Raw genomic sequence first — 60948 nt, 5'->3', positions numbered from 1 at the left:
GTGAAATAATTGACTGGGCAAGGGTCTCCGTAACATTCATATCTGAATGGCTAAGATGTATGATATCATGAATTATGACATAACTATTATATTTCTTTGTTTCACTGAAACAGTAAATTCTATAATGAATTTACAGGCCGATGTTCAACTTTGCTTTTGGCGAATGGGCATTTAAATACTTCAGGAAGGTAGGAGCCAGAAAATAGCTAGAAAGGTAATTATGCTTTTAGAAATAACTTTACTTAGAATTTATCCATATTGGTACATGTCTTTTACAACAGCTCAAATATCTATGTAGGAAAAGGAAATCTCCAGGGAAAACAGGTAATTTAAAATCTTTGTTAAGAAACAAACACAATACCCTCCCCCTCCCCTGCCAATCCACTGGAAGGCATGCTAAGATTACCATTCAAAAACAAGGACGTACCAAACAAACAGAATAATAGCACTATGAAAGTATTTAAAAGCCTGGTAAATCACAAACCATATTACATGTTGGAAAGCCCATCTCCAAGACCATCCTTTCCTGGTAGTATGAAGAGCATAGCTTTGATAAGCATCAATAAGCAGTCCATGTCACTTGCTTTAATTTGTTTGGGCCTACTAATTGCTCCAAGACTTCTCGTGAATGATCTACAAAAGAAAAGATTGAAAATACATTAATTCGCCCAGCCAGGCATGGCTCAGCGGTTGAGCACTGACCTAGGATTCAGAAGATAGCAGTTTGATTCCCGGTGAGGGCACATGCCCAGGTTGCGGGCTCGATCCCCAGTATGGGGCGTGCAGAAGGCAGCCGATCAATGACTCTCATCATTGATGTTTCTCTCTCTCTCCCTCTCCCTTCCTCTCTCTGAAATCAACAAAGATGTATTTTTAAAAAAGAAAGAAAAGAAACAACATTCATTTCAAAAAAGAAAATACATTAATTCACAATAATCAGAGATATTTCATGTGTCTGAGGATGATAACTATTATATCTCATAGGGTTATTTAAAGGATTAAATGAGATGATATGTAAGACTAGTATACAACTAAAAATACATTTAATTAATGGTAGCCCTTGCTATTATTAGCTGCAGTGCACATATTATGGTAATACTTTAAAAAATCAGGCATAGTCTGGCCGGGCATGGCTCAGCTGTTGAGCATCGATCTAGGATCCAGGAGATCGTGGTTTGATTCCCGGTCAGGGCACATGCCCGGGTTGCGGGCTCAACCCCCAGTCAGGGGCGTGCAGGAGGCAGCCAATTGATGACTCTCTTATCACTGATGTTTCTCTCTCTCTCTCTCCTTTCTTCTCTCTAAAATCAATAAAAGATACATTAAAAAAAAAATCAGGCATATATTGTTTTTCCTGTAATTTCACCAACCGGAGAATACTGGTGCAATTTCATTATTACCTTGTAGTATAGTCTTTCTTAGGCTCCTGGCAGGAAATAGATGACACACTAAAGTGGGGTGTCTGAACAGGGTTTAATGAAGCAACTATTTTCAAAGGATGAGCAGGATTAAAGAAAGCCCACAGGTATGGTAAAGCACCTTGGCAAGCTGCAACATGTCCAAAAAGGTTAGGGGAGGGAGCAGTTACTAGAACAGGACAACTTGAAATTTATTATATAGGAAATCTAGAGTAAAGACAGGTTTCTAATAGGTTGAAAGTAAAAGAATGGACAGATGTATCACATAAACAGCAACTATAACAAAGCTAGAGTGGCTATACTAATAGAAGAGAAAATAACACTTCCCAACTCATTCTGAGGCCAGGATTACCCTGACACCAAAGCCAGACAAAGACACTACACCCACCTCTTACGAATATGTACTCAAAAATCCTCAACAAAAACTAGCAAACCAGATCTAGCAACATATAAAAAGGACTATATGCCATGATCTACTGGAACTTATTTCAGAAATGCAAGACTGGTTTAACAGCTGAAAATCAATTCATTTAATACACTGTATTAGTTTCCTATCGCTGTTGTAATAATTTACCACAATCTTAATGGCTTAAAACAACATAAATTTATCAGAGGGTTTTGGAGATCAGAATTCCAAAATGGGTCTCATTGGGCTAACGTCAGGTTTTAGCAGACCAACATTTCTTTTTGGAAGCTCTAGGGGAGAATCCATTGTCTTGACTTTCCCAGCTTCTAGAGGCCACCACATTCCTTGCATTTTGCCATATTCAGTGAACAGCATTGACAGCTCTCTTCTCTGTGATTCTCCTACTTCTGCCTCCCTCCTATACTTTTAATGAGTCTTATGATTACATTAGGCTTACCTGGATACTCAGGGATAATTTCCTTATTATTATTTTTAATATATCTTTATTGATTTCAGATTTCAGAAAGAGGAAGGGGAGAGGGAGAGAGACAGAAACATCAATGATGAGAGAGTCATTGATCGGCTGCCTCCCACACACCCCCAACTGGGGATTGATCCTGCAACCTGGGCATATGCCCTGACCGGGAATCAAACCACAATCTCCTGGATCCTAGGTCGATGCTCAACCACTGAGCCATGCCTAGCCAGGCAATTTCCCTATTTTAAGGTCAACTTTGATAAGCAACTTTTAAATTCCATCTGCAACCTTATATAGCATACCATACACATAGGTTCTGGGCATTAGAACATGGACATCTCTGGGTAGGGGCACTACCTGCCTATGACATATAGCATATCAATAGAATAAAGGACAAAAATCACATGGTCATCTCAATAGACACAGAAAAAGCATTTGAAAAATCCAATACGCGTGATAAAACTAATCAACAAACTAGGGAAAGAAGGGAACTTCCTCAACCTGGTAAAGGGCACCTATGAGAAACCCACAGCCAGTATCATACTTAATGGTGAAACACTAAACGTCTTCCCCCTGAGAAGAGGAACAAGACAAGGACTTCCGCTCTTACCACCTCTATGGAAATTAGGGAAGAAAAAGAAATCAGAGGCATTCATGTTGGGAAGGAAGAAGTAAAACTATATTCTTGGATTGTGTAACAGCGTGTATAAAATATCCTGAGGAATCCTCTACAAAACTAGAAATAATAAACAAGGTTGCAGGGTAGAAGATCAATATACAAAAATCAAATGTGTTTCTGTACACCAGCACTGAACAAACCAAAAATGAAATTAAGAAAATAATTCCATTTATATTATCAAAAAGAAAAATTACTTAGGAATAAATGTGATAAGTGAAAAACTTATACTCTGAAAACTATAAAACACTGTTGAAAGGAATTAGATCTAAATAAATGAAAAAACATCCATGTTCATACACAGAAGACTTAATATTAAGATGGCAATACTCCCCAAATCTACAGATTCAATGCAATCCCTACCAAAATCCCCCTTTAAAAAAAAGAAATTAACAACATGATCCTAATATTTACATGGGAATTCTACTGACCCAGAAGAACCAATACAATTTTGAAAAAGAACAAATTGGAAAAGAATTTCATTGTAGCTGGTGTTTCTAGGATTGCTTTGGCATTTTTACTAGTTATGAATATGTTATCAAACATTACATATAAATATTTGCTTTCTGACTCTATGTCACTCTTCTGTAGGAATTTATTATTAAACATAAATAGGACGATACTTTCCCTCCAATAGTAAACATGATATATTTTCATGTAATTTAAAATTTTTGATGCTAGATGGCAGTATTACATCACTCACTCTCCTCAAGCAGCTTTTCCCCATGAAAATGTAGAGTATTTAGGACTGTGAGTTTGACTAGCAGGAATAATCAATGCAAGTGAGTTTATTGTAATATAGGGACAAAACTGTAGGGCTTAAAAAATTGCTCTTTTAGGGAAAGAATTGTGGATCAGGTGACTTAGGTTTTAACTTCCAATTCTATTCTTTTTTAAATCCTCACCCAAGGATATGTTTTTATTGATTTTTAGAGAGAGAAGAAGGGACAGAGAGAGAAACATTGATGTGAGAAACATCAACTGGTTGCCTCCCATACATGTCCCAACCAGGGATCGAACCCACAACCTAGGTGTGTGCCCTGACCAGGAATGGAACCCACAAGCAATGATCTGTCTCACAAACAATGATCAGAGTTCTAATGCTTCATAAAGCAGTTCTGTTGTGCTGGGTTAGTAACAAATGAATAAATAAGGATGAGGTAATGGAATAATATAGGATTTAGAAAATGAAAAATAAAAAATAAAAAAAGAGTTGTCCTTTAAGCAAGCGCTCAGCTTAATTACAGAGAAACTGAAGCAAACTACTTGGGTCTTAAAATAGTTTTGTTTTGGCTGTTTGTGGCAAATCTTGACAATGTTATCATCTAGGAATCTATGTAAAGAACTTGCTTGTAAAGTAACCAGGCTGAAACAAATCCTCAGACATCACTAAAATTCCAGTCAATTCAAAGCAGCAGATTTCCTGTTGGGTTTCTGCCTCTCAGTGTAAACATAAGGACTCTGGCACAGTCTAGTTGCTTAATTGCCATTCTAAAATCTACACCTCAGTGCCTGTGAGAGCTGTGAAACATGTCTAGAAAGTTATGAGAAACTGAAATGCATGTACATTGTAGGAAATTAACAAAAGTATATGAGTTGAACTTAGTGATAATCACTGCAGAGATAATTAAAACTTAATAAGTTTAAAAATTATTTTACTGCTTCTTATGATTTACAATATTTTAAAATAGTAGTTTAGTTTTTGTCTCTTCTGCAGAAAAAACCCTGAGCACTTCTAACAGTTTTAAAATCTAATTTATAATGTGTTTTCTTTATAATCTGACTGTAAGGTTAGAAAATTTTATAAATGTTTAGAAATATAATAGAGAAGATAAACCTGTTAATTCAGGAAATCTGATGGGTAACTATAGTGGGCACTGCCAATTTGGGGGTCAGGTTGTTGTGAGGGTAACATAATATTAGAACTGTACAAACATACGTACATACATACATTCTTTTTAAAATATCAATTGTATTGTCTTATAGTCATATATGAGCAATCACATGAATACATAAACAAGAGGAAACATGTTAAAAAATATTATCAGAGGAAATAAAATATTTAAGAATAAATCCAAAAAAGGTGGGTGGGGGGCATGTTATATAAGGTGTCATGAAAGAAGAAAGAACTCTCAATTTTCAGGCGAAAAAAAGCCAAAACATTTTTCATTGGAGAAAAAAATTAAAAATTAAATATAAAATGAATATATTAGCGCACTTTATTTTCATTCAATGATGGTAGCAAAAGGGGAAGAGGAGAGATGATCTGGGTAGTTAAAAAACTCCAGCTTTTTCTCTTTAAGAAACTTTATCAACAAAAACCACTGGGTATAAACTCTTGCATTTTTATCAGGTCCCCCAACTGTATGACTGACTGACAGTTATACATAAGGGAAAGTTGAGATCCATAAAAGATAAGCTATTCAGTGTTTAGAGAGATGGCAGGAAACGGGATAGGGGCTCATTTCACTACATCTTGAGATTTTAGTTTTAGTATTGGCACTATTATTAAAATCTGTGTCACAATGGGCAAGAAACATTTCAGTATTTCACTTTCTTATTCTGTGAAATCAGGGATCAGAAAAATAATATACATTGTATTCTGTACTAAAATAATTTTGAGAAATGCCCAGATAAAGAAATTTAAGTTTCTTAGCTATAATATTTTTCAGAACCTTTGATAAATTAATATTTATTATAGTGTTGTTACATTTTCCAAACTTTTTTGAAATGTAAACATTTTTTGTTTTATGCTATACCTCTGGTGTCTTCTAGAACACCATACCATGTACTGTGTAGTTTAGTGAATTCAAGGGATTTGGAGGTAGATTGAGGAAAAATATATGACCACAAGGCGGCAGTAGGACACAGCAAGCTTCATTTGGGTCACTCTTTGATATGTTTGCAAGCAGAGTCCCTCACAAGAGATGCTCCAAAGGGGGGGGTGGGGTGTGTGTGTGTGTGTGTGTGTGTGTGTGTGTGTGTGTGTGTATGCATGCTTGGTATGGGGGAACACTCTCAGAAGAGGAGTAGGGGAGTAGGGTAAGGGAACTCCCATAGGACTGAGGACGGGGTTTATGTGTCATGATGTTGCTGGGCAGCAAAATAAGGAGTCTCTCAGTTAGAGAGCCCCTAGGTCAAGAGTGGCTTGGGGTCTTTTATAGACCTGGGTTTATCTTATCTATAGGTAGTAATGTTGAGTACGGTTTTTCAGGGTATGCAAAGCAGGTAGGCTCTAAATAAATAGATTTAAAATCTGCTTATTTAGGTTTTATTTGAAGCAACTGTATGACTAAAAATTTGAGTTTGGTGCCAGAGGGCTTTTGAGCTAATAGTACCAGTCTGCTGTGAAAAAGTAAACAATATAGGGCCAAAATATACAAGCCATCTTTAGCTCATTTATATAACAGTAATACAGGTGGTAAATGCTGAACTAGGTTACCTTCCAGGTCAAAAATATTGTTATTCTATTCAAACTATTTTGAACTCCTGCCATTTCAATGTCTGCTTCCACTACTTCATCAACCACATGAAAATATAAGAAATTATTTAAAAGGGATATTGTGTTCTTGCTACAAATGCTGAAGTTGACTGATAATGTTTCTTTACTGTATAGCAATGTTTCTCAAAATACGATATGGAGATCCCACAGTGCAAGATCCTTTCAGAAGTGTGAGCTGAACTAGTCACTTTATTTGACTTAAAGAATATCTGATAACCTAAGGTTATTCAGACTTGGATACTTAGCAAAATAAGCCTGTCACTTCAAAAAAATAAACAAACAAACACTAAATTATAGAGTTTGTGGCCAATGAGAAAATTTTACCTTTCAAGTGAATTTTGGAAAATTTGTAGCTATCATTGTGATCTTCAGAGCTATCTGGTACCTTTGTGATGAGATCAGTGGTGATATTAACAAATGTGATTTTAAAAAATAATTAAATGTGTTGACATTGAAATATCCATATTATTCAGAGAAACTATATTTTCCAAACTGCCCAGGCATGATGTTACAAAATCATATATGGGTAAAAGATCCATTCAAAATTCAAGACAGATCAATGCACTGTAATGTAACTATATAAAAATTTCATTGGTATATTTTCTACTTCCACGCTGCAACTAACCTTTAAAAAATTACCACTTGCAGCACTCTGATATGCCATGCTTATGTGGCCCAGGAGTCAGAGCCAGATGAGGGCAGTAAAATGTTGGTGTGAAAGTTTAAATTAAGCCAACGTTGAGGCTCTGGGAGTCCACTCTTCCCTGAAAAACAGTGGTGGTGCATTAAGATAATCTGGAGTGACATGAGGGTGGGATGCAGCTCAGGAGTCTCACTGCACATTGCTGTACAGGCTGTGAAGCAAATCTGAGCCCAGTTCCAGACCAGTGCGCCTAACCGCATGCATTTGAATCTGCCACACAGCCAGAATGAACTAGATTACTGATCACTGTGCAGTGTGCAGTGTGGGTTAGCACCTGCACAGCAGCTCGCATGCTGTGGTTGGGGTTGAGCCTCACAGTCAGGTAGCCTGAGGATGGGTCCCAAGCACAAACAGGCCAGCAGCAATCAAGACTCAATTACAACAGGAGGACCCACATCACACACACAAGGGGCACTCCTAGAGCACCCAGCTCAAGAAATCAAGTAGAATGTACCATTGGATCCCACAGGGCATCTACCACATAAGGCCACCTCACAAAGACTGGGAGTCATAGCAGATATATCTAACACATAGAAGCAAACATAAAGAGGCAGCCAAAATGGGGAGACACAGAAACAGGCCCCAAATGAAAGAACAGGAGGAATCTCTAGAAGTGCTAAATGCTAAATAAACTCTATTTATCAGAAATAGAGTTCAGCCCAGCCGGGCGTGGCTCAGTGGTTGAGCATCGACCTAGGATCCAGGCGATCAGGGTTTGATTCCTGGTCAGGGCACACGCCCGGGCTGCAGTCTCGATCCCCAGTCGGTGGCATCCAGGAGGCAGCCAATCAATGACTCATCATTGATATTTCTCTCTCTCTCTCCCTCTCCTTTCCTCTCTCTGAAATCAATAAAGATTTTTTTTTTAAAAGAAATAGAGTTCAAAGTAATATTTATAAGGATGCTCAAGAAACTTAGTGAGAACTACAAACACATGAAAAAGGACATAGAAACCATGAAAAAAAAACAGTCAGAAATGAAGAATACAATATCTGGCCTCAAGAATACACTGGAAGGAATAAAAAGTATGTTGGACAAAGCAGAGGACTGATTCAGCAATTTGGAAGACAAGGTAGAAAAAAAGAATGAAAATAGTTTATGGGAACTTTGGGTCAACACGAAGTGTAATAACATCCACATCATAGGGGTTGCAGAAGAAGAAGAGGGCAAGAGATTAAGAACCTATTTGAAGAAACAATGACTGAAAACTTTCCTAACCTAGTGAAAGAGACACCTAAGTCCAGGAAGATCAGAGTCCCAAACAAAATGAACCCAAAGAGGCCCACACCAAGACACATCATAATTAAAATGGCAAAGGTTAAAGGTAAAGACAGAATCTTAAAAGCAGCAAGAGAAAAGCAGTTAATTATCTACAAGGGAGCTCCCATAAGACTGATTTTTCAACAGAAACAGTTCAGGCCAGAAGGGATTGGCATGAAATATTCAAAGTGATGAAAAGCAAGGACCTAAAAACCAAGACTACTTTACCCAGAAAAGCTATCATTTATTTTTTATTTATTTATTTATTTTAAATATAAGAAAAGCTATCATTTAAAATTGAAGGAGAAATCGCTAACCTAGACAAGAAAAAACAAAAAGATTTCATCACCACCAAACCAGAAGTGTTAAAGGGTCTGTGAGGAGGAGGAGGAGGGAGGAGAAGAGGAAGGAGAAGAGGAACAAGAGGAAGAAAGAAGAGGAACAAGAAGAAGAGGAACAAGGAGAGGAACAAGAGGGGAAGAGAGAAGAGGAACAAGAAGAAGAGGAAGAGAGAAGAGGAACAAGAGGGGAAGAGAGAAGAGGAACAAGAAGAAGAGGAAGAGAGAAGAGGAACAAGAGGGGAAGAGAGAAGAGGAACAAGAAGAAGAGGAAGAGAGAAGAGGAACAAGAGGGGAAGAGAGAAGAGGAACAAGAAGAAGAGGAAGAGCGAAGAGGAACAAGAAGAGGAGGAGAGAAGAGGAGCAAGAAGAAGAGGAAGAGAGAAGAGGAACAAGAAGAGGGAGAGAGAAGAGGAGCAAGAAGAGGAAGAGAGAAGAGGAGCAAGAAGAGGAAGAAGAGGAACAAGAAGAAGAGGAAGAGAGAAGAGGAGCAAGAAGAAGAGGAAAAGAGAAGAGGAACAAGAAGAGGAGCAAGAAGAAGAGGAAGAGAGAAGAGGAGCAAGAAGAAGAGGAAGAGAGAAGAGGAGCAAAAAGAAGAGGAAGAGAGAAGAGGAACAAGAAGAGGAGCAAGAAGAAGAGGAAGAGAGAAGAGGAGCAAAAAGAAGAGGAAGAGAGAAGAGGAGCAAAAAGAAGAGGAAGAGAGAAGAGGAACAAGAAGAGGAAGAGAGAAGAGGAGCAAGAAGAAGAGGAAGAGAGAAGAGGAACAAGAAGAGGAAGAGAGAAGAGGAGCAAGAAGAGGAAGAGAGAAGAGGAACAAGGAGAAGAGGAACAGAAGAGGAAGAGAGGAGAGGAGCAAGAAGAGGAAGAAGAGGAACAAGAAGAAGAGGAAGAGAGAAGAGGAGCAAGAAGAAGAGGAAGAGAGAAGAGGAGCAAAAAGAAGAGGAAGAGAGAAGAGGAACAAGAAGAGGAGCAAGAAGAAGAGGAAGAGAGAAGAGGAGCAAGAAGAAGAGGAAGAGAGAAGAGGAGCAAAAAGAAGAGGAAGAGAGAAGAGGAACAAGAAGAGGAAGAGAGAAGAGGAGCAAGAAGAAGAGGAAGAGAGAAGAGGAACAAGAAGAGGAAGAGAGAAGAGGAGCAAGAAGAGGAAGAGAGAAGAGGAACAAGGAGAAGAGGAACAAGAAGAGGAAGAGAGAAGAGGAACAAGAAGAGGAGGAGAGAAGAGGAGCAAGAAGAAGAGGAAGAGAGAAGAGGAACAAGAAGAGGGAGAGAGAAGAGGAGCAAGAAGAGGAAGAGAGAAGAGGAACAAGGAGAAGAGGAACAAGAAGAGGAAGAGAGAAGAGGAGCAAGAAGAGGAAGAAGAGGAACAAGAAGAAGAGGAGGAGAGAAGAGGAGCAAGAAGAGGAAGAAGAAGAAGAAGAAGAAGAGGAAGAAAGAAGAGGAACAAGAAGAGGAGCAAGAAGAAGAGGAAGAGAGAAGAGGAGCAAGAAGAAGAGGAAGAGAGAAGAGGAGCAAAAAGAAGAGGAAGAGAGAAGAGGAACAAGAAGAGGAAGAGAGAAGAGGAGCAAGAAGAAGAGGAAGAGAGAAGAGGAACAAGAAGAGGAAGAGAGAAGAGGAGCAAGAAGAGGAAGAGAGAAGAGGAACAAGAAGAAGAGGAGGAGAGAAGAGGAGCAAGAATAAGAGGAAGAGAGAAGAGGAGCAAAAAGAAGAGGAAGAGAGAAGAGGAGCAAGAAGAGGAAGAAGAAGAAGAAGAAGAAGAGGAAGAAAGAAGAGGAACAAGAAGAAAAAGAAAACAAGCAAACAAACAAACAGAGGAACAGGGTTTAATGAATAAAATGGCAATAAATGCATGCTTATCAATAATCACTTTAAATATAAATGGCTTAAATGCTCCAATCAAAGACATAGGGTAGCTGAATGTATAAACAAGCAAGACTCCTATATGTGCTGTCTACAAGAGACCTACCTCAGAATGAAAGATATGCACAGACTAAAAGTAAAGGGGTGGAAAAATTATTTCATGCAAATGAAAATGAAAAAAAAAAGCTAGGGTAGCAATACTTATTTCAGACAAAATAGACTATTTTTTAATTTATTTTTAAAATATGTCTTTATTGATTTCAGAGAGAGGAAAGGAGGAGAGATAGAAACATCAATGATGACAGAGTCACTGATTGGCTGCCTCTTGCATGCCCCCTACTGGGGATCGAGCCTGCAACCAGGGCATGTGCCCTGACCAGGAATCGAACAACAATTTCCTGGATCATAGGTCAATGCTCAACCGCTGAGCCACACTGGCTGGGCGACAAAATAGACTTTAAAACAATGCCTATAAAACAGACAAAGAAGGACAGTACATAATGATAAAAGAGCAATCCAACAAGAGGATATAACTCTGGTAAACATTTATGCACCAAACATAGGAGCACCTAAATATGTAAAGCAAATCTTGATGGACATAAAAAGAGAGACTGACAGTAATATAGTAATAGTAGGGGCTTTTAACACCTCATTGACATCAGCGGTAGATCTTCCAGACAGAAAATCAACAAGAAAAAGGTGGCTTTAGATGACACACTAGATCGGATGGATTTAGTTGATGTCTTCAGAGCAGTTCACTCTAAAGCAGCAGAATTATATTCTTTCCAAGCACATGGAACATTTCCTAAGATAAACCACAGGTTAGAACACGAAACAAATCTCAATAAAATTAAGAAGATTAAAATCATATCAAGCATCTTCTCTGACCATAATGGTATGAAATTAGAAATCAACCATAAGAAAAAAACTGAAAAACACACACAGTCATGGAGGATAAATAACATGGTATTAAACAATGAGTGGGTTAACACTGAGATCAAGGAAGAAATCAAAAGTTACCTTGAAACAAATGAAAATGAGAACACAACAATCCCAAATCTATAGGACACAGCAAATGCAGTCCACAGAGAGAAATTTGTAGCATTAAAGGCCTACCTCAGAAAACAAGAAAAAACTCAAATATACAACCCAACTTTACACTTAAAAGAACTGGAAAAAACAACAAACAAAGCCTAAAGTGAGTAGAAGGAAGAAAATAATAAAGATATGAGCAGAAATAAACAAAATAGAGTCTAAAAAACTATACAAAAGATCAATAAAACCAAGATAAACAAGATTGACAAACCTTAAACCAGACTCATCAAGAAAAAAAGAGAGAGGGCCTAAATAAATAAAATCAGAAATGAAGGAGAAGTAACAACTGATACCAAAGAAATACAAAAGATTTTAAGAAAATATTACAAACAACTATATGCCAAAAAATTGGAAGAAATGGAGAAACTCCTAGAAAAATACAATCTTCCAAAACAGAATCAGGAAGAATCAGAGAATCTGGAAAAGACAGATTACAATTAGTGAAATTGAAGCATTAATAAAAAAAACTCCCAGCAAATAAAAGTCCTAGACTGATGGCTTCACAGTTGAACTTTAACAAGCATTCAAAGAAGAACTAACACCTATCCTTCTCAAACTATTCCAAAAAATTCAAGAGGAGGGAAGACTCCCAAGCTCATTTTACAAATTGGACAGGTACATGCACCATACACAAGGGTAAACTCAAAGTGGATAAAAGATTTAAATGTAAGATGTGAAACCATAAAAATCCTAGAAGAAACCATAGGCAGTAAAATCTCAGACATCTTTCATAGCAATATTTTTGCAGATATGTTTCCTAGGGCAAGGGAAACTAAGGAAAATATAAACAAATAGGACTACATCAGCAAAAGAAACCACCAACAAAATGAAAAGGGAACCTACTGTATGGGGGAACACATTTGCCAATGATACATCTAATAAGGGGTTAATTTCCAAAATATATAAAGAACTTACACAACTTAACACCAGGAAGACAAACAATCCAATTAAAAATGGCAAAGGACCTAAATAGACACTTATCCAAAGAAGATATACAGATGATCCATAGACATATGAAAAAATGCTCAACATCACTAATCATCAGAGAGATGCAAATTCAAACCACAATGAGATATCACCTCACACCTGCTAGAATGGCTACCATCTATAAATCAACAAACAAGTGCTGGCAAGGATGTAGAGAAAAGGGAACCTTAGTGCACTCTTGGTGGGAATGCAGACTGGTGCAGCCACTGTGGAAAACAGTATGACGGCTCCTCAAAAAATTAAAAATGGATCTGCTGTTTGACCCAGTGATTCCACTCCTAGGAATATATCCTAAGAATCCTGACACATCAATTTGAAAGAATATATATGCCCTGATGTTCATAGTAGCATTATTTACAATAGCCAAGATCTGGAAACAGCCCAAGTGCAGATCAGTAGATGAGTGGATTAAAAAGATGTGGTGCCCGGCCAGGCATGGCTCAGCGGTTGAGCATCGACCTAGGATCCAGGCGATCGGGGTTTGATTCCCAGTCAGGGCACATGCCTGGGTTGCGGGCTCGATCAATGACTCTCTCATCATTGATGTTTCTATTTCTCTCTCTCCCTCTCCTTTCCTCTCTCTGAAATCAATAAAGATATATTTAAAAAAAAAAAAAAAAAAAAGATGTGGTACATTTACACAATGGAATACTATGTGGCTGTAAAAAAGAAAGAAATCTTACCTTTTCTGACAGCATGTATGGAGATTATTATGCCAGTGAAATGAGCCAGTCAGAGAAAGACAAATACCACATGATCTCACTAATATGTGGCATCTAATGAACAAAATAAACTGACAAACAAAATAGAAGCAGGCATGGATACATGGAACAAACTGACAGCTGTCAGAGGGGAGGGAGGTGGGGGGAACTGAATGAAAGAAGGTAAAGGAATTAGCCAAAGACCATATATGCACAGCCCATAGACACAGACAACAGTGTGGTGATGGCCAGAGGGAAGGGGTTACAGAAGTTGGGTGGGGGTGGGTAAAGGGGGAAAAATGGGGACACTTGTAATAGTGTCAACAATAAAAAAGAAAAAAAAAAGAAAAAGAAATTACCACTTGCTGAGTTAGGGGTAATATCAAAGAAGCATATCCACAATGGTCGGAAAAGTGATTTGAATAAAAATACTCTCTTTTTCATGTAATAGGTTTACTATTTTTAAAATGTAAATTAATAAATCTATTAAAAATGCCTCAGCTTTAATTTTTTAAAAATATTTTTATTGCCCAGCCGGACATGGCTCAGTGATTGAGCATCGACCTAGGATCCAGGAGATTGAGGTTCGATTCCTGGTCAGGGCACATGCCTGGGTTGCGGGCTCCATCCCCAGTGGAGGGCAGCCAATCAATGACGACTCTCTCATCACTGATGTTTCAACTCTCTCTCTCCCTTCCACTCTCTGAAATCAATAAACATATATTTATAAAAGATATATTTTTTTTTATTGATTTTTTGAGAGAGAGGAAGGGAGAGAGAATGTGAGAGTGGACCATTGACTGGCTGCCTCCTGTACACCCGCTACCAGGGATGAGACTGAAACCTGGATATGTGCCCTGACCAGGAACTGAACCAGCAACCTTTTGGTGTACAGGACAATGCCCAACCAACTAAGCCACACTGGCCAGAGGTCGGCTTTAATTTTTTTAAAAAAATATGTTTTTATTGATTTCAGGGAGAGGAAGGAAGAGGGGGAGAGAGATAGAAACATCAATGATGAGAGAGAATCATCAATAGGCTGCTTCCTGCAAGCCCCCTACTGGGGATTGAGCCCACAACCCAGGTATGTGCCCTGACTGGGAATCGAATTGTGATCTCCTAGTTCATGGGTCAATGCTCACCCACTGAGCTACACTAGCTGGGCAGCTTTAATTTTTAATTTAATAATATAACCCACATAAACAAAAACTCTTTGAGATCCTCAGTTTTTAAGAGTGTAAATGGGTCTTGTGATCCATTTGAAAAATGTTGCCATAAAGTATTATCTCAATCACGAAAAAGTATAAGTAGTTGTTTTATCCCATCACCAATACAAAATTACAAGGAAAAACCAATAGAATTTGTTCTGAAACAAAGTGGGAATACAAAATCTAAGAGTCTTCATGAATTACATTTCTAGCATGTATCTTTTGGAGAGAAGATAAAATAAAAATACTAGAGGGAAGGAGAAATATATGCTTTTAACATGCACACATAAATCAACATGGTTCCTTACAAAGAATAAACCATGGGACATATTTTGCTTTCAGATGAATATAGCTGTTCAACAGTGTGTGTGAACCATTGCTCTTGGAGGAAGCTGGTTCTGGTTTGGGACTCTTTTTATAGAGTCTGGTAGTTACATAGATAGAAAAGAGTCTATGTAAATTCGCCAGGCTGCCATGCCCCATCAAGTCATAAATTCCAGGTCTATTTAAATAAGCAATCTAAGCAGACCCTTTCCATTGGCAAGTACCGTTAGCATGTTTATAAGGAGGTATGGCTTAGGCAATAGTTCCCTTGGTGATCCTGAGTTGAAGGGGGTGAGACACAGGTTAGATGGTCACTCCTTCCATTGTAATACCAAAAGGACTGAACTATACAGTCACAAAATTCCCTAAACTTAGGAAGAAATGGTAGGTATTCAGCTCCAAGAAAATAAACTATATGTTCATAATTTGACTAATGTTTATCAAGAGTGTTATATAATATTATAGATGGAATAATCTAATAATTCCACAGATAGTCTAGAGATTATAAGCAAATAGCTCTAGTTGATCAAGTTTCTAAACACATTAATTCAGAAGTCTACTGAATAAATAATTCCTTGAAATAGGAAATGGCTAGGTAGGTCTATTAGTATTAGGAATCAGTTTAGGTTTTTGTACTATATTATGTTTTCAAGTGTTATGACATCTGAATAAATCAGAATATTTAAAAGTCTTTTATATTTCTGTAGAAAGGGAAGTAATCTTTAATTGACCACAGGCATGGGAATGGCTCTGCTGATATTTTTCTGGTATTTTTATTTTTGTAATAATAATTATCATTTTATTTGTGATTTAAAATATTTCTAAAAATATGGCATTTTCCAATAATGCTGTTTTGATGTGTATGCTGAACAAGTATGGCTCTTAAGGTACAAGGTTGACATAAACTCCATTTTTTGTCTTTTTTTGTCTCTATTCATTGAGGAGTCATTCTTCCCCTGCTCTGGATGAACCCTTAGGTAATACTATGACTTTCTCATCATCCCTACTATAAAATGTCCAACCACATTTTAGTTGCAAAATATCCAATCCCCCCTCTGCACCCATCCCTGTAGGATGGCCCTTCGTCCCACCATACCCACACCTGGCTATGAGCAACATTCATGCACCCTCAGATTCTGGGAGCGCACGCTGATTTTAATGCAGCAGCAGCCTTTCCTTCACCCCTAGTATCAACAGCTACCTGTGCAAAGGGCGCCTATCAGGCCCTATTACTTCTGCTGAAACTCCTCTTATTGGGCTCTAGGTAAAAGGTCAAATAGTACTCTCCAAAGAAGTCCTTATCCCAACTTTTTTTTTCTTTAATTTAAAAAAATTTTTTTCTCAATCCTTCCACCACCCTCCAACCCCCCAAACCCTCCCCTGATAGCTGTCAGCCTGCTCTCTATGGGTCTGTCTCTATTTTGCTTGATAGTTCATTTTGTTCATTAGATTCTATATATAAGTGAAATCATATGGTACTTGTCTTCCTGTGACTCTCTTATTTCACTTAGCATAATGCTCTCTAGGTCCATCCATGCTGTTGCAACCAAAATTCTTCCTTAACACTCATCATTTTAACCCCTTAAAACCTTTATGGATGATGGGTTTCTAAGGCTGTGAAATAGGTTCTCAGATATTTCTTTTGAAAATTGGCATCTCTGGCATTTCTCTCATTTTTGAATTTTATACCTATTGTATTTTGTTGAAATTTCCATTTTAATGTCTCAATAAAGTAGCTATATTGTATAGTATAATTAATTTTACTTTTTAAATCTAGAATTATACATATTTATTAAGTATCTGTATGTATAACACTGTGCTAGATATGGAAGACAAAAAAATAAGAAAATAATTGGTGGAGGTAGGAGAGGGTAAAGAGGGGATAAATGGTGATGGAAGGAGACCTGACTTGGGGTGGTGAACACACAATACAATATACAGATGATATATTATAGAACTGTACACCTGAAACCTATATAATTTTATTAATCAATGTCATCCCAATAAATTCAATTAAAAAAATAAAAAAGAAAGAACTACATGGCATAATCCCTGTCCTTTAGGATCTTAAAGTTTAGTTGGTAAATTCGGTATTTGGAGTCATTATGTGTATGAGGAACAAAGATTTCCTAATGTCTGGAATCACACTAGCTAGGCATTTCTCTTGAATTCACCAATGGATAATATATCTTTGGCTACCAGTGATCTCACTAATTATGTAATTTACCTCAAAAGATCCCTGGTTTAAAAATCAGATTAATCACTGCAACATATTTTCCAGACTTGAAAATTGGTATTTGTCTATCATTTATATATTAATACAGGCACATTTAAGCATTTTAATATTGTTCTTGTTGTACTCAAATAAGTTTTTGGTTGTACCTTCTAAAGATTTCATTACCCATTAAGGTCTCCCATAATTGCTTTAAGCAGTTTGCCTAAGGATAAGTTTTCTTGGTTGGCTGTATACATTTTTTCTAATTTAACTTCTATTGAAAGTAGAGGGAAAATACCAATTTAATTATTTCCAAATGGTAACCAGAAAGATAATCATGGTAAAATTAGCAGAAGTTTATTTTATAACATGTTGTGTAGCCAAGTGTCCTGTGACAAATATAACAGAACATTAAAATAGAACTATTTCAGCTAATGTTTCAGGACTAGAGCTACCAGCTACTCTCTCATTCCGAAATGAGTTACCAGACCATCTATATATGACTTGCAAATGTTTGGCTGAAAACTGATTTTGGAATTCATGGTGCCTCATCCATTCAAAGATATAAAAGTGTTAAAGTGGGAAGGGATGGGGAGTTGTAAATGGAAGAAAGGATTTCTTTAAAGAGCTGTGATTTGAGTTCTAGAAAGAGGGCTGGAGGCGCTTGCTCTTCCCCTCAAGCCTAGTGAGAAGGGGCTCTAAGGAGATCAGGTGGACACCGTGGGGCACACAGTACACTACTAGTATGTCCCTTGGAGCTTTGGGGACAGAGTGCACTAGTATCAGACCCACACCTAATAAAACTAAAGGACAAAAGGCTATGGCAAGAGTCCATGAAGCTAAAGAGAAGGCTGAATTTGGGAAATACCTGCGCTCTCATTGTCTGAAGTGTGTTTCCTGTGTGCAGATATGGGCTGGCATGAGGTTGCCTTATATTTTGCTCATGAAAGTGTCAGAGAGGGGGAGAATTCTCCCTGTAAACTTTTATAGTTTTTATGGCTGGACTAGTAATAAAATAAAAGTGACACAAGAGTAGATTAAAGGAGAAAAACCAATTTAATATGTGCTCAGTAGAGAATTACAATACTCAGATCATAAAATGAGGCTCGAAGAAATGACTGAGCCAAGCACCTTTTAATACTTTTTAGATAAACAAACAATAATTTGTAAAGAATTGACAGGACAAAAAAGTTAGTGCTCATTAGGAAGGAATCTAAGCAAGGCTTGGGTATTCATTAGTGAGGAATCTAAACAAAGTTTGGGTTTAAGTAGTAAATTAATAAAGTGTCTATAGAAGCTCTGACTCTGGATCTCAGCTCTAGTGATAAGGTTGCCTCTTTCAGCCCTCCTGAAGCAGGGAGGACACCTTTCACATGGGAGATTATTTCGTCCACTCAGGAGAAAAGGGAGGCTCAAGGTGCCCTCTGGCACTGGATGCTTATCAAGTGACCTTAAAGTAATTAGTATGCCATAGTGGATATTTTGGGGTGGCCTGTCTTGGGCCCTGACAAAAGCAACCCGGGTAGGTTAGGAAAACTAAAGAGACTGAAAGTGTATTGCCAGATGCCTGGGAGCAGATGGAGAAAATGCTAGCCACTAGCCAGAAGAGACACATGCACTTGAATCAAGAGAACTGCAGATAGGAGATGTATGCAATGATAAGGGGGGCAGTAGGAAGTGGGCTCTGAATGACCAAAACATGCCCCGCTTTGGCGAGAGCATGGATCTGGATCAGCTCACCCATAGAGCCCACAGTGCTGACACTAGATCATAGTAGTAGTGGTCAAGGAAGATGTTTTCTTTCCCACCATGTACTGACACTGGTGGGATCAGAAACTATGGTGGGCAAACTAGGGAAGGAAGAGAAGCATGAGATGGTGAGACAGAGAAACTAACAGTGCCCCCTTACCCACTGCAGCCTATCCACCTACAACAAACCTGAGCTGACTGGAGGAGCAGAAAGCTTTAACTTGAACTTGTTTGGAGTATTACATGGGCCTAAAACATTTTAATTACTGAAATGAGAGGGTTTCAGTGATATGAAATGACAAGGCTTTTTATTTTTAAATGTTTCTTTTTTTTTTTTTTGTCTTCATTGATCTCAGAGAGAGGAAGGGAGAGGGAGAGAGAGATAGAAACATCAATGATGAGAGAGTCATTGATTGGCCGCCTCCTACACGGCCCCCCACTGGGGATCAAGCCTGCAACCCAGGCATGTGCCCTGACTGGGAATCAAATCTCGATTGCCTGGATCCTAGGTGGATGCTCAACTGCTGAGCCATGCCCGGCCGGGCATGACAAGACTTTTAACTATCTGAGAATGATATGAAAAGTCAATGGCACATGTCTGATATTTCACCTGGCTTTGGGAAAAACTAGCACCTTTAAAGCAGATCTGTAATTGAAACAGTGAGAGGAAAATAGTCATTTTGTGAGTATCACCTACTGTTTCAACGTATTGAAATGTGCACAGAGCTCAGTGGGTACATTTTTGCACTTTTAGTTGGTATTCTGAAAAGGTTTGTTATCAAAGGTTGCTGTTACTACATTTCACATATTGTGGTCTCCTCCACCTTATAAGAATAGCTGACTTTAATTTAGAGTACAATTTACTGCCTTGTTTGATGACCAGAGAGACTCCTTCTACCTTCTCACAACCCCAAGAGTAATGTACACATGTACCATTCCCCTGTAGTCAGTTCTAGGAATTTTTCTCATTTTAAATTATTTTCTTAAAATTATCATTACTAAATTTAACAGGTGAAATCATCCACATGATACAAAATTCAAAAGGTAGAAAAGGGTATGTAGTGAAGGTTTTTTCCTACCCTTGTCCTTCTACACTTTCCCCAGAGGTAACCACTGTTAACAGGTCTAAATGTCCCTTTTAGCTTTAGTTTTATGAGAACTGTCTTGCCTAAAATAAGATTTAGTCTTTGTTATAGATGTCACTGATAACCAAATATAATCCATTACAGACTTGGTTTAGATTGGCAATCCAAACAAACAAAAAACAGAAGTTGTCCAAAGGACTTCTAGGGAAGTAACTCAATCTGGAGAGTAACTGTTTAGACTGTAATTAGAGAAATGAGCTGGAAGGACTGGGCATGAGTACTGATTTACAGGTGAGATCCAGGTTGTACTCTGGCATGAGTATGGTAATACAAAAGGGGTGAGGCATTGTGTTTTGGGCAGCATGGTGGTATCATAGCTCTTATACAGGCCAAATGGTTGTTAACTACTTTGTTCTCCTTCAGGAAAGCAGCACATTACAAATTATTCTGAATCTCAATGGCTACAGCTTGATGAGATTATAGATAATACGCCATATAGCATATTTGATAGATGTAATGTTATAAACTTTTTTATTGTCTGCATAAAGCACTGTTTAGTATCATGACCACTACCAGTGCCACCATCGTCATCCTCATCATGGTTAACATCTACTAACACTTACCATCACTACCACCACCATGACTAACATTAACTGAGCCCTTGCTATGTATTAGGCACCACGTAAAGTGTTGTCAGATGTCATCGTGACCAAGTTTATGAGGTAGGTATTGTCATTATACTCATGTTACAGATGAGGAAACTAAATAATGGAACGAGTGAAATAATTTACTCAAGGTCACACAGTTATTAAAAGATAAAACCAGGATTTGAGCCCAAGCAGTCTATCACACTAACCTGTTATTAGGGGACATCCATGGAACAGTAATATATGTATCTGAGGACAGCGAGTGAGGACAGCTTCTACAGACTCGTCAGTCAGATTCACACAATGTCCCATATGAATCTCCTATTTAGGATAATCAAAAGAAAAAATAGGTTTATAATACAGTATGAAAAAACTTGTGAAATCCTCTGATACAAAAAGAACCAAATGTCTACGTGTAAGAAAAAGCCTATAGAAAGGACCAGTGTAAGTCTGCAATAATTTGGAAAGTATAGCAGCTTTATAAGTTAAATGCCCAACCATTTTATAAAGCCATTTGGCAATATCTATGAAAGCCAAAGATGGGTATACCTTAGAACCCAGCAATTCTAACTGCAGATGTCCATTATATAGAGAGAAATTTTTGTACATGTGTGCAAGGAAACAACTTAAATATGCCACTGCAATATTATTTGTAACAGCAAAGGAGTGGTAACTGGGTAAATAAATGGTGGTTTACTAATATAATAGGATAAGATAAAAACAGTTAAAATACAAAATATCTACTTGTATTACTAGACAAAAATCTCAAACATAATGTTAGTTCAGACTCTTTGGAAAACAGTATGGTATCTTATAAAGCTAAACATGTATGTACTATATGACCCAGCAATTCCATTCCCAGGGTTTACCCAAGAAAAATAAAAACATATGTCTACATAAAGACTTGTATGCAAATGTTCACAGCAGTGTTTATAATAACCCAATATGGAACAACCCAAATGTCCATCAAATGGTCAATGTAGGAACCAACTGTGTCATATCCAGACTACAGAATACTACTCAGAAAAAAAAAAAAAAAGGAATGAAATATTAATGCATGCAACAACATGGGTGGATCTCAAAAACATTATGCTAAGTGAAAGAGGTAAAAAGAGAGTACAAAACCTAAACACTATATACTTTATGACTACATCTATATAAAATTCTAGAAAAGGCAAAACTATAATGATGAAGTAAATCAGTGGCTGCTTGAGGGGAGGGCCATGGCAGGGGACTGACTACAAAGATACGGGAGAAAACTTTCTTGGGTGATGGAAATGTTCTAATCTTAATTATGGTAGTGGTTACAAGGCTATATAACAATTACCAAAATTCATCCACCTGTACACTTAAAATGGGTGAATTTTACTGTATGTAAATTATACCTCAATAAAGCTTGAAAAATTAAAAAAACAACTTTTAATAAAAAAGCAAACTATGAAAGAACACACACATTATGAAACCACTATGTAAAATTTTAAAACAATACTATATAGAGAGAAAGATGAAGTACTCAGACACATGAGGGAAGATACACAGGCATCTTTAGTATAGTGGTTACCTCTAAAGGAAGAAAGGGGGAACAAGTGAGGGAGGAGCTTTGGATATAACTTACAATTTTAAAAAAGAACTGAAGAAAATGAAAATATTAAAATTCAAGTGATTGGCCCATAGATCTCTGTTATATTACTTTCTATACTTTTTCATTTGTTTGAAATATTATATATCCTTTGTTTGGTGCTCTAATTTGGAACCCTTCTGCATTGCTGGTGAGAATATAAAATGGTACAGCTGCTGTGGAAACAGTATGGTGGTTCCACAAACAAACATAGAATTACCATATGACCTAGCTATTTCACTTCTAGGTACATGCTCAAAAGAATTGAAAACAGGGGCTCAGACAGATATTTGCACACCGGTGTTCATAGCAGGGGTATTCACAGTAGCCAAAAGGTGGAAACAAATATCAAAAAGCGATTATGTATATTTGACCATAATTAAAATTTTTTTTAACAATTCTGGAAGATTTATCTAATAGCTGAGGTGTATTTCTTTTCTCCTGAAAAGTTTATATTAAGTTGGTGTAAATATTATAATTAATCATATCTTAGAAATAAAGAAATCCTGAGTATATTGAAAACTCATAAAAATTGAGGCAAAAATGTATCCTATGTTATAAATTGGCAAAGGCTACAGACAAAGAAATATAATTTGAGAACAACAAATGGAAGGAACTGTGTTTGACTCAAGTTCCATTTAAAATATATTAAATTAAGGCATTAAAGAAAATATTTTATCTGGCAAATTTGGGTCCTGGCAAAAACTGTGAATTCACAGCATAACCTATGTGGGAAGCAATTTAGCAATATGAATTTAGGACCATTGAAAAAGTATTAATATTTATGGATCTACTTGTTCCATTTTTGTTAGTTTGTGATAGCAATGGAAGAAAAAAGTGATATGCCCCAACATATGGTTATTTCTTGTAGTTAAGTAATCTGAATTACTAACAGAAAAATGATTAAAGAAAAGAATGATACATCATATAAACAGGTTTTGTTCTCTGATATGCTAGTGCTTAGAACATAGCAGGTACTTAATAAATATTTGTTGACTAAATAAATAATTTTACACAGCAAATTAAACTTTTAATCATGAAGATTATAGAAAGCTGTAAAATGACTATAATATAAGAATATGAGAACATTTATTGAGGTGCATGTGTCTGTAACCACAGTAAAACCTGGGGATAAAATGATGAACAAAATGGTCCCTGCTCACTGGGAACTCAGATCAATAGATTTCAGAAACATTCATGACGTTGAACAAATGCTGTAACATAAGTTTGTACTAAGTGTCTGTCAAGCTTTAGGAAAAGTTATTAGATTTTTAATCAAATTTATTTTCAAATTATAAATAATTTAGCAAGATTGACAATTTAATTTCCCAGACTAGAACAAATTAAAAGCCACAGATTGAAACAGGGCATCTGATAAGAGGTAGGCCTACATATCCACAAGAGAAGAGTCAGTTTAGTTTCTATTTCAGTTTCTCAGAAACTGTGGGCACCAAGATGCTATGAGCCATAGGTGAAAGTATATTCACTCTATGTAGTGCTTAGCTTGGTGCTCCAATTTATCATGCTAAAGTAAATATGTAGGTATATTTCCTATCAATGCAATAACAATTAATTTCCTGGTGGTTTTATTAGAAAGTGATAAACTAGGTTATCTGTTTGCGAACTTTATTAAAAATGATGGTGAATATAGGATAATGTTGTAAGAATGAAATAACCTAATGAATATAGAGCATGAAGGCTGAAATACTAACATTATTGAACAATATTAGTATTTAAAACAGTAAAAATTATGGCAATTTATTGCCCCTACAGTTAGGATGCAATTTAGGATTTGGAACTTGGTATAAGAAAAAGATGATAATTTCTTAATTAAAAGGTTTATAAAAAATAAATATATGCTATTTTTTATACACACACACATACATACAAGCAGGATGCAGATATATAAAATATCACAAAAAAATAATCTCTTTGGGCATTAACTCAAGAAGGAGAAATATTTTGGCAAAAACATGGCAGCACCATTCTATGACAATAGTTATTACTAACATTTACAATTCATTTATAGCATGCTTACTTCCAAAAAGGATTTGATGTGACTTATTATTGACAAGCACAGCTATATTAAACATAAGAGATTTTTAAAAAACAAACACTATAAATTGTGAAAGAAGAGCCCTAAATCCAAGGACAAAAGGCTTCTAAATATATTTAGAAACAGGTTATTGAATCCAAAAACCAAACACTAATCTAAGATCTTTTAAAATGGCTGTACAGTGTGGCTATTGGGGAGGGAAAACCTTTTCTTTATCCTCATAGATTCTGTCCTTGGAGGCCTGAAAATTAAACTGACAAAAGACAGATTAGCAAGGAAAAAAAAGACAAAGTTTATTCACATGGATGCTTGAAGAGAAAGTGGCTCAACAAAATGGCTAGAATTTTGTCTTTTTTTTATATACCATCTTAACAGGGGAAGGGGCCGGGGAGAAAGGACACTTAGAGAAAAACAAATGACTTTTGGGAAAGACAAAATGGGCCTTTAGGAGAGTACATGGGAGGTATGAATGTCTTTTGACAATTTTTGTTTATGCAATTTCTTATCTGACTTCTCCAGTCATAGGAGAGATCTCTGCTCTGTGGGAAGTCTTCCTGGAAGAGGGTTTGATGGCAAGTGAATTCTTTTGGAAGGCTCTGCTTTTAGGCAGATGGGGCGAGGGTGGTAGTTCAGACAAAGCTTTTCTTTTGCATGGGTTGATTCTCAAAAACCTTCAGCTAAAAATAATTTTATGACATAGTGGTATCCTTTATGGATCCCTTCATAGATCCAGAAAACTATGATGGCAAGAGAATAAGTAGTCCTGGTAGAAATATCAATCAGACATGAAACTTCTAAAGACTATCACTTTACATTGACAAATTTTTAGTCTTCATTTAAAATAAGACTATCCTCAAATATGTGAGAAGCTAAAACTTCTGGAAAATAAGAACTTTCATCGGAAGTAAGATGGGTTTTTATTTATTTACTTTTTAAAATATTTTTATTAATTTTTAGAGGGAGAGGAAGGGAGAAGGAGAGAGAGAGAAACATCGATGTGAGAGTGTAACATCAATTGGTGGGAGTTGAGCCTGAAATCCTGGCACATGCCCTAGCCGGGAATTGAAAGGCAACCTTTTGGTGCACAGGGCGACACCCAACCAGCTGGGCCACACTGGCCAGGGCAATGGGTTTTTATTTTAAAGTATACTTTATCTCCTCCTTTACCAGTTTTTCTTTACTCTGGGAATAAAGAGATAGAGACCCCAAAAATCCATGGAATTACCTAATTGATAATAAGGCATTGGTTGTCTGCTAAGTTTAAAAAATAATTTCTGAGAATATAAAAATTGAGTTAGCATCATCTTTATAGATATTTTTTAATTACCTCTAATTTCTTGGCACAAGGTCCACTAACAAGCGCAACCACACCATTGTCAGATACCTGAGCAAAGGGAAAAAGCAACACAGCACATAAATGGGAGATGATGGAAGTAAAATTTTCTAAAAATTATTAATCATTTAGATATAACTTTACTGCCTCTCATTCAGCAAATATGCGTTTTAGCCACACATATCTTCTACCCTTACTTAAAATAATTGATCAGAATGTGCCAAATTATGCTGCAATTATTTGACCACCAAAGCATGAAGTAGTCAACAATTTCAACAAAAATAATTACGTTCTTCTAATGAGTCACTGAAAATATATTAGGCAAACACAAACAACCTCTGTATTTCAAGTCTATATTTCATTTACCTGAGTAGCTGAAAAATCGACAGACTGCAGAAAAAAGCAGTTTTCTCCTAATGCATGTAAGGACACATCAGTAATACCTAAGCAGCCACCTAAATCAACAATCTTTAGCAGCCGGCAATTGCGTGCAAGAGCAAGGACTCCTTCATCAGTGAGACTGCAGCATCTTTTCAAAGAAGCTTCATGAAGGAATGAACAAGATGAAGCCACAGCTTTTATTCCTGGGGGAAAACACAATTATGTATCAATGAGCTATAAAGTATATACATGAGAAATGTAACTGATTTTCATTTTATTGATCACTAGTACTGATATGATGATATATCTACTTGTATGAGAGCCCTTTTCAAAATAGTCCATCTGCGAGGATATACTTATTTTTCAGTGATGCCGTCATTATTTAAAAGTCTTTGGACTGTTTCAGGAATTCTCTACACAGTCTGTAGTATATTCTTCAGAATGTCTGCCATTTATGGTCAGCCTTTACTGTTTATGAGTAGAGAGCAGATTTGCTTTTAGGAAATAGCCAAGTCATTCAGAGCCATATTAGGTAATTAAATAGTAAATGAGTCTCCTTTTTGTTAAAACAAACATTTTAAAGTAATAAAGCCCATTTTCTTGTAGCCTCTGAAGAAAAACCAAAGTTAAATTGCCCAAATGTCTTAAATAATGTTTCCATGCTTATCCTTAGGAATCATACCTGTCTATGCATTCCCTCTTCTCTCTTTGACTCTGCCCTTTTCTACCACCATGCTCCTTATCTGTTAGCCTGGACCAATATTACTGAGGGTCAAGAAAAGAGAAGTCCTTAAATCTAATTAAACTGATGCAAATGCACGTTGGAGACTGGCACATGATAATGTGCCACATAAAAAAAAGAGTACTTCAAGATCCTGGGCCCTTCAGTCTGCTGGGGAAAGATACCTTTATGGGCAAAATACACAAAGCAGAAGATGATAAATTTATGTGTAGGGCATATGTTGTTCCATATCTTAAGAAAGAACTTCTGTTTTATTCATCATTGTACAGAATGAAAGTTCTGAGTTATTATTTGTATAAACATTTTAAAACTTATGTTTCTTTGCAATATTGTGAAAATCCTAACTTGCTAACTGAAATTATTGCAAAGTGTAGCCAATGACCCATAAAATTTTCCAGAAACTTAGTCAAGTAAGTCCTTCTTTCTTATAGTGAAGAAAAAGGTAAAAAATCCTATTTTGAAAAAAAGGTAAAAATTCACTAATTAATGTAATAGTAACACTTTAAAATGCAGCTGTCTGGCTATATTTAAAAACTGCACTGTACAGACTGATAGGAGAGTGCCTACTAAATTTAATCTGATGATAACTTTCTGTTGTAATATTGTATCCAAACAGCCTTAACAAAGTATGAACTGGTCATTTCTTGTTCCACTGTATCAGGCAAAATATTTAAAATATGGAGGTATCTATCCATGTTTATTTTAAATATGTCTAAAACGCAAGGTAGTGACTTACCCAGTGTATTTCTTAACTTTCAGCACTGGTCATAAGCAAGAATTCTAATCTGGATTCTTTATCTTAGTTTAAATATTTTTGTTGATAGTTTCTATTTCTTTGACATCTTCATACTTTCTTTTTTCCCCTTTTTTTTTGCTCCTAAATTATGCCAGATGGTGAATAGTAATCTACCAATTCATTCAGTGTTAATAAACATACCTTTTGTAGTTATAGAAACTCTGTTTTCTTTTGAGGAATTCAAATTTAATTTTTTCAGTTTTCTGCAGTTGCACAGGTGCAGCAGAGCAGTATCTGAAATATCACAGCTCTGGAGATCTAGAGTCTGGACTTCAGGATGTAAAATCTGCAATAAATACGTGATTTTGAAAAATTAACTTTTCCTATAAATACGAATGTTTATTCCATAGTCAGTGTTTTGGTGGTCCTAACAAACAACTGGAGGATGGAAAATACAGCAAAGAATATAGAAACATGTCTGTGTGGAGACAGATACATAAAGCAGGGGAAAAACAAGCCTATTTCCCACTGGACGTGCACCTTCTAGTGCCTCTAATGCCTTTATTGGAACAAACAGCACTGTTGAGAACCACGGCTGGGTAGAGTCAAGTCTCACTAGACCTGAGAAGTAGAAACAGCGTGGTGGAGGTGCTTACTCTTCCAGTAGTTCCTGCCTGTTATTAGCCATTCTAGCTACGCACCTCTTACATACCAAATGCTTATACAGTACCAGCACTGCTCATTTAGAACAGTACTAGTACTGTCCCTCCTTCATTCTTATTTTTGGGACCTACTACAAACAAACCCAGTATTACTGAATATTCACTTGAGGGCAACAAGTAGCAGATCAATTTTAAAGCATTCTGAGCTCTCTCTCTGGAAGTATTTTTCTTTCCTTTTTTCCAAAATAGAAGTGGCTTTACTTTTCTGAATATAAAAGTAATGTATTATTATTGTGAAACATTCAGACAATTTGGAAAAATTATACCAATGATAAGAATAAGTATTTCTAAATTTATTGGACACTCACCAGTAAGGGTACTAAGTGTGCTATGTATACACTGTCACTTAATATTCTTTCTCTTGCTCTCTCTCTCACACACATGCACACATACACACACCCTTGAGAGACTGGTCATTGAATTTTATTAATGAGGGAATTGAGGCATCCAGAGCTTAAATAGCAACACAAACTACACAATCAAAAGAGGAGCAGAGCTAGGTCTTTCTCAATGAAAAGGCCATGTTTTTAACCCCTATAACTAAAATTACCCATAGTACCACTACCCAAAGAAAAATATTAGTTTTGATGTTTTTTGGGTTTAAAAAAAGTCTTTGAAGAAAAATGAGATCAGATCATACATACTTACGAGCACTTCTTACAAAAATAATTGTGGTTGCATATTATTCCATAACTTATTAAATGCATCCTATACTGGCACTTAAGTTGAATATTTAGGCTGATTTAGAAAGCAATATAGTATAGTGATTAAAAATGTACTCTGGTCCTGGCTGGTTGGTTGGAGTGTCCTCCCATGTACCCAAGGGTCTCGGGTTTGATTTCCAGTCAGGGCACATACCCAGGTTGTGGGTTCCATCGGGTTGGGGCACTTGTGACAGGCAACCGATCCATGTTTCTATCTCACATTGATGTTTCTCTCTCCCTCCCTCTCTCTTCCACTCTCTCCAAAATTAAAAGGAAAACAAAAACAAACAAACAAAAACAAACATGTACTCCGGAGGCAGACTGCCTGAGTTTAAACCCTACGAGTGTGATCAAGCTCTGTTTTTTTCTGTGCTTCACTATCCTAATTATTAAAACAGGGATAATATTTTGTGAGAAATAAAGGTACCTTGTTTATAATATATGCTGTATATAACTGTTAACTATTTATATTATTATAAATGACATTATGATGAGCATACTGTGTGCTTTCCCGATTATTTTCTTGAAACTAATACCAGAAGTAAATGATAATTATGAGAGGTGATAGAGATGCTGACTAACCCTATTGTAGTACTCATTTTGCAATAAATAAGTGTATCAAATCATCACATGCTTAACACTTTAAACCAGGGGTGGGGAACTTTTTTTCTCCCAAGGACCATTTGGATATTTATAACATTATTTGCTGGCCATGCAAAATTATCAACTTAAAAATTCGCTATGAAAAAAGCTCCTAGATTTACTGAATTTCGAGTCCCGCCTATGGTTGCATTGGCAGGGCCAGACCAAATAATAAGACCCGTGGGCCAGATGTTCCCCACCCCTCCTTTAAACTTACATGACATATGTCAATTAAACTAGAAAAAATACCAGAAGTAAAACTGTTGAGTCAATGGTAAGCAAAATTTTAGGACTTTTGCCCTGCTGGGCGTGGCTCAGTGGTTGAGTATCTACCTAGGATCCAGGAGATCGAGGTTTGATTCTGGGTCAGGGCACATGCCCAGGTTGCGGGCTTGATCCCCAGTCGGGGGCGTGCAGGAGGCAGCCGATCAATGACTCTCTCACCATTGATGTTTTTCTCTCTCTCCCTTCTTCTCTCTGAAATCAATAAATATATATTTTAAAAAAAAATTTTAGGACTTTTGATAGTGCCAAACTGTCCTCCTAGGAGGCTTTTATCAATTTCCACTCATCTGCAGAGGATAAAAGGGACAGTTTCCCCCACTATTGCCAACCCTGGGTATTACTATTTTTTTAAGTCTCTGCCAAACTAAAAGACAAACTGTGACTTTTATATCTAATGAGGTTAAATATCCTTTTACATGTTATTGGTGATTTGTATTTCTTTCCTTTGAGTATTTTCTGATTCTTCTATTATAATACTTGTTTGTTTTGATTTTTCTTATTGGTTTGTGGGGATTCTTTATATTATTAAGATTAAAAAAGCCCATACACTTTCATACATATTGCAAATATTTTTCCTAGTTACTTGACTTTGCTTCTTTTCTCTTTTTGCCATAAAGAAGATCATATTTTAATGTAACCAAATACATCAATCTTTTTCTTCTTGGTTTCTAACTTTGGTGTTTTGACCAAGAACTGCTTTATTTGGGGTCCTTAGGAATTAGACCCCCAGAACTGCAATTATGACAAAGAACTGCAAGCAAAAAAAAGTTTTATTTGGGGTCCTTAGGAATTGCAATTCTGGAGCTACAAATTTGGGAAGAAATCCAACTGTGTCCTGGGGGTGGGGAGGGTTATAAAGACAGAAAGAGTGGCACTGACAAAGGGGATAATACAAGTTGTTTTAAAAGAGCTGTGATTAGTGCTGTCAAGCAGACTTACACTATGCTATCTGTACATGACTGTTGCTTTGTCTACTGCTAGGTGAAAATGTTATTTCTTAGTAGAGAGTTCAGTGATGCAGAGCCAGTTCCCGGAACTGTATCAGCAGGATGAAGCCATTTGTGGTTTAGCCTAGTTCAAAAGTTCAGTTTCACATGGGGGGTGGGGGTGTTAACTCAGCTTTCTGGAGTCCTTAGCCTCCATTTTAGGTTGTTCTCTTGACAATATCAACTCCATTTTTCTGTTTTTCTCTCACAGTTCTCTCTTTAGATAGAGATCTTTCCTTAGAAAGCGTCGATGATGAGTCATTAAGAATCATCCCTGGACCATCACTGAAAAGGCAATATTGATCCCCATCACCAGGAAGGCTCATTCCTGATATGTCATGTCCCATGTAGGAGAAAAAGTAGTTTCCTGAGTGTACTATAGGAGAGTTTATGGCCATATTTAAGCAACAGGGAGGCTTGCTAAAAGCTGAGCTAGGTCACATATTCTTCAGATCAAAAGTTCTTTGTAAAAGTGGTCTTAGTCAAGATTTGTTGTAACATCTCTGGGCATTGGGCTACTATTATTACGGTAGTGGCTCTTAGTCATTGTTCAAGGCACCTAATAAGACAAGTGAGAACATGTAATTAGGCCTTTCAACCCAGACTCTGAGTGAAGTATTAAGTCCTATTTCTCCCTATGCTGGATGATCATAATAGTTACCAATGCAGAAGACATTAAAGTCATCATACATGAGAGTAATTAATAGAACTGAGGTTTCTATATGTTTGGGTCAGGATTGAAAGATTAGCATGGGTTTGGTTGCTCCAAGTTTTTGAAATCTAAGAGATTTCATTTGTTTCCCGCCAAATACCAGATTTTTTTTTATCTAGTCCCTAAGAGCGAGAGGACATCTGCTTTTCAGGATTGAGTGGGGTTATTTCCTGATTTTCCCCATATTAGAGAGACATTGTAAGAAGTAACACTGCAGTCACTTAAGACTCATTGGGATGTGAACTCATGGTCAGCTGAATCATACAAAAGACTGCAGTTATACATTTTTAAAGGGACAAAACCCCAGATTCTGCCTGAACTGTTTATATTTTCAAAACAGTTGACAAGTTATAAGTCCAGATTGTATTTATGGGCATTCCCTTGTAGGTTGGGAAGACCTTATAGATAGATTTGGCTACAGGAAGGTTAAATGTTCCATATGTCGTTAGGTTTTATAAGCTTTCAAGGCTTAAGGGCCAAGCCACTAATTCTGGTTCATCATGAATATAATTAGCTTGGGTACATATCAAACAGTCAGTTAAATTGACACTGTTAGATAATCGTTGGATAGTGGGAGCAAAAGAGTGTTGAAGAGCAAATAGGGTAGTCATTGCAGCAAGCAGGCATAAGAATCTGAGTATGTTCATCTTGAAATTTAGACTAAAGAGCTAGAAAAAGGAAGACTATTTTATTAAGAGTTTTTTCAGGCAAAAATTAGGCAATGATAATATAATCAGTAAATGAAACAAAGGTGGTTAAAGGGAAGATGAAGTATAAGGGTTGCTGGGTGGAATCACGTATGACTGGCCTGGTCCAGGGTCTTGAGAGAGCTGTCTACATCAGGTGTCATCTGTTTTAAACCCAGAATGAAAATTCTAATGGTATCTTTGATTATTTAGAGATTTTCAGCTTACGACCTCCAATAGGCTAAGGGCCACTCAAGTGTGAGTGTCCTTTTTAAATGAGAAACATGAACCCATGAGTCAATACCCCTAAGTTTAATAGCACAAGATTTAGTAATACTTGATATGGCCCTCTCCATTGGGGGTGAAGGGCATCTTTATGGAGATGGCATTTCCAATAGACATAATCTCCAAGTTGGAGATAATGATGTTGTAGATCCTCTCCTGGGAGCACGCTATATAAATTTTGCTCTACCAACTGTTATTCTTAAGGGCCCGTATAAGTTCCTATAGTGGAGCAGGAGGTTTCCTTTTGGCAGTGTGGGTTCATGCATTCCTTGACCTAATTTCATGGGTCTGCCAGTAATAATTTCAAAAGGAGACAGTCTATGTTTGCTGAAAGGAGTAGATCTTAGGTTGAGCAATATCAAGGGAAGAGCCTTATGCCGAGGGAGATTAAAAGTCTCTACAAGTTTTGCATTTCGAGGTGTGGGTTGTTTTTTAACTTTATTGATTTTTTTAGAGAGAGAGGAAGGGAAAGAGAGAGAAAAACATCGATTTGTTGTTCCATTTATTCATTGGTTGATTCTGTCTGTGCCCTGAATGGGGATGGAACCCACAACCTTGGCGTCTTGGGACAATGATGTAATCAACTGAGCCACCTGGTCGGGATGTCATTTTGAACTTTGATTAGCCTGTTAGTCCATTCTACAAGACCAGAAAATTTGGGATGATAAACACACTGGAATGCTGCAAAACTGGCCAGATCTTACAAACACATTGTGTAATTTATTCTGTAAAAGAAGTTCCCTGGTCATTATGTTGTTCTGAGGGGATTCCCCAGGTGGGAAAGATCTTTCCTAGGAGTATGTTACATACTGCTGAGGCTGTGGCTCTGAGGCATGGGAATTCTTCCACCCAAAGAGAAAACATACAAATCATTACTAACCCGTTTATATTCTTGAGAAGGGGGCAACTAAATAGTCCATTAGCCACACCTCAAAGGGTTTAAAGGCAAAGGAGTTTTACAGAACTAAATGTTCTCTTTAGATAGCTTATGTTCTTTTTTGCTAGTTCTCAAGGAGGTGGAGGCTATATTCAAGGGATGCTTCTGAGGGTAAGCAGAGGAGGAGGTCCTTCATATAGAGTAATAGGGTGAACTGGGGTAAGGGAATTCTATACTGGCAATATCTGCCTTTAAAATGTGGGGAAAGTCAGACTTTCAGTGTCACCTTGAGACTGTCCAAGTATATTGTCCTTCCCATGTGAAAGCAAGTAAGAACTGGCTTTCAGGATCAACAGGGATGCTAAAAAAGAAAAAAAAGCACTACAAAGATTTACCAAAAGGGATTTACTTTTTCGTGGTATGGCTGACAGTAAGGTATAAAGTATGAGCGTTAGGCACAGTTGGGTGCCTACGTACGACCACATTATTTATGGCTCTTACATCTTTAACAAATCTCCATAGATCTTGACTAATGAAAGTCATTAGTTAGAAGCTTAAGATGTAAGAATATTTTCCCCTTTTTAAAAATGGAGCTGCCTTTTGACCCAGTGATTCCATGCCTAGGAATGTATCCTAAGAATCCTGAAACACTAATTGGAAAGAATATATGTACCCTGATGTTCATAGCAGCACAGTTTACAATAGCTAAGATCTGGAAACAGCCCAAGTGCCCATCAGGAGATGAGTGGATAAAAAAGCTGTGGGACATTTACACCATGGAATACTACACAGCTATAAAGAAGAAGAATCTCGTACACTTTGGGACAGTATGGATGGACCTGGAGAAAATTATGCTGAGTGAAATAAGCCAGACAGAGAAAAACAAACATCACATGATCTCACTTATACGTGGAATCTAAAGAACTTAATAAACTGATGAACAGAATAGATTTAATGACATGGAAGCATAGATGAGACTGAGGAATGTCAGAGGGATGGAGGAGGGTGGGTGGGTGGAGGGGGAGAGAGTAACCAAAGAACTTAGATGCATATATGCACAACCCAAGGACATGGACAATGGTGGGGAGAGGGACTGGGGAGGGTGATGGGACGGGGTGGAACGGGTCATTGGGGAGAAAAAGGGACATCTGTAATATTTTAAACAAAAATAAAATTTAAAAATTTTTTTTAAAAAAGAATATTTTCCCCTTTTGAGAGAAAATATGGGTTTTGTGAGCTTCAAGAAAGGCTTGTCCTAGGAGATGAATAGGGACAGAGGAAACTAAAAGAAATCAATGAGTTCCTTGGAAAGGTCCAAGTTGAAAAGGAATTGGAAGGGATTTGGAGCCAGTCATGGGCCAATTGGAAACTCCTACCATTTGTATGGTTTCAGTACTTAAAGGGAGAGAAATGGAGGCTGACAGGGTTAAAAACTGATAAAATAAGGTGGCTCCCATATCCACCAGGGCCCTAGTTCCTTCATTCCCAATAGATCAATTTTTCCTAAGGAATTAGTTAAAAGCATGGGAAAACCCCTTTTTGATCCTCAGAACCCTACTGCTAAGAAAACTTTGATCGAATCCCTGAGGGGGATTCACAAATTCTACAGGCTATAGGCCTTTTGAGCTCTAAATAATCTTTTTTGCAATAATTAAAACACCCCTTTAGCCCTGGCTGATGTGGCTCAGTTGGCTGGGCATCGTCCCATGCACCGAAGGGTTGCCTGTTTGATTCCTGGTGAGGGCACATGTCCAGGTTGCGGGTTCAATCCCTGGTAGGGGACATGAAGCAGGCAGCCTATCAATGTTACACACTCCCTCTCCCTTCCTCTAACAACAAAACACACACACACACAAAACCTTCAAATGGTCGTTTGCCTTGAGGACCTTGAAAGGCAGATTTAGCCATCAATTGTTGTAATTGTAGATTCATTACTCAGGTTGCCTGAATTTGGGCATTTAAGGCTTATGCAGCTTTCTTTCTGGTATGCTTTTATACAGCTCAGGAGAGTTGCTCAGCATAGTTTCCTAAATCATGTGTTTGCATGGTGGCCCAATTAAGTTGTAACTTTTTTAACCTGTTGTTCAAGTTCGCCTTGTAGACCCTCAACAAAGAATAAATTAAAAAGCACTGAGTTGTCTTCATTGATTTCGTCTATGCTGGAATACAGTTTAAAACTTTTCAAATCTATCATAGCAATCAAAAACAGTTTCATCGCGTTTTTGAACATATTTTTACATTTTCTTCCAATCAATAACTCAAGGAAAAGCCTCAGGTATCTTTCCATGAAGCTGGTTAGCCAGCTTTCAGACTTCATTCATGGCTTCTTGTCCTAGATGGGAGAAGTCTTTCATGGGAGAAGTCTTTCATAGGGTCTTTCCATGCACCTTGTTTCTCTTCCCTAGCATGCCCTTCTCCCACTAGCATGTGGATAAGTGGACACAGGTCAGAGAACTCTGGCTCACATGTTTGGATAGTAAGCAGAAATTCTCTAGCAAACCCAGTGGGATCCTCTTTGGGATTAGGAAAAGTTTTAGTAATGGCATGGAGCTCAGCGTTAGTCCATGGGATATAAGAAATAAGGGTCTCTCATCCTGAGCCAGGCCCATCCAACGGCTTGACTTCAAATGGGGTGGTAAGAGCGGGGGAGGGGCACCTAATGGAGACTCAGTTGCTTCATTATAAAAAGGGAGATGAGTGAGTGAAGGATACGGAGGGAAAGGAAAGGCAGGAGGCAAAGGAGAGGATGGTATAGATAAGGAGACATCAGGAGGATATTTAGAAGTTTCTTCAAGTTGAGTAAGCCTCTGAGATAACTCAGAATTTGCTTTGGTTAATTTAGAATTTGTGTTTTGGAGAGAAACAATTTTTGAATCATTTGTACATTTGGAGGTCTCAAAATGCCAATTAAAACATACTTCCTACAATGGCAATTTTCAGCCTTTTTCATCTCATGGCACACATAAAGTACTAAAATTCTTTGGCACACCAAAAAATATATTTTTTGCTGATATGACTAAAATAATAGGTATGATTTTGATTCATTTACACCCGATAGCTATTGTTGTATTGGCTGTTGGCATTTTTTATTTGACAACCTAAGGGAAAAGAGGTCAGTGCCCTGACTAAAATAGTCAGGTCTTCCATGTTTTAAAAATTCTTGTGGCACACCAGTTGAAAATTGCTGCCTTATAAGGTTGCTTAGTTTTGCAGTCTTTTCAATTGACGGTGCAAATAGATTAAAATAGGAATTTTAAAAGGGCCCCAAATTGGCCAGTTTAACTGTATTATCCCAGGTAATTATGGTTCAACAAGATAGAACTTTGCAAGATGACAGGGCCTGTAATTTCGTACATAGCTCCAGCACAAGTTCCAGAAGGTAGGTGTTCAGCAGCTGATCCCTTAAAAGTGAACTTCCCGCCAGGCTGGTATGGCTCAGTGCTTGAGCATCGACCCATGAACCAAGAGGTCACCGGATCGATTCCAGGTCAGGGCAGGAGGCAGCCAATTGATGCTTCTCTCTTTTACTGATGTTTCTCTCTCTCTATCCCTCTCCCTTCCTCTCTAAAATCAATAAAAACATATATATTTTTTAAAGTGAACCTCCCATTTTTTAAAAGAGTAATTATTCACCAGACAGGCATTTTAAGTCCCATAGACACACACACACACACAAAAGCCCACAAGAGAGGATGCCCAAATAGAGCCTGAACCTCAACCAAGGAGGGAGATTCCGATCCAGGATAACTTACCAAAATGATCTGGGACCACCAGGAAGACAACAGAGGGCAATGGACCCTTGTTGGTACCTAACTCAAATCCATGAAGGTACTGGAATGACAGGTAAGTCACTCTGAATCCCACTTTTTGACACCATGTAATGTCAATTAATTTTGACCAAGAACTGAAAAACAGCCCTAGCTGGTTTGCTCAGTGCTTAGAGCATCAGCCCGCTGACCGAAGGGTCCCATGTTGGATTCCAGCCAATGGCACATACCTCAGTTGCAGGCTCCATCCCTGGCCCCAGTTGGGTGCGTGCAGGAGGCAACCAATTGATGTCTCTCTCTCACATCAATGTTTCTCTCTCTCTCCCCCTTCCACTCTCTCTCTGAAAAGGCATTGGAAAAAATATCCTCAGGGGAGAATAAAACAAACCAAACAAACAAAAAGAACTGAAAAGCAAACAGAAGCTTTATTTAGAGTCTTTAAAAATTGCAATTCTGGACACACAGATTTACCTAGAAACCCAACTGTGTTCTAAGGGGGAAAGAGAGTTTATAAAACTGAAAAGGGGGGGTTTCCAAAAGGTTACGCAAGTTGTTTTGAAAGAGCTGTGATTGGTGCTGGCAAGTGGGCTTATATTGTGCTATACATAATTGATTGCTTGTGTCTATCGCTAAGTGAAAATTTTATTTCTTAATAGACAGTTCAGTGATACAGAGCCAGTTCCAGAAACTGTAGCAGGATGTAGCCATTTGTGGTTTAGCTCACTTTAAAAGTTCAACTTCATATAAAGGGGTTGTGTTAGCTCAGCTTCTTGGAGGCCTCCTGGCTCCATTTTAGATTGCTCTCTTGACATTATCAACTCCATTTTGCTGTTTTTCTTTCACAGTGCCATGTTAAAAAAGGCCTTCTCCATTCAGACTATAAAAAGAAAATATTTCAAAGAGAGCTATCCAAAGATGTGTGCCAATTTACAACAGAAGTTAGATCTCGTTTCATAAGCAGGACTCTTGTAAGGATGGGGGTTAGGGGAAGAGCACCAAGGAAAATCACACTTTTATTTTTTCTATCTCATTCATCCCCTTAGCCCATTTCTATTCAGGTGAAATTAAGCTTAAATGAATATTAAAGATTGCCATAAAAAATTTTAAATCACTGAAATATAGATTAAGTGGGGACGGTGGGGAAGGGAGGAAACTCACCAGTTTTCTGCAGTATTATGTTTCATCCGAGAGCCACACATAAATTATATATATCCACAGACCCATCAACAGTAAGGACTTGATATTACTCCACCTCCTTAGAGACAAGTAGACTACAACACTAAAATGCCTATGTTCAAATGCAAGCCAACATGAGGGAAATAAAGCATTAAAGGTGCATCAGGTTGATGTAGAAGAAACACTAAGACACACTGAAGCACAGTAACAATGTGAAGTCACAGGCACAGTCATATGCTGGAGTGCTACCATCAGAGTTTGTTTCCTTTTGATCACAGGCTTTGGGGAGAATGTGTGGTAAAGACATCAATTAGTACAGTAGTCCTCCCCATCTCCAGTTTCACTTTCCCTAGTTTCAGGTACCTGTGGTCAATCATGGTCCAAAAATATTGAATGGAAAATTCCAGAAATAAAGAATTCATAAGTTTTAAGTTGTGCGCCATCCTGAGTAGCATGATGAAATCTTTCACTGTCCTATTCCATCCTGCCTGGGATGTGAATCATCCCTTTGTCAAGTGTATCCACACTGTATACCCTACCTGCCCATTAGTCACTCAGTGGCCATCTAAGTGATCGGATTGACTGTCATGGTATTGCAGTGCTTGTGTTCAAGTAACCCTTATTTACTTAATAATGGCCTCAAAGTACAAGAGTAATGATGCTGGCAATTCAGATATGCCCAAGAGAAGCCATAAACGGCTTCCTTTAAGTGAAAAGGTATATCCATATAGGAAAAAACATAGTATATACAAGGTTCAGTACTATACACACTTTCAGGCATACCCTGGGAGTTTTGGAATGTATCCCCCACAGAGAGGGGGGCTACTGTAGTTTTAATCTCTGTAGACAGTGATGATGGCTGTAACCCCAGAGACTCACTTACCCCCCCCCACACACACACCCCACGTGACAGCAGGTGAAGCTGGGGCCCTACAGAGAAAGCAGGGAGGGGGCTTGGACAGTGACAACAACTTGACCCGCCCTGGGACACTCTCATGGTGTTAGCAGCCTACACACACACACACACACACATACGCGCAGGACTTGGGAAAACTGTCTTAGGGATGGGAGGTAGGCCTGGGGAAGTTTTTTTTTTCAGTATCTTTCCTGTTTTGATTCTTCTCTGCCTTCTTTCTTTCCTCTCTTTTCTTCCTTTTTAAAAATATAAGCAAAGTTCTCTTAAAAAGACAAAAAAACAAAACTGAGGCTCAATGTCAGAAAGAGTGGCAAAACCAGGATTTTTTTTTTAATTCTCATCCAAAGAGTAAGGATATTTTTTCCATTGATTTTTTTTTTTTTAGAGAGTGGAAGGGAGGGTGGAGGGGAGGCTGAGAGAGAGACGAGAAAGAGAGAGAAACATTGATGTGACAGAGTTACAACAACTGGTTGCCTCCCACATGTGCCCTGACCTGGGGCGGGGATTGGACCTGCAACTGAGGTATGTGCCCTTGACTGGGAATCGATCCTGAGACCCTCCAGTCAGCAGGCCAACCCTCTAGCTACTGAGTCACGCTGGCCAGGGCAAAGCCAGGATTTTAATTCAGGTGGGAAACCCTTACTATATGACTGCCTTAAAGAATAGCCAATTTTAGCTAGGTTGCAGGGAAAGGAATAAGTATAAATTAGTAGGAGTGAGGTATCCAGAAGAGAAGTGAGAATAGTTTAGAAGAGTGATTTTTTTTTTTAATATTGGCACCTACTTTATTTTATTTTATTTTATTTTTTATATTCATCATCTTTATTGATCTCAGAGAGAGGAAAGGAAAGGGAGAGAAAGAAATAGAAACATCAGTGATGAGAGAGTCACTGATCAGCTGCCTCCTGCATGCCCCCATCTGGGGATCGAGCCCGCAACCCAGGCATGTGCCCTCACGAGGAATCAAACCCCGATCGCCTGGATCCTAGGTCGATGCTCAACCGTTGAGCCACGCCCGGGCAGGCGAGAAGAGTGATTTTTAACTGCTGATTGTTATCCATGAATAGATAAAATCAATCTAGTAGGCTGCGATCAACATTTTTAAAGGAAATAAGACATAATAGAATAAAATAGATAATATCCAAGTGTACTGCACACAATACAGTGAGTTCTCACTTAACAACATTGATAAGTCCTATAACTTTAAGTCAAATGACATATACTGAAATCAATTTTATAGGCTAACTGATAAAAATAAGAGTAAAGTTCCTATGGCATCTCATCAACATTATAACAAAATGATGTTATTGGAGGACTTGCTGTATTGTTACAGGTAAGTACAGTTTGTGTACTAGAGTCACAATGTTACATATATTTCTTATCCTGGGCCTTTTTTTTCACTGTCTGTTTATTCACCTTGCATTAAACCTTTTCCAGCTTTATTGAAGTATAATTGATCAAAGAGTTTAAAACTTTTTGAAAACATGGAGATCAAGGGTGCTGGTACTATGAAGACAAGGGAAGTAACTGAAAGAATGGTAGAAGATGTTTTAGGACTATTACACGTGAACATTTTGGTTATCTCGAGAGAAAAAGAACCCTGATGGTTTATTATATTTTAAAATTATTATTAATCCTACTATATACCATTGCTCTAGAACTCTGAAACCATACCAAAACAATAAAATATAATATGCTTGTTTTATAGTTGTACATACTCTTACCTCACTTATATTTGAATCTGTTATCTGTCCCTGCAGGCTCATCATTCTAATCAGTCTATCTTTTATGTTGGGAGGCAAAGGCTTAATGTCTGTGATATATCTGGAAATATTCTTCGTGAAGCACCAAAGGCATCTGAAATACAAATGTAATATGGTAAATTATACTGTATCAGTATTGATTCTTAGTATTTATTTAATGCTGTTTGTTAGCACTTAGTCCTTTCATAAAGAGAGTACATTTTTAAAATTTTATTTTTCAATTACAGTTTACATTTAATATTATTCTGTATTAATTTCAGCTGTACAGCATAGTGGTTAGACAATCATATACTTTACAAAGTGTTCCCCCTAATATTTCCAGTACCCACCTGGCACCATATATAGCTGTTACAACATTGCTGAAGAGGGTGTACATTTTATATTAATATTTACAACTTAAGCTTCAGAAGATTCAAATGCTTAGTCTGTGCTCAGTAACGACCAAGCCATTCTTCCTCTTAGAAGTGATTTTTAACTGCTGTGATTTTTAACCTTTTTTCTTGCATGCCTCATTTGCTAAAATGCATTCTGTATGATCAAAAAAAGTGTTTTTTCTAAGTCAGTCTCTCTAAATCCTAAGACATTTCAGTCCCATAGTCCTAAGTAAGGGCCTTCTAATTGACAAGTTTTATCTGTTAACCATCAAACCTGTATTCACTATTTTTCTTAAAAATTATGCAGGTAATGAAATCACTAGAGGAAACTATAATCACAAAGATTCCACAAATAGTACAAATCATAGAGAAAACAAACTTAGTGCCAGGACTGTATATGCTTAAAACCAGAGTTATCACAGCAGGCAACAACCAAGACCCATATGACCAACATATGCACATGCAGCCTGAAATTCCAACTATCTGAGAAACTCATACTTTAAACAAATAAATATAAATCTTATTTAATTTCCACCTACAAATACCCCCATGTATACATAATTTTACATTCATGGGTAAATGTGGTCACTCACTTGAATTTTTTTAGCACAATTTTTATTTTTTATTTTTTTCTTTTGGTGGCATCTGCCTTTCACTATCCTTTCCCTTTTCATTAGTTTAATTCTTCATGCCTAGTGTCTGCCCTTTCATATTTTTCTCTGTGCTTGTACACACACATATACTCACATATACACTTAAAGGGTGAGAGGAGGACTAGTTTCATAAAATGGCAGCATTCTATACTCACTTTTCTACCTTATCTTATTTAATATCTTATGAAATTCTTTAAAGTGTCAAGTATAGTTTTGTTGCTGTTTTAATACTCACCTGAGGATATTTTTTCCATTGCTTTTCAGAGAGAGTGGAAGGGAGGGAGGGAAGGAGAGAAGAAGAGTGTGTGGGGGGGGAACACTGATGCGAGAGAGACACATCGATTGGTTGCCTCCTGCATGCGCCCTAACCAGGGCCTGGGATTGAACCTGCAACTGAGGTATGTGCCTTTGACTGGACTCAAACCCGAGACTCTGAAGTCCCCAGGCCAACGCTCTAACCACTGAGCAAAACTGGCTAGGGCTCAAGTACAGTTTTAATTCTCCTTTAATAGCTATCTAATATGTTAGTGTGGATGATTTACTTTGTCATTCTCCTATTGATAAGCATTCCACTGTTTCTAGAATATGTTAACATATATTGTCAGACTGTTTTCCAGGAAGCCTGTAATACCTGGTATTTCTATCAGTATTGGAGGGTTCCTTTCCCTCTACATCCCTCAAGCAGTAGGTATTACTGTTCATTTTATTTATTTATTTTACCATTTATTTTCATTATCTCCATTTCCCAATCCCATCCTCCATCACTCCAGGAAACCATTCTAATGTCTACTGTGCATCTCTTTTTATTGTATTTGTCCTTTACACACGATTGCTGTATGCATGTCTTTCTAACTTATGTATATGGTATTTGTCATAGATTTGTTTAGTTTTTCACTCAGCACTATGGTTTTTAAAAAATATATGTTTTTATTGATTTTAGAGAGAGAAGAAGGGAGGAGAGATAGAAAACATCGATGTATCGAATTGATCGGCTGCCTCCTGCTCGCCCCCTGCTAGGGATCTTGCCCGAAAACCAGGCATGTGCCCTGACCAGGAATCAAATGGGGGAATTCTTGGTACATGGTCGACACTCAACCACAGAGCCAAGCTGGCCAGGCAAGATATACCTACTTTTAAATGTTGGAAGATCTTAATGGGTGAAAAGTGGTATCTCATTATTACTCTAATTTGTATTTCTCTAATTACTAGTAAACAACATTTTTTCATGAATTTTCTGGCTGTCTAGATATACTATTCTCTAAACTGTCTATTCATAGCCTTTGTCCATTTTGCTATTTTTTTACTTAAATTTGTAAGAGTTGTTTTTGCGGTCAAATACATGACTGATTTTGTATATGCTCTATAAATATTCAGACAATGTATATTCTCTATTTGAGAGATGCAATGTTCTCTCTCTCTGTATTTTATATATATGTGTCTAAATAGCTCTGTGAATATATTATGTGAATATATGATTGCTTATTGATAGTATTATTTAATTCTTGTTATTTTTTTCTTCTAAATCTGTAGAATTCTTAGTTTACAATACTTGTATTTTGAAAGTTTTCCTTTCATCTGTACTAGTTTTTGCTAATTTATATGCTTACTGTTTTAAAATAAAGTTTTTCAAAAACACAGGAAAATAAAAGAGAATGATATAAATTCATGTACCCAAAACCTAGAAGTTTAAAATGCTACTACTGTATCATATCAGATATCCTTCTTAAAACATAAAACATTTCAGATACAATTAAAGCCTCCTTTGAACACTTAATCAGGCTTACTCTCTTTACTTCCCTTTCAGAGGCAACCACTATCCTAACGTTTTTATTTATTTATTTATTTTTAATGTATAATTTTTATTTTTGTTTAAAATATTACAGATGTCTATCCTAAAGTTTTTAAAAGTTTCTGTATATGATTTTATTATACTTTTAATACTAAAGTAAATCCACAAGTAACATAGAGTACTTTATTAAATGTAGTGTATGGAGTTTCTACTATGACTGAATTTGTCAACTGTCCATGTACTCGTGACAATTTTTTTTAAGAAGACTATGATGTTAGTTGTAAATTCATGATCATTCTACTTTTTGGTGGAATAGTCCTTTTATTATTAAGTCGTGTTTTTCTCTACCCATATTAATGTTTTTCACTTAAGATTCTATTCAGTCTGGCTTTAACATTGCTCTACCATCTTTGACTTCTTTTGTTAATATGTTTGCAAGAGTCATCTGTGTTGATGCAGATAGCTATATTTTGTTCATTTTGATTTTCAGTTTGTTCATGTCCATTTTCACTCCTGCATAATATTCCACCATCTGAACAACTTATTCTACTGTTGTTGCACAGTTGGGTAGTTTATAATTTTTTACTGTTCTTAATATTTATATGAATACTGTTGGACATGTCTTCCTGTGCACATGTACCTGTGTTTTCAATTGAATATATATCTAGGAGTGGACATGCTGGCTCACGGGGTATACATATGTTAGCTTAATGCCACACAGTTTTCCAAAGTGTTTATACTAATTACAATCTTACCATCAGTTGATGAGAGTTCCTGGAATCCACATCCTTGTCAACACTTGGCATTGCCATTTTTTTTCATTTTAGCCAGTTTAGCAAGTGTATAGTAGCAATGCATTGTGGCTTTAAATTACAATACCTGATTATTAATTTGAGTGCATTTTCATTTCTTTATTGAGCAGTTGGATGGTCTCTTATGGAGTATCTATTTACGTATCTTGCCCAGTTTTCTTTTGGGTTGACTGTTTTACTTGCTGATATGTAGGAATTCCTCTTATATTCTAGACATGTGCCTTCTATTGGTTATAAATGTTGCAAATATATCTCCCATTCTGTGGATTGCCTTTTCACTCTCTTAATCATGTTTTCTGCTGAACAAAAATACATCCTAACGAAGTTCACTGCATCAGTGTTTTCTTTATACGTATTTTTTGGTGTCTCTTTATGAGCTCTTACACTGTCCTAAGTTCATGAAGACATTCTCCTATGTTTTCTTCTAGAAATGGCCTTCCTAAAAATAATATAAGATAATCACTTTTAACCAGTCCCCTGCTGTCTGAAAACTCCCATGATAACCACCATCCTAAAGGTTAAGCAACTCCCTCCGTCTCACTTTATAAGCCATCCTAACCACATGCCTCTGAGCTACTGTCTCACTCAATAAAATATTCACATCAAGTAAAGCTCTCTGAAATGTCTTTTGACACTAAGTATCCTTCTAAGGGCTTTAGTGTTAAGTTAATCTCTCACTACAGCTCCACGACACAGGTGCTGTTACGCTAATTCTATAGCTAAGCACTCGGGCACAGAGAGAGGCTGTTCCTCTCCCACGGCCACACAGCTGGGAAAGGCAGAGATGCACCCAGGTATCTCACGCTGCCTCAAAGAATCAATATTTATCCCGGTTACAGGCACTGCGTGGAACTTGGCTGAAGGCTTTGGACAGCCCATCTAGTGTTTTGTTCAACCGCGCTTCAGCCCCCGTCACAGGCAGGCCCCTGCCAGGAACTACCGGGGCGCCGAGCTGTGAAGGCTGGCTGAGGATTCGGACACCACCTGGGACGCCCAGGCCACAGGCCGGAGGGGCCGCCCTGCCCAGCCGCCCGCTTGGGCACAACGGTCTTCACCGAGGAGACGACAAACCAGGCACCCAGGAGGAGAAACACCAGCTGGGCCTCTACGTTGGTCCGGGGGTGGAAAGGGGGCGGGAGGGAGAGCAGCGCCAAACTGGGCCGGGGCGAAGAAGAGGCGGGGACAGGGTGCACTCACAGATCCAGGAGCTGACTGACCGGCTCCGGGTGGAGCATCGCGGCGGCCCTCCAGAGCCTCTTCCGCAGTCCCAGGGCCGCCGAACCCAGCCAGAGACCGTCCTCCAACTCCTGCTCTCCACACAATGCGTAGGACCTCGTGACGTCACGCGGTCTCTTCCGAAGACTGGGACGGCGCCACGCTCGGGACTGAAAGGCGAAGAGAGAACCCTTGGGATGGAGTCTTTGAGAGCTTCGCGGCGGGGGCTGGAGTCATAAAATGTAGAGGAGCCCTAAACTCGCGTGAGGCACTATGGGAGTTGTAGTTCTTCCGCCTCGCGGGCTCCAGCTGCGGGCGGTTTCCGCGGGAGTTCCAGCCCGGCGCGCAGCCTGGCTCGGCGCACCTCCTGCCGCGCGTCGCCGAGGGGTTGCTGCTCTTACTACAGCGAAGCATTTGGTGCTGGGCCGTGCGTTTGGCTGTGCGCGCCGGAGGCTCCACTCCTGTTAGACCGAGCGTTTTAGAGGAGCTGGGGGTCGCTGCTGTTTACTGAGCGCTTGCGCTTCGTGCCTTCAGTCATTAACCATATTCACTTAATCCTGTCAAGTTGGAATTATTGAGCCTTGTTTTACAGATGAGGACATTACATGCCAACAAAAAAAGTTCCGAAAGAATTTCATCACGGAGGAAGGGGTTTTATATTCAAATCAGAAAAGATTCTACAGTAAGGAGGCTTTGGCTAGAAATAAATGACAGAGAATTACTAAAGGATCCTAGGATACTCAAGTCAGAAACACAACTAGGCACTACCCACAGTGTTGCGAAGAAGAAAAGCTGTTTTTGTTTGCAGTTTTTTAAAATTATAATTGGCATAGGGTATTCTATTAGTTTCAGGTGTGCAGCATAGTGATTTGACATGTCTGGACCTTATGATGCGATCACCACATTAAGTCTCGTAACCATCTGTCACTGTGCCAAGTTATTGCAATCTTAAGCTGAGAGTTTTTATAGTAAAAAGTCACATTCTTGAGAAGAATCAGCCCTGCATTCTCAGCCTTTGGATTAGTTCAAGATGGTAATCAGCCAGATGCCAGGTGGTCTGGAGACGTAACATTCTTTCCAGCTCTTCAGAAGGTTCCATCGTAAGTGGGGCCTGCGTGCGCCTGACAAGCTCGGGGGACGCCTGCAGGCCTCAAGCCCAGAAATGGAAGGTGACCGCACAGGGTGGTCTGAACGTAAAAATTCCTAACTCAGAGCGGGCCAAGGTGGGTAGTCAGGTCTCAGGCCTGTAGCTTCCTTGACAAAGGTCAGTCTTTACCTTTGGAATTGTCTATTGTCTTTGTGTATCTAAGATAACATACCTTTGAAATGTCAGTTTGTTTTTCCAGACCTCTGGAAGAAGGCACCTGGGGCACCAGAGCATGAGACCACAGACTCCCTCATTGTTATCTTATCCCCCTGCATGCCATCTCTGTGTGCTGTAAATGTTAATTATTAACTATCCTGTACCCACCCATGTAAAAGAAGTATGTGTCTCTATATGTTTTGTTTTTTAGCCAATCTCAGAGATTTACCTATTTTGCTTTCTCCTGCCTTCCTAATCTATAACAGGTGAATTTCATGTAACCTTCCTTATGGCTTCTCCTTTCAGTCTAACATATAAAATAAGCTGCAAAAGTGCTATTCTCTGGAGCATTTTCTCAATCTGTTGAGATTCTACTTCCCAGCAATTGTCAGTCTGGTTCAAATAAACTCTTATAAGACTTTTTCTTAAACTGGATATTCTTTCATTAATAATATATATATTTATCTCTGGGCACAACGGGAAAGTTCATATATTTAAGTTCCCAGGCTAGTTAAAGACAGACCAGGATTGTTTTGTCATACCTCAACCTACTCGATTTAAAAATTTAGCAACTTGACCAGAGTGATTCCATTTTATTTTTTTTACTCTTTCCTCATAAAGAAGGGGCACCTTTCTCCAAGTGGAATTATCTCTCCTTGGATATGCTGCAGAGTAAATGCTACTTTTTAGTGCTTTTTCATTCTTCCATGTAGATTAACTTGTTGTTTATATTACTGACTTCCCTTTGTAAGCTCTTGAAAGTTGGAACCCAGTCTTGTTCATCTCGTCAGGGTGCTGCTCATTCATCAACACATATTTATGAAACACTGAAGGAGGTCAGGGATTGTGCTGGGTGCTGAGGATTCAGTGGTGAACACTTGCACCAGACAAGTAAAACGACAATCCAAATAACTGTTAAATGTTATGACACCATCCATGAAGGGGTGGGCCAAGCAGGTCAAAGAGAAAAGGGTGATCTGTTAGGGATTTCAAATTGTTTGGGGTGGCTACAGCAGAGAGGGGTGAGAGAGGAGTGTAGAGCAGGGGTTGGAAAACTTTTTCTATAAACAGCCAGATAGTAAATATTTTAGAATTTGTAGGCCATACTGGCTTAGTCACAACTATTCAACTTGTATCTCAAAAGTAGCCATAGACAGTATGAACAGAAGGGACCATGTTCCAATAAAACTTTATTAAAGGACACAGGACTTTGAATTTCATAGTTTTCAGTGTCATGGAATGAAGAATTCAATGATCTTTTGACGTCTTTCAACAATTTAAAAATGTAAAAACCTGAAATTGTATAAAAATAAGTAGTGGGCTGGATTTGGCTGGCTGGTGCTTTGCCCTCTCCTGATTAGAAAGCTAAAATGGGGTCTGATGGTGTGTGTTATGTAAAAACAATTTAGGTTTTGTTTGGAGGACTTTGGACAGAGTCATAGGTTTTAAGCAAGGACAGAGCATGCATAGGAAAGATGAGTTTTAGAAAGAAATCTAAAGGTGTTCAGCGGTGAGCGAATTGTAGAGGTCACAGGTGGAGGTTCAGAGCCCCCATGGGAGTCTTTTGATGATATCTTAAGCTAAAGTAATAGCAGTGGAATGGACAGACAGATTCAAGAGGTAATGGAGGTAGAAGTGATAGAATTTAGAGATTGACTGGGGTTGGGGTTAGGGTAGGGGAAAGTGAAAAGTCAAGGCTAATTTCTAGGTTTTGGGTTTGGAGAATTAAGTAGCATATGGTGGTGCTATGTATTGAGCTGAGAGGGTTAAAGGGTTTTTTCTGAAGAGGAAATTTTAAATTTTGGACATGGATATCCAAGTGTCTGGAAAATATAGGCTTGGAGCTATAGATCTGGAAATTGTACTGGTTTGCTTTTAAAGAAGAGGTCAAATAGCAGTGACAGCACATGCATTTACTTATGAATACAGTCACTTTTTGAAAGAATCCTCTGTTGCTCTGGGAGCTAATTAGACCTTGGAAGACCATGGAAGACCTTGACAGAGCAGATAAGGGCAGGAGTTCATGGTCCTTCCTATCTGTTGAGTGCTGCCCAGCTGTCCATCTAGGTCTTCCCACTGATTACTTGGTTTTTCAAGACCAAGAAAAAGCAGGTCACTGCCCCAGTAATATGAGGTATTCAGCTTTAGATGCCTGTATTTTTCTAGGTAATCAGAAAATAATCACAGCTGTTTTTTGTTTTTTAAGAAAATATCAGTTACATAACAAGGTAAGCCCTAGTTATTTTTAGCCAATTATTTCAAAGGTCAAAGATGTGTAAGCCCTCATGGTATCACACTTAGAACTATTTTTACAACAATTTCCTGCAGATTTTAGGGCCAGCAGTATCTATACACCAGCCTCTCAGATACTTAGCATAACTGTTTCAAGGATTTATTTTGAGTCTCTTGCCACTTAATAAGATAGGTCTGAGGCATGCTGTGGCTGCCTTAACATACTCATTCCATTCCTTATTTTATAGCAGCCATGTAGTTTGGGGAACTGACCCCATCTTCAGAGGTGGGTCTAGATTAAGCTAATCAGTGATTGCCGCAGCGATGGAGTCAGGGATTGGCAGGCCTAAATCAATCAGGAAGTCATGATATTTCCTCAGCCACCAGGATGGGTTAAAGAATGAGCACCTGGGCAATGGGACCCATTTGGGGCCAATAATAAGCATGAAAAGTTCTCATGAAGATTTCTAGGAAAGAAGTTTCCTCGAATTTATGACAATGCTTTGTGAAGCAACACACTGTCTTTTCTCAGCATTGTCATGTTGAATGGAGTTAAATGGAGGAAGACAGAGAATTCCAGGAGAACAGCCACGGTCCTGACTGAACTATGCCTGAACACCACCCCTCCTCTCTACTGTCAAATATCAAAAATAAAACAGTTCAGCAACAAGTTTGATGTCCTCTATTCAAGGGAAAACAATACATGGACTGGGGAAAACAATACAAAACAAAACAATACAGTGCCTCGCAAGCAGTGGAGCACTCTTCCCATGGGATGTTTGGGCAAGAGCAAGATTTATAGAATAAAGTAGCAACGAAGAACCGGCATGACTGGCTAGGAGGTTGGGAATTTCCACATAAGGCCAGCAGGTCAATCAGGTAATAAGTAAAGAGTATTTGACTTAAGTTGATAGGCTGGAGTTGCATGTCTCAGATTTAGAAAGTCATTACAGATTCTTGGCACTTGGGGACTGGCTGGCTGAATATACTGTGGCTCTGGTCAAGCAGAGCATTTACATGAACATGAAAGTTATCTAAGTTTGGTTTGCTGCATGGCACCCTGGGCAGGAGCAGCTCCATCGTGGACCTAGAAATGCATTTCAACACTACTTTCTGTTACATAATTCAGTTAATCCTCTTCGTTGTAGGTAAAATCAGTTGAGTTGAATTTTCTTTATCTTGCTGTCAAAGACACCCTAACAGTTATAAATTCATAGCAAGAGTCACCAGTATATAGATGGAAATTGAAAGTATAGGGATAGATGAGCTCACCCATTAGGTGTATGTAAAGTGAGAACAAAAACCACAAGAATTCCTTGGGCAGAGAGCTGAGGAACAGCAATTGGCTGGAAATTGACACTGCGAAGGAGCACCAACGAGGTAGGGAAAAAATACTGGGGTGCTACAGAAGATAAACATGATCAGAATTGTCATGTGCTACAGAGAGGTCAAGTAAGGTAACACTTGAAGGTGATTTAGCAATAAGACAAGACATCGATGGTCATTGAGGTGCTGGTGGATGCAGCCTGATTGGAATGAGGAGAACAAGTGGGAAGTGAGGAAATGAACACATAAGTAGCCTAACTCTCACAATAAATATTTGTTCAAATGAATTGCTGCTTCTGTTTAGGCTCATGCTGAGAAGAAAAGTAGATTGTATAAGGACCTAACTCCACTTCAAAGAAAGTAAAATGGGACACTTCGGAACTATTATTTATGGACCTTCTAGATGTCAAACATGATAAGTACTTATGTGATCTCATGTAATTATCAAATAAGTCTGAGGTATCATGCTATTTTATAGACAAAGGTGAGAGCATTCCCAAATAGAAAGGTCTGTCAGACTCCAAAGGCCATGTTCTTTCTATTCCATTTGGGTGGTCAGGAGAGAAGCTTATGGTGTACCCAAGACCAGCAATATAACTTGCAGAGTCCCTTTTAAAAAGTTATTAAGGCCCTTCCCGGTGTGGCTCAGTTGGTTGGGTGTAGACCCATACACCAAAAGGTTACTAGTTCAATTCCCAGTCAGGGCACATACCTGGGTTGTGGGCTCAATCCCCAGTAGGGGGCGTGCAGGACACAGCCAGCTGATGCTCTCTCACACTGATGTTTCTCTCTCTTTCTCCCTTCCTCTCTCTCTAAAAATCAATAAACTATTCTTTTTAAAAAAAGTTAGTAAGAACTTCAAGATGGTGATAGCAGAGCATTAAACCAAGGACAGAGCCCTGTGCAACTGCACAAGTGGCCTGCCCATGAAGATGGCTCTTGGTGCATCCACACTCAGGACTTCCCAAAGAAAATCAGTTCCAACTACTGACTGCTCAGGGACTCTCTGTCAAAATAAAATTCAGTGACAAATATGAAATCAGGGAGACATTTTTACTAGCTGTGCAAGGGAACCAGACTTTCAGAAGTAGTGGCTCATCAAACAGAGTAAGAGGAATTTGTAGATCAGATTATGTGACAGATATTTATAGCCCAAATATGGTAGTTGACAGTCCAGATTGGGTAGAACAAGATGTTCCTGTCTTTTGGTAAGGAAAACAGGATGTTATTATTTTTGTGGCTTATCTTGAGAGGCAAAGCTTTTAGGATTTCCTGTTACTCAAGACTTTTAGGAGGTTCCCGTTATTCATGGTTTATCTTGGAATGCAAGGTTATTAAGAGTGAAAGTATTTTCTGGTGCATGGTAAGTGATTTGTGTACAGGGCGAGGCTAAGGGCAGGATGTCATTTTCCCCTTTTCATTTTGCTTGCTGTGCCCACTTTACTGTAGCTTCCTCTAGCTCAAAACCTGCATTTTCTACCCTGGGTACCCAATAGAGAAAACTTTATTATAGTTTGTTCCTCTGGATAGATTATATAAGAATAATTAACAATATTACTTTTCTTAAATAATGCTATTAATTCCTAGTGTGTGTTTGTGTATATAAAAATATGTAATAGCCCTGACTGGTATCCTCAGTGGTTAGAGCATTGGTCCATGCATTGAAGGGTCTTGGTTCAATTCTAGGTCAAGGGCACATACCTGGGCTGCAGGTTCTATGCCAGCACAAGTCAGGGCAAGTGCAGGACGCAACCAATTGATGTGTCTTATATCGATGTTTCTCTCTCTGTCTCTCTCCCCTTCTCCACTCCTCCCTTCCAATCTCTCTCAAAATCAATGGAAAAAATATCCTCAAGTGAGGATTAACAATAACTATATATAACTATATGTATATATATAACAACTATATATATAATAAATGTATATATTAACTAAATACATTTCTTACACTACATATATTATATATACACAATCTTGGGTCAGTAAGAATGTGTGTACACACAAGTAGATGGCAATAAATTGTTGTTCAAGTCATTTTTACATGTCACATCTCAAAACACAAGAGCAGGCTAAGAGTTAGGTTCTTAACTCTTAAGCCATACTGCTTATATTTTGATTCAAAACAGCAATTGCTCTTCTAATATTAATTTTCAATTCAGTATAACATATGCATTATTATCTGTTACTAATCCCACAAATCATTTCAGTTGGGTATTGTTAAAGTATCTAGAGTAGGCCTAACATGGAGTCACTTATGTTATGCCCCAAATCTGCAAACTGGAGCTTAACTAAATTTCTGTGCTCGGTTCTCCCAGAAAAGGAAGTCCTAGACCAATCAACACATGTCTGCTCAGCGTAAGGTACCTGACTCATAGACTTCCCTTTGCTCCATGTGAGGAAAGTAACCCTACTTTAACCAATCAGCAAATGCTCAGTATGACTTCCTTCTCACCTTGGTCTGTAAACATTTCATGCCTTGTACAGTTCTTGAGAGCTCTTTTCTATCTGCTAGGTTAGATCCTGTCTCATTATAAATTGCTGAATAAAAGCCTATTACATCAGTAAATTATGGAAAATTTTCTTTTAACTGTTATCAATGATAGGTGTCAACATTTTTTGAGTGGTTAGAATAATGCCTTGCATACAGTAAACATTTTATAAGTTTTAACTTATTTAACTTTATTTAATCCTCAAAGCAACCCTGATTGGTAGGCATTTTTACCATTATCGCCCATTTTCCAGATGAGGAAAAGGAGGTGTGATGAGATTAAGAAACACACCCAAGCCCAAGTGGCTAGTCAGTTGTAGAGCTGGGATTTGAAACCAAGCAATTAGGATGCAGAGCTGGGTTCTTAAGCGTGACTATGTATATTGCTTCCCCTACATTTTTAAAACAAAAACTTGACCATCTTCACAATTATAAAATATAGATACCAAAGATTTAGAGTTAATGGATATCTTAGCTATAATTTATTCCAACATCTTAATTTTACAGTTTGAGAAACTGTTTCAGAAAAGGTGAATGATTTTTCAAGATTTCTGAGCAGACAAATGGCAAAGATGGGAATAGAACCTCAGTTTGCCAATCTCTTGATCAATATATAATTTTAAATCCGACCTTTAGGTTATAATTCTAAAGAGAACTGAAGATAAACAGAATAAAAGTAAACCAGATGAGCCACACTCTATTAACCTACTATGTACTGGTTATTTCCAAGTAGGAGTGCCCTTAATTCATGCCAATGTAAAAATAACACATGCTCTTTTTCTTTCATTTTTTTATATCTCATATTACATTTTACTCTAAATTGGGAACAGTAGTTCCCATGCTCATGAATTCTTGTGCATTGTTTTTGTAAATCAAATTAATTAACTCTTATTTTTTCAAGCCCTGCTCATCTCTCCCTGTCTCCAACTAAAGCTGTGCCTTCCCAACTCCCTGCCCTAAACTGGTGCTAGCCCTGCTTACCTCACCCTCTGTTCTTTTTCATTTTTGTTTTTTCTTTTTATTAAATGTATAGGGGTGACACTGGTTAACAAAATTATACATGTTTCAGGTGCACGATTCTCCAGCACATAGTCCGTACACTGTGTTGTGTGTTCACCAACCCAAGTCAAGTTTGCCATCCATCACCATTTATCCCCACTATACCCTCCTCCACTTCCCCCACCCCTTCTCCCCCACGCAATCACCATACCATAGTCTCTGTCCATGAATTCTTTCTCTCTTTTCTTTTTTTCCTAATCCCTCCACCTCCCTCCAAGCCCCCCTCAACTGTCAGCCTGCTCTCTGCGCACCGCTCTATTTTGCTTGTTAGTTCATTTTGTTTGTTAGATTCCACATATGAGTGAAATCATATGGTACTTGTCTTTCTCTGACTGGCTTATTTCACTTAGCATAATGCTCTCCAGGTCCATCCATGCTGTTCCAAAGGGTAAAATTTCCTTCTTTTTTACAGCTGAGTGGTAAAACAGCTGTGGTACATTTACACAAGGGAATCTTGTGCATTGTTAAAATTTTCCATTGGCTAAACCCTTGGTTTAATTTGGTTCTAGACTGTTGTGAGAGCTAAAAAAATTAATACTTTTCCTCCCACTTGCTAAATTCTTCCAGTTAGGCTAATAATCCAATTAATAGAGAGAGATTAACAGGAGAAAATCAAATTTTAATACACGCATGGGGAATTCACATAAACATGAAAATTCCAAAGACAGTGAGGCAACATAAGGTATATATGACATATTTGGACAAAGGAGGAAGTGGGGAATGGGTATTAGATTTCGAAAGTGAAAATGGATGATTACAGGTAGTTGAGGAAGAGCAGACCACACGTGGCAAGCAAATTTTTGCTAGGCAACCCAGAAACAACGGGACACATAGGCTACGTAGTGAACAGGCCCCTGCCTGAAGCCCTCCTGTTTACCATACTTCATCCAAATTAGGCTATTCAGGCTAAAGAGAACATCCTAAGATTCCCCCGCCTGGAGTAGGGTCTTTCCATCTGAATCTCTTAGGCAAGAAGGCGGAGGGTCAAAGGTTTTTTCTGAGTCTTGTTTCTTAATAACCAGCTTAAAATCAATATCACCAAAAGGCAGCTTCAGGGTAGCAAAACTTTGGTTCCCTTCACCATAGACCCGTGCCTTTCAAATTCCCAGGAGTTTGAGGCATACAGGGTATGACTTAAGATCTAAGCAGGAGAAAACTGGCCAAGTTCAAACAGAATAAGCTAGGAGATAGTAATAAAGAGGCTGCTTACAAAGGAATGGGTGGGAATTAAGGACAAGCAGGGTTAGGGGTGGTTCAATACCTTAGGACTAGCAATAGCAGGAAGCCCTTACCTCTCCTGGTCCTGAAAAGGTGGGGAGGGAGTAGTTACCAAAACCTGGAGAGAGTGGCCACTTAAAAGAAACTATGGCTTTTGGGTCCAAAAAGGGACATAGCTGGTGTGTTGGCAACTCAGCCAAGAGAGAGCTGGAAGAGCAAATACTCTAAAGCCCTTTCCCTCCTCCACTTGCTCTCCTGCTGGTGCCTCTCAGAGCTTCAACCGAAACCAGAAGTTAGAGGTCAAGGATCCAAGGCATGCAGTTTATAGAGTCAGTCTGTTAGAGCCCAGAAAAGGAAAGGACAAGAGTGGAAAAATTTCCACTTCATAAACAAACCACGGATTTTTGGATAAAGCAATTAAATATCACAAACATTTTGAAAATTAGTAATAATAATATTGTGAGCCAAAATAATAACATGTCCTCTTGGATTTTACATTTGAGTGTGAGAGATAGAAAACAAATACACCAACAAAAACTATGTGGAGAGGATGACCATAAAGAACAAGGTAGGACTGGGGAGAGAGGGAAGAGGGGAGAGAAGGAGAGGGATTACAGGTGTATTTTGTTTTATTGCGCTCGCTTTATTGTGTTTTACAGGTGTTGAGTTTTTCACAAACTGAAGGCAAGATCCTCCATCAGCAAAAAAGATTACGACTCACTGCAGTGGCCTGAACCTGAACCAGCAAACATCTCCGAGGTGTACCTATACTTTTGCTTGTGTGGAACCCAGAGCCCAACCAGAAGTAGGAGCATTCTGCAGACAGGATGTTGGGAAGAGAGAAGTATAGAGAAAGTGTGGAAGCAAAGAAAGGAAATTATGTGATTGGCCATAACTTAAAGCCTAGTTGGCGGTTGTGAGTGCTTATCCTAAGTGTTTTGATATTGTAACCTCGAGGCATTTATAGGCTTAGGTTTTTAGGTTTTGGTTTGCTTATGTAGGCAGCCACGGAGTTAGAGCCACCTCAGTCTAAGGGCCTCCTTGTTTAATTAACAGGTATGAAGGATTTAACAGATATGCAGACCTCGGGAAGAGAAAGGCTCTGAAGCAGAAAATGTTCTTGGTAAAGTTTGAAGGCCTGAAGGAGGTCCCTGTGGCCGAATGAAGGGTGGAATAGTAGGAGATAGAATAAGAAAAGCCAGGTCAGGTAAAACCTGGATGGATCAAAGGACTGAATTTGAATGTTACTCAAAATAAAATGGAAAATACTGAAAGTTTAAAGAATGGGATTGATACCACTTGCACTTGTCAACATAAGAAACATTCAAACCCGTGGAGAATTTTTGTGAGTTTCTCGAACCAAACTGACAATTGCTGAGAAGCAAAAACTCAGTGGATTGAGAAAATGCTCCAGAGAATGGCAGTTTTTAACCTTGTTTTATACATTACAATCAGAAGAGAAGACAGCCCAACTGGTGTGGCTCAGCAGTTGAGTATCGACCTATGATCCAGGCGATCGGGTTTCGATTCCCGGTCAGGGCACATGTCCGGGTTGTGGGCTCGAGCCCCAGGAGGGGGCCTGCAGGAGGCAGCCAATTAATGACTCTCATCATTGACGTCTTTCTCTCTCTCTCCCTCTCCCTTCCTCTCTCTGAAATCAATAAAGATATATTAAAAAAACAAACAAACAAAAAACAGGGGGGGCTTTGGGGAGTGGCACATAGCATGTCTTGAACAGAGCTGAGCCTGGTAGTGGCTTCCCCCTAAACTACAGCTCTCCTTAGCCCCCAGCCAGCATCCTCAGCCCCTTTCATGAGCAGGTGGAAGATGCCCTCCAGGGAAAGGCTTATCTGTGCTGGTTGGTGGTAAGCAGCAAGAGCATCCACAGGACCTCCTTGTCTGGGGCTTTCAGTCCTGGGCTGCTGTCATGGCTGTGCTAGCACCTGGAATCTGCATCCTGGACTCCAAATCCCAGAACCGTGGAGCCTGCATGTGGCTGAAAGCTTGGGCTCCGATCTGAAAGTCAAACCCTTATTTTTGCCTAAGGTGAGTGTGATATTATTTATGATAAATATGTATTTGGTCTTCATCTTGTTTCTGGCACAGAGCTCCTAAAACTTTTGGAATTCCCTAGGAGCAATGGGAACATCTTATGTTCTTTTGTTCTAGGCTCCTGAAGTAGCTCCAGAGCCATAAAGGTTAAATGGGTGGCTTATTATGCATAACAAGCCCTTTCAGCCACACCTGAGTTTATGTTAATAAGGTGGCTTTTGGAAAACCCCTAAGGATGGGGGCTGGTTGCTGGAGAAACCAAACCTGGAATTAGAGGGTTGGAACCTCACCCCTCACCTCTGGGGAGGAGAGAGGAGATGGATGTTAGGTCTATCACCAATGACCAGTGGTTTAATCAGCAGGCCTATGTAGTGAAGCCTCCATAAAATCTCAAAGGACAGGGTTTTGTGAGCTTCTAGGTTGGTGCACATGTGGAGACGTGGGGAGCATGGTGTACCCAAACAGGGCATGGAAGCTCCATGCCCCTTCCCACAGAACTTACCCTATGTGTCTCTTCCATCTGGCTGCTTCTGAATTATATTCTTTTATAATAAACTGGTAATTTAGTAAGTAAAATGTTTTCCTGAGTTCTGTGAGCCGCTCTAACAAATTAATGGAACCTAAAGAAGGGTTTGTGGAAACCTCCAATTTATAGACAGTAGGTCAGAAGGCAGTCACCACCTGGACTTGTGACTGGCACCTGAAGTGGGGATGGGTGGGGAGGGGACTTGTGGGACTGAACTACTATCTTCAGGTAGATAGTGTCAGAACTGAGTTAAACTGTAGGATACCCAGCTGGTGTCGAAGACTTGCTTGATGTGTGGAAGACCCACACAGCTGGTGTCAGAAGTGAAGTAGTGTGGTAGGGAAGTATTGAGAGTGCAGGAGAAACATATGGAGGTGAGTTTTCCTTCGACTGAGTGCACTTAGTAATTCAGTTTCTTCCTTTGTAAAATGAGGATAGTAATATAACAGTTACCGGCCCTGCCTGGGCACGGGCAGGTCCCAGCGAGAGAGACACATCGATTGGCCGCCTCCTCCACACATCCCTACCGGGCCGGGGACCGAGCCTGCAACCAAGGTAGTGGCCTTGGCCGGAACCAAAGCCGGGACCCTCCAGTCCGCAGCCTGACTCTAACCACTGAGAAACTGGGGAGGGCCAGGACCTTTCTTGTGTCAGGTGACCTCCAGATTCTTGGCTCGCCCAGAAAACATTTCAAGGACTAGTTGGAGTGAAAAGAAAGCATGTTTTACTCAGGTAGAGAAAGAGAAAGACACCAGGGTGCAGGCGCCGCTGTGAAAGAAGCAAAAAGTTCTCATCTGAGTGACGTGGGCCAACTCACCAGCGAGCTGCACACGTGGTCAGTTAATTCTTGGGATTTTAAGTGTTTTGGCGGGGGGTGGGGTGGTGGGGTGTTGGAGAGCTTTGTGGCATCAAATTCTGATTCCACCTTCTGGTTGGAAGGGGGTCTCGTTCCTAAAATCGTCCATTCGGGAAGTGACATTCCTGTGGGGGGGGGGCACCCTTCTGTTTGTCGTGTCAATTTTCATTAAAATGATGATATAATAAGCTTTGGGATTGTTCTCAGACCAGCTTTACCTCTATCTTGGGTTAGTCTGGATCTAACTAGTTTTCCTTATCTACCTCCCTGACTATGGTGATTTAAACCATCTGTTCTTAGGTATCTTCTGTTTGGGAAAATAGGGTCTTGTGATTTATTAGTTGGCTGTTAATTGCTCAGCTGTTCCAGCCATTTGTTTAACTATTTGTCTCAGTTTCTTCATTCCACTTGCCTGGGAATTTCCTAGTTTCTTAGTAATCTACCTCAGTATCTTATCCAAAACCCATGAGGACAGATATGTCTCAGAATTTTAAAATTTCAGAATTTAGAAAGCTATCATGGTGCATATACCAGGTATTATGAGACAGCTCTGTGGAAGTCTAGGACATGATCAAACATTAACACTTCTGCATTGAAAGGTATTATGGTAGAGGGACATCTTAAGGTGGCCTCACAATCTCCACCTCCTGGCGTGTCCTTTATGTGATCTTGTCCCTTCAAGTGTGGGAAGGACCTGTGAGGTGCTTCTAACTGAAAGAATACAGCAGAGATAATAGGAAGGATGTGATTACATGTACATGACTGTGTGCTTGTGTTATATAAGATTGTTAATTCCATTTTACGGAGTCTCAGTCTCTCACCCCCCTTCCCCTGGCTGGTTTTGAGGAAGCAAATGGCCATGGTAGAGAGCCCCACACAGCAAGAAATGTGGGCAGCTTCTGGCAGGGAAAAAAACACACTAAAAACCAATGTGAAGCCCTCAGTCCTACTAACACAAGGAACTGAATTCTGCCAATAGCATGAGTCAGCTTGGAAGCGGACCCTTCCCCATTTGAATGCAGATGAAATAGCAGCCCCAGCTGACACCTTGATTAAAGAAGCCTGTGAGACCCTAAACAGAGGAGCCCAGCTTGTACTCCTGACCAACAGAAACGTAGAGATAGTAAATGTATGATGGTTTAAGTCACTAAGCTTGTAGTAATATTGTTACACAGCAATAGAAAATTAATAAAGGTATGGATATTCATCCCTTTATGTCCTGATTTTTAAAATTTATAAATGAGTCTTTAAAAATTATGAATAACTTAAATAGCCTCACATTTATTCAGGACAAATTTTGCCACCAAAACAGTTTGGACGGCACATACGGGAAAAGTCTATTGGTTTTCAGAGCTTTGGGGGCTTCCAAATACAGATAAGGGATTGTGGGTTTGTAGCATGTAACCTTTTAGGGTTGCTGGAGGGTGGAAAAAGATACTATGTGTAAAGGGCTTGGAACAGGATTTAGCACATAGGGAATGCTCCATAAATATTGGTCATTGTTATGGTTAGAATCGGAGGTCTTGGGGCAGGTCAACCTGTCTACTCTGTTATTCCTTGCAAGTCATTTCTCAGTTTCCCCATCTCTAACAGGGGGGCCTCTCAGGGGAGCCCACTAAGGGAGGTGGCTAAGCAACTCCTTTTTATTGAGCCTCTGTTCTGAGGAGGCTGGCTGGGTGCTCAGCAAGCTGTAATGTGAGCAGCTCTTGAGCAAAAAGGCATTTGGTCTGCTTGTGGCCTTACTATTAAGAGCCGCATGCTGGCCCTACCTGGCTTGGCTCAATGGTTAGAGCATTGGCCTGCAGACTGACGGGTCCCAGGTTCGATGCCAACCAAGGGCACGTACCTCGGTTGCAGGCTTGATCCCTGACCCTGGTCGGGGTGCATAGGGGAGGCAACCAGTTGATGTGTCTCTCTCACATTGATGTTCCTCTCTCTCTCTCTCTCTCTCTCTCTCCCCCCCCCACCCCCTTCCACTCTCTCTGAAAAGCAATGGAAAGAATATCTTGGGG

General features: G+C 38.7%; 1 protein-coding gene across 1 annotated transcript; it reads right to left on the bottom strand.

The window, feature by feature from the left end:
- Window positions 1–224: 224 nt before the first annotated feature.
- Window positions 225–45972, bottom strand: AMN1 (antagonist of mitotic exit network 1 homolog). The gene is made up of 7 exons (XM_016199084.2): window positions 45859–45972; window positions 40995–41127; window positions 27714–27858; window positions 26020–26237; window positions 25648–25704; window positions 20856–20967; window positions 225–633 (listed from the first exon to the last, which is right to left on the bottom strand). Exons 1-7 carry the CDS (start codon window positions 45894–45896, stop codon window positions 560–562), a joined length of 777 nt encoding a protein of 258 aa, XP_016054570.1. The 5' UTR covers window positions 45897–45972; the 3' UTR covers window positions 225–559.
- Between the last annotated feature and the right edge of the window lie 14976 nt (window positions 45973–60948).

The sequence above is a fragment of the Miniopterus natalensis genome, chromosome 2 (genome assembly GCF_054644295.1).
Source record: "Miniopterus natalensis isolate mMinNat1 chromosome 2, mMinNat1.hap1, whole genome shotgun sequence".
NCBI lineage: Eukaryota > Metazoa > Chordata > Mammalia > Chiroptera > Miniopteridae > Miniopterus > Miniopterus natalensis.
This window is presented reverse-complemented; position numbering and strand designations above follow the sequence as displayed.

What these genes read in the sequence shown, in the direction of transcription:
- AMN1 (XM_016199084.2), bottom strand. Translation starts at nt 45,896, where the DNA reads ATGCTCCACCCGGAGCCGGTCAGTCAGCTCCTGGATCT. An exon ending in CAGATTCAAATATAAGTGAG is followed by an intron (nt 27,859 to 40,994) that starts GTAAGAGTATGT and finishes TATTTATTGCAG; the next exon opens with ATTTTACATCCTGAAGTCCA. An exon ending in CTTGTGCCAAGAAATTAGAG is followed by an intron (nt 20,968 to 25,647) that starts GTAATTAAAAAA and finishes TATCCTAAATAG; the next exon opens with GAGATTCATATGGGACATTG.